Raw genomic sequence first — 68,829 nt, 5'->3', positions numbered from 1 at the left:
AGTTTAGGAATATCCATACAGCCACATAGGCTTTTGGGAAAGGGACATTCAAGTTCAGATGCTAACCACAAAGTTGCTGTTTGATATGCAATAATGCACAAGAGCATTATTTGAAATGTATGTTGGTCCCTTTCCTAGCAAGATTATCAATGCAAAAAAATAAAATAAAACGGTGTCAGCTCTTTGTGATGGAGCACCCACAGCTTCTGAAGTCAAGGCATTCCACTTGTTCTAACTGTCAGGAAATTTCTCTTTATTTCTAGGTTGCTTCTCTCCTTGATTAGTTTCCACCCATCTCTTCTTGTGCTTTGGAGAATAGTTTGACTCCCTCTTGTTTGTGGCAGCCCCTGAGATATTGGAACACTGCTATCATGTCTCCCCTAATCCTTCTTTTCATTAAATTAGACAGACCCAGTTCCTGCAACCGTTCTTCATATGTTTTAGCCTCCAGTCCCCTCATCATCTTTGTTGCTCTTCTTTGCACTCTTTCTAGAATCTCAACATCTTTGTTATATCAAGGTGAGCAAAAGTGGATGCAGTAGTCCAAGTGTGATCTTACCAAGGCACCAGGGGTTGGTTGTACTTATCTTTATCACTGGTTCACAACGGGGCCGTGCGCAGAAGCTCCCTGATGATATTGGGGTCAGTGGGCAGAGCCTCCCGCCAGTTTTACTACCAGTTCTTGCAAACTGGTCCTAATCGGGAGCTGCTTGGCACTCCCACATAACACCTCTCCTGCGTGAGCTGCACTGGCTCCCAGTGGTCTTCCGGGTGCGCTTCAAGGTGTTGGTCACCACCTTTAAAGCGTTCCATGGCATAGGACCTAGTTATCTTCGAGACCGCCTGCTGCTACCGACGGCCTCCCACCGACCTGTGCGCTCCCACAGAGAGGGCCTCCTCGGGGTGCCATCAGCCAAACAATGTAGGCTGGCGACCCCCAGGGGGAGGGCCTTCTCTGTGGGGGCACCTACCCTCTGGAATCAGCTGCCCCCGGAGATAAGGAGGATCCAAGACCTCGGTGCCTTCCGCCGTGCCCTTAAAACTTTCTTTTTTCAGCAAGCCAGGCTGGCTTAACATATTTCTTTTAATATTTTTAATTTTTAATTGGTCTGTTATCTTAAATTGGGGCCAAATTAATATATATCCTTTTAACTGTTTTTAATGTTTTTATCTGGCTGTACACCGCCCTGAGTCCCTCGGGAGAAGGTGCGGTATATAAATTCGATATAATAATAATAATAATAATAATAATAATAATAATAATAATAATAACCCACCACTGTAAGGCACTATAAAGTGGTACTAACACTTCACATGATCTTGATTCTATCTTTTGTTAATGCAGCCTAGGACTGGGACACATCCTTAAAATCTCACACCACAAGGATTCTGTCCCAGGGCTGGATGATATTTTAGAACAGCGGTCCCCAACCTTTGTGACTTGGCGGCCCGGCAGGGGGGGAAATGGGAACTGGGCTGCGTAAGTGGTGGGCCAATGCACACACGCGAGCAGCCCTCGTGCGAGCAGCGGGTCAGTGCCTTGCGCAAGAGTGCCCGCTGCTTGTGCAAGTTAAGCTGCGCGCGTGCTCCGGCCCGCCACTCATGCAGCCCAATTCTGAATAGGCTAAGGCCCAGTAATGAGTCACAGCCCAGAGATTGGGGACTCCATTTTAGAAGACTTTTCCCTCTATCTGTAGGGAAAGAGTTGTCAGAACTTGGGGGGTGGAGTGAAAAGCGAGTTCAGCCTAGAACAGGGGTCAGCAACCTTAAACACTCAAAGTGCTACAGAGGTCCTAACCGGAAGCCCTCCGTTCAATTCTAGAGCCAACTGGAAGTCTGGTTCCGCCCACCATAGTGTCTCCTCCAGGGGTGGGTTCTAAATTTTTTTACTACTGGTTCTGTGGGCGTGGCTTATTTTGTGGGTGTGGCTTGGAGGTCATGTGACTAGGTGGGTGTGGCTAGCTGGTCAGAGTCATTTCTGGAAGGTCCTCGCACTTACGACCAGTCCTCGCACTTACGACCCAACTCATTTGTTTGCTTTTAACACTGATCAGCTGTAGGACGGCCCTTTGAAGCCCGGGGGCAAGAGTTTAAACAGTTTTTTTCCCTCTAGTCATCAGCTGGGACTCAGGAGGCAGCAATAGATTGGGGGTGGGACCAAATAAAAGGTAAGAATAACGTGGGGGGGTGGGAGGGCGGGGGGAGAGAACCGGTTCGGTGACGTCATATCGTCACCGCTACCAGCTCGCCCGAACCGGACCGAACCGGGAGGAACCCACCACTGGTCTCCTCCTAGCGCGGTGTCCTTTTTCCTCTACCTATCCTAACTGAAAGCCCTATCAATTATCAATATATTGTGGAGCTGACTGGCGACAGGGAACCGCAGCAGAAGGATGAAAGAGCCACATGCGGCTCCAGAGCCGCAGATTGCCTACCCCTGGCTAGAAACCCTATGTAGCCACAAGAGAACTAAATCAATAGCCCTTAGAATGCCCTTGACTCTTCTCTAACTCCTTCTCACCATGACTTGAGAAGATTTATGTGTATAGCCTTTTTATAATAATTCAGATTAATTGAAGTAGGTCTTTCACACCTGATATTATCTCCTTCATTGCTTTATTATTATTTATTTATATTTATTTATTTTGCTTTAATTTATATGCCGCCCTTCTCCGGAGACTCATTGTAAGCCTCCAAAAGTACGGAGGCTTACAATGCGTTAAGCAATAGCCTCCATACTTTTGTATATTTTATACAAAGTCAGTTTATTGCTCCCACAATCTGGGTCCTCATTTTACCTACCTTTGAAAGGATGAAAGGCTGAGTCAACCTTGAGCCTGGTGAGATTTTAACTTGCAGTAATTGCAGGCAGCTGATGTTAATAACAGTGCTTTAGTCCACTGTACTACAGGCTCTTGTTTATCCCTTATCTATCAGATCCTTGAACATCTTTTGAAAAAGAAGGAATTCTGCTGGATTCCCACACAATTGGAAACACGGAACAGAAGCTTTTGCTTGAGTTGTAGCTGAACACCGTAAATATCTTCTCCAGAACATTATTAAATGAAGAGGATTTTGTAACAATTAGCAGTGGCTATTAAACACGCTTTTATATAACATAATACACAGTTATCAAGGGGGTAATAAAGCAGTAAACAGCAATTCATGAAGAATTTTAAATTGCTGGTTCACTGTTTTATTGCTCTCTTGGTAATTGTGCACAAGGATTACCTGTAGCTCACATTCAAATCTGGTTTTGCTGTGAAATTTACTAGTTGCCTCCCAAAAAGCATTTGAGGGTAGTCCATGGTGAAGTCTACGAAGTGGGTCAAAAGAGTCAAGATAACAACTAAGACTATAGAATTGAAGCCCCATCCGAGTTGTTGTTTTGCACCACGGGTGGGTTTCAAAAGTTTTTACTACCGGTTCTGTGAGTGTGGTTTGGTGGGTGTGGAATAGCTTGGTGGGCGTGGCAGGGGAAGGTTACTGCAAAATCCCCATTTCCTCCCAATCAGCTGGGACTTGGGAGGTAGAGAATAGATGGGGGCGGGGCCAGTCAGAATTTTTACTGCTGGTTTACTACTCAAAATTTCCGCTACCGGTTCTCCAGAACTGGTCAGAACCTGCTGAAACCAGTGGTGAAATGTAAAATTTGTTACTACCGGTTCTGTGGGCGTGGCTTGGTGTGTGTGGGTAATATGACTGAGTGGGCATGGCCAACTTTTTTTTTTTTTACTTTTAAAACCATTTTTTCTACAACCTCTTCCGCTGAAGAGGTTGTAAAAAAAAATGCTTTTAAAAGCCTCTGACGATCCCAGCTGAGTTGCCTGATTGGCAGAGGCTTTCTTTTTTTAAAAAAAAAAGCCTCTGATGATCCCAGCTGAACTGCACGATCATCAGAGGCTTTTTTTTTTTACTTTTAAAAGCATTTTTTCGGCCAAAGAGGTTATAGAAAAAATGCTTTTAAAAATTAAAAAAAAAAGCCTCTGATGATTGCGTGGCTCAGCTGGGCATGGGGGGGGGGGGCAGGGATTTTTGCTACCGGTTCTCCGAACCACCAGCCTCCATCACTACCGGATCAGGCGATCGGGTCTGAACCGAGAGCATTTCACCACTGGCTGAAACCCACCTGTTTTGCATGTATTGTGTTGCAAAGCTTGTAAGCCGCCTTGAGTCATCATGTATGAGTAGGCAACAATATAAATGTTGTAATAAAATAAATAAAATAAAATAAAATAAAATAAAATGATAAAATAAAATAAAATAAAATAAAATAAAATAATAAAATAAAATAAAATAAAATAATAAAATAAAATAAAATAAAATAAAATAAAATAAAATAAAATAAAATAAAATAAAATAAAATAAAATAAAATAAAATAACGTAACGTAACATAAATAACTGGGACAAGTTTTCAGAATAACAAAATCACAGAGTTGGAAGGGACCTTGGAGGTCTTATAGTCTGACCTCCTGCTCAACCAGAAGACCCTATACCACTTCAGACAAATCGTTGTCCAATCCAATCTCTTCTTAAATGGTTGTCCAATCTCTTCTTGAAAACCTCAGCTATGCCCTCCCACAATTTCTGGAGGCAAGCTGTTCCACTGATTAATTGTTCTAACTATCAGGAAACCGCCAAACAGATTATCATGGATTGAACCACTGTTGGAAGAAATATCCTTCTGGGTTCAGTTCCAAGTGGGGGAAAGAGACACTGGATTCATGGAAGTTGCTTGGAAAGAAAGTTTATTGATGAACAGGATCACATGGCTTGAGTGCCTGAACAGAAAAAAAGGGCAGAGATGCTGAGAGTACCTGGGTTTTATACCCTCTGTTGGGTTTTGAATTTGAGCTTGTATTCTGATTGGTTGTCAGACTCCCATGGGCCATGCAGGGGCAACTCTGTAGGCTGTCCTGAGTCCCAAGCTTGGTTGAGCCTTGCTGGGTGATGTAATCTTCCCAGGTGCCATGTGGTGAGATGGGTAGAGGGCTAATCCTATCTTTGTTGGATCTTGGGTGAGGGCAATTCCTACTATGGCTCTGCCTGAAGGAGGGAGATCTTTGTTACGTAGAATAGACTGGCCCAGGCCTTAATGGCCCATTGACAAGGGGGGCGGGGGCTGATTTTCTACCTTCCTTTTAGGGAAAATATTTTGCCCTTTTAATATATCCTAAAATATCTCATTTTTCTAGGAGAGGGGTGGGTGCTAACTTCCTACACCACCATCTCAGGGATGAAATCCAGCAGGTTCTAACAGGTTCTGGAGAACCGGTAGCGGAAATTTTGAGTAGTTCGGAGAATCGGCGAATACCACCTCCGGCTGGCCCCAGAGTGGGGTGGGAATGGAGATTTTGCAATATCCTTCCCCCAGTAGGGGAGGGAATCAGAAGTGGGTTTCAGCAGGTTCTGGAGAACCGGTAGCAGAAATTTTGAGTAGTTCGAAGAACCGGTAGTAAAAAATTCTGACTGGCCCTGCCCCCATCTATTCTCTGCCTCCCAAGTTCCAGCTGATCAGGAGGGAATGGGGATTTTGGAGTAACCTTCCCCTGGAGTGGGGTGGAAATGGAGATTTTACAGTATCCTTTCCCTGGAGTGGGGTGGAAATGGAGATTTTACAGTATCCTTTCCTTGGAGTGGGGGTGAGAACGGAGATTTTACAGTATCCTTCCCCTGCCATGCCCACCAAGCCACACCCACCAAGCCATGCCACACCCACTAAGCCACACCCACAGAACCGGTAGTAAAAAATTTTTTGAAACCCACCACTGGAGGGAATGGAGATTTTGCAGTATCTTTCCCCTGGAGTGGGGTGGGAATGGAGATTTTGCAATCTCCTTCCCCTGCCATGCCCCCCAAGCCACGCCCACAGAACCGGTAGGGGAAAAAAATTTGGATTTCACCCCTGCACCATCTTGATTCTTTTGATATACCCGCACATCCTTTGAGGAGATATCTGTCTATGGCTTTGTCTAGAGCAGTGTTTCTCAACCTTGGCCGCCGGACGATGCGTGGACTTCAACTCCCAGAATTCCCCAGCCAGCTCTGCTGGCTGGGGAATTCTGGGAGTTGAAGTCCACGCATCGTCCGGCGGCCAAGGTTGAGAAACACTGCTCTAGAGGGAGGCAAAACCATTTTTGTCTTTTCGTTTTATGAATTAGGCCAGGGGTATCAAACTCAAGGCCGGCGAGGTGCTTAGATTTGGCCCACAGGGCCGCTCTGGAAACAGCAGAGGACTGGCCAGCAGTGCCTCCGCCAGCAAAAACGGAGCTCGGGAGGTCCACGTTCATTGGCTGGAACACTGCCTGTCAAATGAATATAGCAATTGGGTTTGTTAACCTGCGTTTGGGGCCCTTAGTGTCTTGTGTGAAACCAGTCATCAAACAAAGTCAATCAACCTGTTAATTCCTGTCAGCTTTGTCTACCTCGCAGGACAGTTGCGGAAATAACATGTTCTCTATGTGAACGTGAGGTGAAAATATAGACTAATTCACCTCCCACTGCTTAGAATTTCGCTTCTCATCTTCAGCTCTGAAGCCTCTTGGAGGAGAAGCGAAACGTTTTCAAAGAAAACCCAGAAAGTCCAGTTGCCCCTTGAAAATAAAAAGCACCTTTGGGACAACCATGACTTGGATGATTGAGAATCTCCATAGACCAGGGGTGGGCAAATGTGGCCCTTTTACAACCTGTGGACTTCAACTCCCAGAATTCCTGAGATAGCCAAGCTGGCTCAGGAATTCTGGGAGTTGAAGTCCACAGGTCATAAGGGGGCCATATTTGCCCACCTCTGCCATAGACAGTAACAGAGTTGGAAGGGACCTTGGAGGTCATCTAGTCCAATCCCCTGCTCACACAGGAGACCTGTACTAGGGATTCGAACCGCCAAAGTGCTGACCTTTCTGATAGACAAGCTCGGTGTCTTAGCCCCTGAGCCACCTAGTCAGCCTAGTCACTCAATGGAATAGCTTGCCTTCTGAATTGTGAGTGCTCCATCACTGGAGGTTTCCAAAAAATAGACAGGACAACCCTTTGACCAGGATGGTATAAGTTGTCCTTCTTTGAACCAGGGGTTGGACTAGAAGACCTTCCGAGGGCCCATCCAGCCCTATGATTATTCTATGTTCTGGTAATGGAGACATTTTCAGCTGTTTGTTTTTTCTTTTCTCCAGAATCTTTTGTAGGCATTCAGACATGATTAAGCTCCTGTTCTTACTGTCCTTTACGACTGTTCTCAAACAAAGCAGAATTCTTGGGAAACCTATCCATGGGGACCTCAGTTCCATGCTGAAGTCTGGCTTCTCAGGTACGTGTTGCAGATTTGCCACTGACCTCTTGTATTTACTGACATTACACATTATTCCCAGGTAGTTGCTGGTGGGTCAAAGTCATGGCAGGTTGTGATTGTGTTGTTCCTCATCCGTAGACAGAATCTTACCAAACTAAAGCATGCTAACACCAACCCGTAAGGTATATACTGATACTCCGCGCCGGAGTATAAGACATACGAAGATTTCAAAGAGGAAAACAAGAAAAAAAAATAGTTTTTGCCCTCCCCGGCCCCCAGGAGCACTCTGCAGGCCTCCCAAACCTTCTGCGTGCCCTGTTTTCGTGAAAAACGGAGCCATTTTCACAAAAAATGGGCCCGTTTTTGGCCTCCCAAACCTCCCACACCAGTGGTGGGTTTCAACATTTTTTACTACTGGTTCTGTGGGTGTGGCTTGGTGGGTGTGGCATAGCTTGGTGGGTGTGGCAAGGGAAGGATACTGTAAAATCTCCATTCCCACCCCACTCCAGGGGAAGGATACTCTAAAATCTCCATTCCCTCCTAATCATCTGGGACTTGGGAGGCAGAGAATTGATAGGGGTGGGGCCAGTCAGAATTTTTACTACTGGTTCTCCGAACTACTCAAAATTTCCACTACCAGTTCTCCAGAACTGGTCAAAACCTGCTGAAACCCACCTCTGCCCCACGCATTGCGTTTTTGCCCTCCCCAGCCCCCAGGAACACTCTGCAGGCCTCCCAAACCCTCTTTTCATCCTGTTTTTGTGAAAAACGGGCCTGTTTTTGGCAAAAATGGGACGTGCGGGGTGGGGCTTTGGGAGGCCAAAAATGGCTGTATTCGATGTATAAGACGCACCAACATTTCCACCCTCTTTTAGGGAGGAAAAAAGTGTGTCTTATACTCTGAAAAGTACGGTACCGTTTTCAGACAGTTCATTGTCTGAACTGAGTTGTCTCTTGCCCTTCTGGAATGCAGCCCCTCCCTCCTGGGAATCCAGACTACATTCCACCACACTAGGCCAGAATTCAATTATGGGAGCCTTTCAGACTTTCAGCACACAATAATGTCATCCATTTACGGCTGCCCTTGTTAATTTGTCCCTGTGTTTCACGATGCCTTCTCCAACTGAATCTCCTTTCCTTAGATCCACCTGCTGAATGGCAGAAAAAGAGGAATTCCTACTACGCGACCCAAGATCCCGAAGAGCCCAACCTGGCTGATCCTACCAGCCTTTGCTATTTTATCCAAGAGAGCGAGACAGAAAGCCAGATCTCGTGTAGGCTCCGGTTCACCAGAAGTAAATTTAACTTCAATTCTTTCGGACTCCGGTTTGGGAAAAGGCAGGGGTCCCCCTTGGCTGAAGACAGACAAGGGGCTTCTCTAAACCGTGGGAAAATCATGGACACTCTGCTCAAGCCCAACCTGGAGAGGAGATTGGCTGGGTGTGAGGACAGTTCCAAAGACAATTGTTAAATTTCGAAAAGCCAGTTTAAGGCCAGCCATCGCAAACAGTGGCTCTCTAAAAGCGGCATTTAGGGAGATAATTTCCATCACAAACTCCTTTAACCCTGGTTTCCAGCCACTGGATATTCAGTGCAGGTAGTCCTCGATTTACGGCCACAACTAGGAGCAGAATTTCCATTGCTAAGCGAGGCCGTCATAAGTGACTTGTGACTGATGATACAACCTTTTTTTTTTTTGCCGCAGTTCTTAAGCAATTCACTGCACTTGTTAAGTGAACCGTGTGGTCGCTAAACAAATCAGCTCCCCCTCCCCCCCATGGATTTGGCTTGTTGGAAACCGACTGAGAAAGTCACAAGCGGCAGTTCCATAACCCCAGGATGCTGCAACCATTGCCAATAAATAATATTTATTATTTTATTATTATTTATTATTAATCATATTTCTATGCCGCCCACTCTCCAAGGACTCTGGGCGGCTTACAACAATACAGGTTGCCAAGTGCCTAAATTTTGTTCACCGTGACAGCGGAGCTCCTGCGACAGTTGTAAGTGCGAGGATCTGTCGCAAGTCACTTTTCTTTCCCCCCCCCAGTGTCGTCGTAACTTAGAACAGTCGCTAAACAAATAGTTGTAAGTCGAGGACTACGTAAACTGTAGTTTGGAGGCATCTTCGTTTTTATTTTTTCTAAATCTAAAACCTTGCCCGTTGGTAAATCTCAGTTTTAAGCATTTATCTCAAAAATATATTAAAATGTCATGACTGCTTGCTAAGTGTCCATATCGGTCAGGTATGTTTGTTCAAACAGAGATAAAACATGTAACTCCCAAGCATGCAGTTTAATAAACTTCATTATCTCAATGGTACACATGGACTGTTTACATCCGTTTCTTTTGGGAAAAGGGTGCAAATTCTGCTTTATCTATCCGATACCTTTGGAGCTGCCTAAATAACATCATCCCTCATTTGAAAATGCATCATTACAAGGACAGAAAAGTGCGCTCATTTGCATATTAATGGTGCATGGTAATAAGTCCCTTGCGTGCCTCTCTTTCTTTCCCTTCTGTCTTTCCCTGGACGTTTCCACGCAATTTTTTTTAAAAAAATTGCTTTATTCCCATTGTAATTCCACTCCTCGATGATCTCACACTGTTGTTCATCTTGGCCAGGCTTAAGCTGCCCTATTTCTGGCACAGCTGCGGCACATCTAAAAATAAAGACTGCCTTGAAGTGGAACTGCACTGTTGTTTAAAAGACATGTGATTGTTTTCTTGGCAATCATGCAAAAGCATTATTCCCCCACCGTCCAGTCAGAGCTGAAGAAGCTTCTTGGTCTTCAAAGGAAAACTCAGAAAGTCCAGTTGCCTCTTGAAAAAGCATCTTTGAAACAACCATGGCCTGGATGACTGAGAATCGCCATAGACAATGCAAAAGCAATTTGTTTTTCATGATTTTTTTTCAACATCTTGGGCTAGCTTCACCCTGGGTTTCCTCCTGGCATCCAGAGGCTCACCAGATCCTTCCTTCCTCCCTCCGTCCTTCCCTCCCTCCCCCCTCCCTCTTTCCTATCTTTCCCTCCCAGCCTTTTAATTCCTTGTCACTTTTTCCCTTCCTTCCTTCCTTCCTTCCTTCCTTCCTTCCTTCCTTCCTTCCTTCCTTCCTTCCTTCCTCTCTCCCTCCCTCCCTCCCTCCTTCCTATCTTTCCCTCCCTGCCTTTTAATTCCTTGTCACTTTTTTCCTTCCTTCCTTCCTCCCTCCCTCTCTCCCTCCCTCCCCCCTTCCTATCTTTCCCTCCCTGCCTTTTAATTCCTTGTCACTTTTTTCCTTCCTTCCTTCCTTCCTTCCTTCCTTCCTTCCTTCCTTCCTTCCTTCCTTCCTTCCTTCCTTCCTTCCTTCTTCCCTCTCTCCCTCCCTCCCTCCCCCCTCCTTCCTATCTTTCCCTCCCTGCCTTTTAATTCCTTGTCACTTTTTTCCTTCCTTCCTTCCTCCCTCCCTCTCTCCCTCCCTCCCTCCCTCCCCCCTTCCTTTCTTTCCCTCCCTGCCTTTTAATTCCTTGTCACTTTTTTCCTTCCTTCCTTCCTTCCTTCCTTCCTTCCTTCCTTCCTTCCTTCCTTCCTCTCTCCCTCCCCCTCCCTCCTTCCTATCTTTCCCTCCCTGCCTTTTAATTCCTTGTCACTTTTTTCCTTCCTTCCTTCCTTCCTTCCTTCCTTCCTTCCTTCCTTCCTTCCTCCCTCTCTCCCCCCTCCCTCCCTCCCCTCCCTCCTTCCTATCTTTCCCTCCCTGCCTTTTAATTCCTTGTCACTTTTTTCCTTCCTCCCTCCCTCCCTCCCTTCCTTCCTTCCTTCCTTCCTTCCTTCCTCTCTCCCTCCCCCCTCCCTCCTTCCTATCTTTCCCTCCCTGCCTTTTAATTCCTTGTCACTTTTTTCCTTCCTTTCTTCCCTTCTTCCTCCCTCCCTCCCTCCTTCCTATCTTTCCCTCCCTGCATTTTAATTCCTTGTCTTCCTTCCTCCCTCCCTCCCTCCCTCCCTCCCTCCCTCCCTCCTATCTTTCCCTCCCCACCCCCACCCTCTTTTCAGAGAGGTTCAGCCCCTGTGACATCATGCCAACGTCTCCTTCCAATAAACTCAATTAGAAATGCAATGGAAGGACGGTGCCTTCCTTATCTACTCATTGTGACCTTGGCTATTTTTGGAAGTCACTGGATAAAGCTCAAACATAGCAATAGCACTTAAGACTTATAGACCTCTTTATAGTGCTTTACACCCCTCTCTAAGCAGTTTACAATCAGTCTATTTCCTCCAACAATCTGGGTCCTCGTTTTATCGACCTCGGAAGGATGGAAGGCCGAGTCAACCTTGAGTTGGTCAGGATTGAACTACTGGTAGTGGGCAGAGTTTGCCTGCAATATTGCATTCTAAACACTGTGCCATCAAACATGTAGATTGAACGAATGTTTCCAGCAAAAATCATCCACTGGATACAATGGGTTTGCTTACCAACCATTGCAAAAAAAGTTTTTAAAATTGGGAATGGTCCTAGTGTGATCCACTTAATGATTGCCATGACTTATGACTGTAATTATCAGCTCAGTCATGGTTTTGAGGACTACCTGCATTTTTCTAGGGTTTGCTTAATGTTGCTCATTCTGAGTAGGAAGTGTGCAACAGGCAAATATTGTACGTATGAAAGTGAGAAAGATATATCCAATTCACAGGTCTAATATACATCCTATCAATAGCAAGTGATATACCCAGCCAGTTCAAAAATGCCTAGGTGGGAATAGATGATAACAGCCAAAAACATGTGGACATATTATCTATAGCCATCACAATTACTCAGGTAGAGATAGATAGATAGATAGATAGATAGATAGATAGATAGATAGATAGATGGATGGATGGATGGATGGATGGATGGATGGATGGATGGATGGATAGATGGATAGATAGATAGATAGATAGATAGATAGATAGATAGATAGATAGATAGATAGATAGATAGAATAGATAAACCATAGATGGATAAGGTAGGTAGATAGAAGTTAGGTAGATAGATGATAGATAGATAGAGATAGGTGGATAGACAGATAGTTAGAACAGATAAACCGTAGATAGATAAGATATCTAAGTAGATAGAAGATAGGTAGGTAGATGATAGATAGATGATATAGATAGATTAGATAGATAGATAGATAGATAGATAGATAGATAGATAGATAGATAGATAGAATAGATAAACCATAGATGGATAAGGTAGGTAGATAGAAGTTAGGTAGATAGATGATAGATAGATAGAGATAGGTGGATAGACAGATAGTTAGAACAGATAAACCGTAGATAGATAAGATAGATAAGTAGATAGAAGATAGGTAGGTAGATGATAGATAGATGATATAGATAGATTAGATAGATAGATAGATAGATAGATAGATAGGTAGATAGATAGATAGATAGATAGATAGATAGAAGAGATAAACTGTAGATAGATAAGATAGGTAGGTAGATAGATAGAAGATAGGTAGGTAGATAGATAGAAGATAGGTAGGTAGATAGATAGAAGATAGGTAGGTTGATGATAGATAGATAGACAGACAGACAGCATGGATCATGCCATTGTCCCAAAACTAATATACAGGGAGCTTTGTGTCAAGTCATTATTCTATATAGTATTATTTCTCTCTGCCCCCCCTAAAAAGATGGAAGAAAATCTTGTGAGAATTCCATTCTTCGGTGTTTGCAGAAAAAAAAAATCCATTTCAGTGCATAAGCACATTACAACGCAACACAAGACATTGCAGAAATAAACGAACTGGGCCTTCTTTTCAGTTTCTCCCTTAATAAGCCTTTATGAAAAGCATTTTCTAGTTCTGCCTTTTCATTTTCATTTCTCCATCTGGGTTTGATGATTGAAAAAAATCTCCTTTCTTTCATTCTTGCTTCTGTGAATTAATTTGGCGTTAAAACAACTTCTCTTTACAGGACTTTGCAGCACAATGGGGGGGGGGGAGGGAAATAGTCACTAATTTCTGATTCCCAGAAAAAGATATATTACCATTTTTTCTGCATCTCTATTATAGAGTTTTATGGGAATAAGCTGCCGATTTTCAGTAACAAGTCCTAAAAACAATCGGAAATCTTGATCCATTATGAGGTTTGAGAATCCCAGATCCTTGTGGCCTTCCTAGCCAATATAATACACTTAAGACAAAAAAGCAAATTATCTGCCTGTATTATTTATCTTCAAAATAAATAAATTAGCATGAGTGAACCACATCATGAAAGTTTTTAAATGAAAGGCAACCAAGTTAATGTAGGGTTCCTGAAACAGTGATGTAATGGACCCAATGCTATTGATTACTAATGTTAAATTTCAACCCTCGAATGGAATTATACAGTATTTGAAGCTTAATTAATTGGAATTATTTGTATGATGAGTCACAAAGGTGGCAGTCAGTAATTGAATATTTGTTCCCAATTTTCTTCTCACCATTCGGAAAGTGTCTCAGGGGTCAGCAACCCGCGTCTCTGGAGCTGCATGTGGCTCTTTCATCCCTCTGCTGTGGCTCCATCGCCAGTCGGCTCCACAATTGATAGAGCTTTCGGTTAGGACAGGTAGAGGAAAAAGGACACTGTGCTAGAAGATTCTATGGTGGGGGAACCAGACTTCTGGTCGGCTCCAGAATTGAACAGGGGGCTTCCAATTAGGACCTTTGTGGCTCCTTTGAGTGTTTAAGGTTGCCGACCCCTGATCTAATACCTACATTTAACGAGAGGTTGCTGAATTGTAGAGATTCCTTAAAAAGTATGATTTCATATTAACTCACTGAAAAGTTTATTCAAAATATTGTAGACAGTTGTATTAAGCCATAATTTATCTTGTAAGAAATCACAACTGTGTGCACTGATATATAGTCAGTTGATACTAAGCAAATCACACACAATTTTACTGCGTTGTACAAGGCTCTCTAGATTCCCTTAGCATTCCTAGTCAATATAATGCATCTAAGATAAAAAGCAAATTATCTTCTGATATTACTAATCTTCTGAACAAAAATGAAGTGGGAATCAGTCATATCAAGGCTGAAAATGTATTTATTCATATCCCACTGTTATTATTTTTAGAAATAACTCAAGGTAGTGAACATACCTAATCTCCTTCCATCCACTATTTTCCCCACAACAACCCTGTGAGGTGGGCTGGGTTGAAAGTGTTGACTAGCTCAGTCATGCATGTGGCTTTCATGCCTAAGGCGGGATTAGAGCTAACAAATCTTCTGGTGATTGGCCCAAGGTCACCAATCAGCTTTCATGCTTAAGGCGGGGCTAGAATTCACAACCTCCTGGTGATTGGCCAAGGGTCACCTAGTTAGCTTTCATGCTTAAGGCACGGGGCTAGAACTCCCAATCTCCTGGTGATTGGCCCAAGGTCACCTAATTAGCTTTCATGCCTAAGGCGGGGCTAGAACTCCCAATCTCCTGGTGATTGGCCCAAGGTCACCAATTAGCTTTCATGTTTAAGACGGGGCTAGAATTCACTGTCTCTTGGTGATTGGCCCAAAGTCACCCAATCAGCTTTTATGCCTTGGGCGGGACTGCTTGAAATAAGCAAAAAATGAACTCGAGACACAGAAGGGGGAAAAAAATGAGCATGAAACAAGGATGGGAGCACACACAAAAGAGCTGGTTTTATTTGTTCGGAACATCTGCATGTACAACAATGTGGATCTTAGCTGTGGTGGAGGAAAGCTGGTACCCTTTCAAGATGTTTACTGGAAGCTCGGCTATGGAGTTAACATGAACGTTGTTGGCTTAACACTGCTTGTCTTCTTAGTTTACGGAGAACGAAAGCATCTCTAAGTGCCTACAGGTCTTTCAGGTCCTTCTGGACGTTCCACAACGTAGAGGCGCTGTTCTGGAGTTGAGCCACCTCGTTATCCTTCAGCTTCTGATTGATCACACTGGTCAACCCCACGGATCCCAGCACACAAGGCAGGCTCAGGAACACTTCGTTTTCAATGCCGTACATACCCTGAAACCCAACACGGAGAATTAGAAAATCCCACATCCTCAGCATTACCGGGAAGTGCAATCACTGTTGACTACGTAGGGATTCTAGGTTGATCCTTCTTTTAACTCCACTCGGATGCTTGGCAAATGGCTCATATTTTTATTTTATTTATTTATTTTATTTCCAATATATATACCGCCCTTCTCCCTGAGGACTCAGGGCGGTGTACAGCCAGAATTAAGAACATGAAATACAAATATTAAAAAACAGTTAATATATATATAAATTTGGCCCAAAAATTAAAAATCACAAACCAATTAAAACATTTAAAAATTTCTTCTTTAGCCAGCCCGGCTTGCTGGAAAAAGTGGGTTTTAAGGGCACGGCGGAAGGCACTGAGGTCTTGGATTCTCCTTATCTCTGGGGGCAGCTGATTCCAGAGGGTAGGTGCCCCCACAGAGAAGGCCCTCCCCCTGGGGGTCACCAGCCTACATTGTTTGGCTGATGGCACCCCGAGGAGGCCCTCTCTGTGGGAGCGCACGGATCGATGGGAGGTCGTCGGTAGCAGCAGGCGGTCTCGATGATAGCTAGGCCCTATGCCATGGAGCGCTTTAAAGGTGATATTTATGACAGTTGCAGTGCCCAGGGGTCATACGATCCACTTTTTGTGACCTCCTGACGAGCAAAGTCAATGGGGGAAGCCAGATTCACTTAACAACCATGCTACCAACTTAACTGCGACGATTCACTTAACAACTATTAACAAGAAAGGTCGTAAAATGAGGAAAATTCATTTGATCACCGTTTTTGCTTAGCAACAGAAATTTTGGGCTCAATTGTGTTTGTAAATCGAGGGTTACCTGAAAAAAAAAAAATACGTGCCAGAATGGTATCCCAAATAAATGCTTTAGCCAAGCTGCTCCCTAGTTTTCAGGAAGATAAAAGTGAAAAAGGTGGGAAACGCATTCAGACTATGACCTTACAATAAAAGTAGTGACTTTCCTAGTTTCCTGGTCTGGTCTACCTTAAAGGCTGACACCTCTTTCCCCTATCCTAATCCCTTTGTCTCCAGGAAAGTGTATTTCACCTCAAACAGGGGTCTCCAAAGATGGCGACTTTGTGGACTTCAACTCCCAGAATTCCCCAGCCAGCACTGCTGGCTGGGGAATTCTGGGAGTTGAAGTCCACAAAGTCGCCATCTTTGGAGACCGCTGACCAGGAGAGAAAGAGACATATATAAAGAATGGAACATACTGCCATCTTACACCGGTCCTTACCTTGACCATGGTAGACACTGGGTGGACTCGAGAAAGGTTCTTCAAAATGGTTTCTAGAAGATCAGCAACACTAAAGCCAATGGCCCAGTTGGTGTAGCCTTTCAGTTTGATCACTTCATAAGCACTAATGGACACACAAAAGGAAGCGAATTCAGCTTGGTCAATGGGAAACAAAAAATTCTAAAACTGTTAAGTCTGGAGAAGTATCCGAAATCGTCCTCGGAAGAGGAGACAAACGGCCGACGTCATTTTCAAGCACGGAAAATTCAAGCAAGGAAGCCATGAAAGTAGAAATTAACCATCTGGAAGTTTTTTCCCCCTTTTTCCCAACATGTGTTGGGAAATGGTCCCAAATATTCCCAATTATAGCCTCTGAATACTTTATTTGGGAATTATTATCTGTCAGAGTATTCATCACTGGGAAGACATGGCAACAAGGTCAGCCAATGAATAGGCATAGCAACTAAGTCAGCCAATGGGAGCTGAAACCAGTAGTGAGCCTGGGCGTGGCTTAACAAACAAGTCTGGTCTAGTCTGTGTACTAAGAACTAAAACTAGTCTGCTGTACTCTGCTTGTGTTTTGCTTGTAACTGTTACCACATTGGAAGAATCTGCTATTGGTATTGTACATTTACTCATGTGTTATTATGTATATAAAGAAGTTAATGAATCCTGCTGAATCAGTTATCTGTATGTGCTTTCTGGAAGAGCCTTGGTAGTACAGTGGTCTAAGGCACCCTGTTATTAAGCTGGTTATTAAGACCAGCTGCCTGCAATTACTGCAGGTTCGAATCTCGCCAAGGCTCAAGGTTGACTCAGCCTTCCATCCTTTCTAAGGTAGGTAAATTGAGGACCCAGTTGTGGGGGCAATAAGCTGACTTTGTATAAATATACAAAAGGATGAAGGCTATTGCTGAGCACATTGTAAGCCGCCCTGAGTCTCCGGAGAAGGGCGGCATATAAATCAAAAAAAAAAAAAAAAAAAAAGTGATTTCTGCAAGAAACTCTGACATTATCAGATGCATAGCTCTAGGAACCCCTGGAAAGTCTCCTGCACCAACCTGGAAGCCAAAACAGGGCACATGCATGGGGGGCAGGGGCCATGTGTGAGGACACGTGTGCATTGCATGGCATATGTGCGGGGGAGTGCTCGCATTGCATTTTTGGGGTTCAGGCACGCCTGCGTGCATTGGGATGCGCGCTTTGGGCACTCAGCACCAAAAAGGTTAACCATCATTGCTCTTGAGCATCAAACTGGGTGCCAAAATATGCTTGTAGGCTTATTCGTTGAGTATATATGGCCATACTTTTTAAAAGTACCTGTGTATCCAGATGGATAAGCCCATCTGTGGACAAGCTGACCCTCAAAATTTTTAATCAAAACACCATGAAATACACGCCACACACATAAGCTAGTTGTGAAAATTAAAACGTAAGAAATTTCAAGGATTGGCTTATGTGAGGGTAGCACATTTTTCCAAGGTATATTGGTTAAAAAATTTTGAAGGTCAATTTATCTGCAGATGGGCTTATTCACAGGTATATACGGTAGTTTCTGTCCAAGAAAGCAATATTGTTTTTTTGTTTTGTCTGTTGCTTCCATAACTTCATCGCGCCATACCTCTCAACCACCTGCTTGTGGACTTTCTTCCATTCCTCTGGATCTTGGTCAGTCCCCATTTGTGGGTTCAAGTCCTGGAGAGAAACACCTGCTACGTTGACCCCGCTCCAGATCGGTACTGAAAAGTTTAAAGAGAATTTACTGCGATGTAATATAAGTGATGGTGCTACTTTCAAACAACACCATTAGAGCTATTAGAACCGAGGTGGCGTGCAGTATTGCAGGCTACTTCTGCTGACTGACTGCAATTTGGCAGTTCAAATCTCACCGGGCTCAAGATTGACTCAGCCTTCCATCCTTCTGAGGTTGGTAAAATGAGGACCCAGATTGTTGGGGGCAGTGATGGGTTTCAAAATTTTTTACTACCGGTTCTGTGGGCGTGGCAGGGGAAGGATACTGTAAAATCTCCATTCCCACCCCACTCCAGGGAAAGGATACTGCAAAATCCCCATTTCCTCCTGATCAGCTGGGACTTGGGCGGCAGAGAATAGATGGGGGCGCGGCCAGTCAGAATTTTTACTACCGGTTCTCTGAACTACTCAAAATATCCGCTACCGGTTCTCCAGAACTGGTCAGAACCTGCTGAAACCCACCTCTAATTGGGGGCCATAGGCTGACTCTGTAAACACTTAGAGAGAGCTGTAAAAGCACTATGAAGCGGCATATAAGTCTAAGTGCTATTGCTGTTGTATGTTTCAGTGGAATTATTTTTTTTCAAACATGGCAACTTTTAAGATGTGTGGATTTCAGTTCCCAGAATTCCCCAAGCTGGCATGGAGAGTTTAAATCCACACATCTTTAAAAATGCCATTTGAACAACACAGGCAATCCTCAATTTTACGTCCAATTGCTTATTGACTGTTCAAATAACAGAAGATCCCCTCCAGCTCTCTATATAAAACACATTTTCGAAATTCCAAGGCCCTCTTCCCACTTGTCAAGTCATGCAATCCCATGGCAACCGGCCTGCCTTTGTGGCTATTTGCAGCATCCTGTGGGCATGTGACTGCAATTTATGGCTTTTTTTTTTTTTTTTTTTGCCGGAAAGTTATGGCTCTTAACTCATTTTTACTTTCCCGATTTAGTGACACAAGATATCAAAACGAAAGTTCAGGAAGAAGTGATTCTGATCACATTAGGAATTGTTTTTTGCTGCGTAAAGAAAACCAATGGCAGGCCAACTTCGACGCTTTCTAGATATTTTACATTTTAACTCCCAGGAGCATCCTATCTTTTTTTTTATAAAACAGTCTATTTATAAATTTTGCTTTGTGAACAGCGTATTATCTGAATCAATTTGCTTACATAATAATACATTTCTAGTTCCTAATTTCTACTTCTATTGTCCAACCATTTGTAAAACAAAACCCATGTTTGGAAATATTCTCTGTCTTCTTTTTCATTTAATGTCAATCTGTCCATTTCTGCACATTCTAATTTTTTTTTAAATTACATCTTCTTCTGTATGCATTTCCTCATTTTTCCAGTGCTGTGCAAATACAATTCTTGCTGCTGTCAAAACATGCAATATTAAATGTCAGGGGTTTGGAAGGAGGTGCCAGTCTTGGCTGTCTGTCAGGTTTCGTTGCTATCTTAAATAAACTTCATTCTCAACGCAAGGTCTCTGATGAATCTTTTTTTTTTTATTTATTTAAGAATAGGAGAACGACATCCCTGAACTCTGGGTGCAGCCAAGACTGGCACCTCCTTCCAAACCCCTCCCTTTCTGTTCTTCAACCCCAATGTCTCATTGGCCATCGTGCAGATCCATCTCTTCGTCCCAAGCACTTTCTTTTCACAGGAATTTCCCCCCTCCCTCTGTCGCCCAGGTAACGCTATCTACTGAAGAGCAGGGAACTAGGTAAAAGTTCATCTCAGCGTTAAAGCAAAGCTTCTCCCTCTTTCATTCATTCATGTCAGCGCTGAAGGAGATCATAATTTGGAACGCTGACAATTAAATATATATTCCCTTTATCATACTTTTCTGGTACTATACCTAACTAAAATATTTCTGTCTTATAATCTATATGCTGCTTTAATATTTTTTCTAGCCATGTATGTATATTTTTGTCCATTTTTTTTTTGCACATGTCCACCACATGTGGTAATATGTGCCTGGTGCATCTTATCTGAATGATCCCTAGAGCAAGGGAGTGTGGGAGATGTAGTGCAGAACACATGGAAGGCGTCAAACTGCCTGCACTGCAAGACTTCCAGGAAAAGTAAGGCCTACTCACCACTGGAATCGCCATGTTCTCCCAAGACCCAACCGTGACAGCTGGAGGGATGGATGCCCAATTTTTCTGCCATCAAAAAGCGGAACCGAGCAGAATCAAGGTTACAACCGCTACCGATGACACGATGCTTCGGCAGGCCACTAAGTTTCCATGTCACGTAGGTCAGAATATCCACTGGAAAAGGGAAGACAAGAAAGACAGACTGAAGGATGGATCCTCCAAGCATCAAGATGGCAGCCTTGGGATAAAAACTGCAAGATCAGCTCTTTGGCAAAGTCTGCATGCTACTTGATCCTGGCCACTTTGCTTTCATACACCACGGTTTATGTCTTAGTGCCACATGTGAACCCAAAATTTTGACCTCAAAAAAGTGTGCAAAAGAAATGCGCAAATAGAAGTAGTTACTGACCTACAACAACTTGTGACTGGTCCTCACATTTACAACTGTCACAGCATTTCCCCATGGTCACATGATCAAAATTTGGACACTTGCCTGCTGGTATTTATGATGATTGCAGCATCATAGGGTCATGTGATCACCGTTGGAGGCCTTCCCAGCCATCTTCCAACAAGCAAAGTCAATGGGGAAAGTGCTTAATGACCATATGATTCACTTAACAGCAGTGATTCGCTTAACAACAGTAAAATTGCATGCGAGTCATTTAACGGCTTCCTTGCTTAGCAATGGAAATTCTGGTCCCAATTGTGGCTGTAATTCAAGGACTACTTGTATCTGACCAATTGTGCTGTTACAACAATATGCATTGCTATCTTTAACACAAGCTACTGCAAAACTCCTATTCTATTATTTATTAGTTATCTGTCTTCTGTTCTGCACAAAATGATTCCAGGGTATTTGTAAATGTGGAATAAACCTCAATAAACATTTAATGCAGCATATAGTGACATCTGCATGTACATACATATCCAAACCACATTTAAAAAACCCTCATTTTTATGGCCCTGTAATCCTTTAATACAGGATAGCCTCGGGGTGACTGGAAGGAGCTGAGTGTTTACTGGCCGGATGCCCTTCCTGATGCCACAGGAAGTTCGCAGCAGATATTTTTTCTTTCCACCAGAGAGAGAAAAATCAGCTGCTACCTAGGATTGAACTCTCAACCTTCCAACTGGGAGATGAGTGTCTTCACCGCTAGGGAACGCTGCCCATATCCAAACCACACTAAGGTGTTAAAAATAATATATGTTTGCTTTATAACATGCTCCAATCTTATGGTGGATAGCTACATATGCAACAACCAGTTATAGAGATCTGAGCAATGTCTGGTTTCAAGCATCAGCCTGTTCTGGCCTAGGCTTCCCAAGTGCATGAAGCAAAACCCTCTTTTTATTAAGTTACTGTGAATTCTTCTCATTCACATCCCGCAAAGTCTTTCAAGGGAGAATTTACAGTCACAGACCTTCTCTGGCTTGGAGAGTGGCCAGGCCGATATCTTCAAAACTTGGCAAGGAGTCACGGACCAATTAAGCGAACTAATTGTCTCCTGCAAACTCCACTCCCCTTTTGCTCTGCTTTTATTCCCTCTGGGAGGGGCCATTCATCGTTCACCTGTGGCCTTACTCCTAAGTCGACCCTTGTTCTTTAGCTGTTCCCTTCGTCTGGCAACTCTGAGCATGCACACACTGGGAACAGGCTCCAGCTGTTCATTTGCCTCACTGATATCTGACTCTGAAGACAGCTGAAACTGGCACACGACCCTGACCCCATCTCTGCCTCTGATGCACAGCCCTCATCAAAGCCTTCCCTAGACTCCAGGACTGGCCCATGTTCCTCCCCAACCTCCTCACTGTCCAAATCTGCTGCCAGCTCCACTGGTGGGCCACAACACAGCCCCCTTCCATGGAATTGCTTTTGACCCCAAGCCCTAATTTACCTGGGTTTGAAACCACCAGAATGATGCAATTTGGGCTGTATTTCACCACTTGAGGGATGATGAATTTGAAGACATTTACGTTCCTCTGAACTAAGTCAAGACGGCTTTCTCCTTCCTGCTGGCGGACCCCGGCGGTTACAACAACCACCTTTGAATTAGCGGTCACAGAATAATCTGAAGAGAAAAGAAGCAGAGGTGACGTTACTGCATGGATTACATTTGGCTTTTTTCCCCAAACGTTTGCAAAGAGCAGAGAAATCCAGCGGCCAAGAACCTTCCTTCTACTTGTCCAAAAGGTGCTTTTTCAGGAGGCAACTGGACTTTCTTGTTTGTTTTTTTCTTTGAAGATGTTTCGCTTCTCATCCAAGAAGCTTCTTCAGCTCTGACTGGGTGGTGGGGAATGTTAAACAGAGGTGCAGTCAGAGTTGAAGAAGCTTCTTGGATGATAAGTGAACCAGTGGTGAAATTCAAATTTTTTTACTACTGGTTCTGTGGGTGTGGCAGGCGAAGGATGCTGCAAAATCTCCATTTCCACCCCACTCCAGGGGAAGGATATTGCAAAATCTCCATTCCCACCCCACTCCAGGGGAAGGATATTGCAAAGTCTCCATTCCCACCCTGCTCCAGGGAAAGGAAATTCCCACTGCACTGAGGCCAACCAGAGGTCGTATTTGCCGGTTCTCCAAATTATTCAAAATTTCCGCTACCAGTTCTCCAGAACCTGCTGGATTTCACCCGAGTGAAATGCCTTCATAGAAAAACAAGAAAGTCCAATTGCCTCTTGAAAAAGCACCTTTGAAGAACCTGTAGCTAGCAGATAGTTCAAGACCCATGGAAGTGGCCAAGAACCTTCCTTCTCTTCTTCAGCAATCAGCTGGTTGCTCACTTACCTGAAATTCTGGTCACCAATGACCACCAAGACCACTCAGTAACCAGGACAGGATTGATCTTGACTTCCTGGTGATCTTCCAATTATTGGCCAAAGATTTGTTTGGGGATGGTTAATGAGGGAAAGGGGGTGTGAGACACAATGCAAACCTTACCCTTGTCTGCTACAATCTTAGGTGTCTTCAGAAATAAGCTTCCGTGTTGTAGATCCAGCATCTCTCCTTTCAGTTTATCTTCCAGGACATCAACGAGAGCAAGTTCATCGCAGAGACCCTGGCATCAGGAAAAAAGATGGTACCAAGAGTTAAGTATGAGGACTGGCACACTTTGTGTATTATTAATAAAACAGAGATCCAACTCATCATGGAAGTGATCAATCTATTTTAAGCAAGCCTGGATACAAGCTTCTGAGTCAGGAATGGATCGCTTGTGCCTTCAAAACTCTTTTCTGTATCATTAATAAATTTAATGCCTTGGTAAGGCCACACTTGGAATACTGCATTCAGTTTTGGTCGCCACGATGTAAAAAAGATGTGGAGACTCTAGAAAGAGTGCAGAGAAGAACAACAAAGAGGATTAGGGGACTGGAGGCTAAAACATGAAGGTTGCAGGAACTGGATATGTCTAGTTTTTTTTTTTTTTTTAAAAAATTGATTTATATGCCGCCCTTCTCCGGAGACTCAGGGCGGCTTACAAGGCATTAAGCAATAGCCTTCATACTTTTGTATATTTATACAAAGTCAGCTTATTGCCCCCACAAACTGGGTCCTCAATTTACCTACCTTAGAAAGGATGGAAGGCTGAGTCAACCTTGAGCCTTGGTGAGATTCGAACCTGCAATAATTGCAGGCAGCTGGTTTTAATAACAGGGTGCTTTAGACCACTGTACTACCAAGGCTCTGTTTAATGAAGAGAAGGACTAGGGGGGACATGATAGCAGGGTTCCAATATATCAGGGGCTGCTACAAAAAAGAGGGAGTCAAGCTATTCTCCAAAGCACCTGAGGGTAGGACAAGAAGCAATGGGTGGAAACTAATCAAGGAAAGAAGCAACTTAGAACTAAGGAGAAATTTCCTAACAGAACAATTAATCAGTGGAACAACTTGTCTCCAGACGTTGTGAGTGCTCCAACACTGGAGGTTTTTAAGAAGATGTTGGATAATCATTTGTCTGAAATAAGATAGGGTTTCCTGCCTAAGCAGGGAGTTGAAGACCTCCAAGGTCCCTTCCAACTCTGTTATTCTATTCTGTTCTGTTCTGTTGTTGTTCTATTCTATTCTACTCTACTCTACTCTACTCTACTCTACTCTACTCTACTCTAAATTTATTAGCTGCCATCATATAGTTTTGAGATGGACTCTGAAGCAAATAGAGCTAGACTTAATTCATGAATGAACAGGAGACCACAAGGAAATTTCCAAGCTATAAGGTAATCAAAAATTCTGGAAGAAGGGAGCAGTAAACCATCTTGGCCAGAACCAGGTTTGCTGGGACTCATCACGTTTGGTTTTTGTTTATCCACGTGAATAAAAGACTGTTCCTGCCCTGTTTTGAAAAGGGGTTTGTTTTACCCGCGAGTAAGCGGCTTATCGTTACTTGCAAAGGCTGGATCAGAACAGCCAACCCATAAGCATCTGAAATGGACATACATACCCTTTCCAGGACACTGACAGCACAGGCCATCCCCACTTGACCGACTCCTACAACGGTGACCTTGTTGTTCGGTTGAGTGCTGGGCTGGGTAATGGGGGTAATCAGTTTGTCCTTGAGGGAAGCCATGGCTTTCTGGAAAAAAAGAGGGAGAAAGACATGTGAAGCAACCTCAACAATGCCCCACCAAGGTGGAATTCCATATATATATACCACCAGCATGGAGTCTATCCTCTTTAGTCATGGGTCTTCAAATGTGGCGACTTGTGGACTTCAACTCCCAGAATTCTGCAGTCAGCGTGGAATTCTGGGAGTTGAAGTCCACAAATCCTAATGTTGCCAACTCTTTAATCAACATTTTTCTCCCAGTCAAGGGTAATAGAATTCATAATTCAATTTATCTGGGGATCACAAAGTTGAGAAAGGATGGAGTATCACTTACCCATGATCACTATTATTATCATCAACAATATCATCCAAGTATAATTTTTGACTCATACTTCAACAAGATTAGGACAGCATGCACCATTATACTCACCAACATTACTTGCTATTTATTGATGGAAATCATAGAACTGGCAATGTCCATTGAAACCGCCAACCCCAATCCCATTCATTGCTCAACATCACCAAGTGCTACTAAGATCTTTAGAAGCGACACAGAAAGGACTTGTTTACTGTATGTAGCTTGACTTGAAAGATGGCCCTGAACCAAGATTTGTCTTCTCAAAAGAAAACAAGGCAAAATAATGTAGGCCTTTGTCCTCTTCCTTGGCAATCTTCTTTTTTTTTTTGTAAACATTTTTTGGTTTTATTATAATATAAACAATCCATCTTCCATTAAACAGTATATCGTCTGGGTACAAATGTACAATAACAATTGAAAGTTACTACCATATTCATTATTTATCTATTCTTAAACTTTTAAATATACATTGCATGTCTAATACTATAACATTTCTCCTCTTAACTTATTAAATTGTTAGTATATTTTTTATATTTCACTAATCTACTTTCATTTCTGACTTTCATATTTATTCTCTAACCATCGATAAAATAGTTCCCATACATTGTAATATTCAGTTTGTGCCTTTTCTTTAATTGCAAGTGTTAACCTATTCATTCCTGCACATTCTAATATTTTCCTCATCTGTAGGAATCTCTTCGTTTTTCCAGTTTTGTGCAAATACAATCCTAGCTGCTGTTATTACATGAATCATTAAATATACATCCTCTTTACTATAAGTTTCTGGTAAAATCCCCAGCAAGAATATTTCGGGTTTCAAATCAATATATTGTTGCGTCATCTTCTCCAACTACGTATATATTTTCTCCCCAGTATTTTTTGGCTTCTGTGCATTTCCATCATTTCTTGGCAATCTTCATGAGATCACAGCAGCGAGAACAAATTTTTCAGCCATGTCCCCTCTCAAGAACTTTGAGACAACGTGGGGATCAACAGCCTTGCTTGGATCAAATTAATGAAAAGAGCAGATCCTCTTAGTGGATTTCCAACAAAGCAGCCATACTATGGATGGGCGGGTCCCTCCTAACTGCTCTCCAAATGTCAAAGTGATCTTCTGGCCCTCATAGAAAGGGATGCTTGGGGTATCATTTACAACCAGGACTGTCTGTTTACTTAAGATATTATAATAATTATAGTAGAATCATACAGAACTGTCATCCAGTGTCCTCTCTACTTTGCAATTCTTGCTCTTGGACCTCTGAAGGTACAAGATTGGGTATCCCCATGCAGAATAAGACAATGTGCCATGGGCAAGTTGCCTTGGCCAACTCCCCACGGCCAATTCACCGCAGGTGATTCAACCATTTAATTATTTAAAATAATTTTAAAAATATTTTAATTTTTGCCATTCACTTTTTATCTGGTCCCTCCTTTTCCACCCCTTTTTTTTAATGATTCTATTCCAACATTTCTTCAATGTTGGTGTAACTCTTGTCCTGTGGCGAGTTGTCCTACAACTTCTCTCCAAGAGGCAAATTATCCAAGACAGGGGTCTTTGCTGGCTGAGGAATTCTGGGAGTTGAAGTCCACAAGTTAAAGTTGCCATGGTTGGAGACCCCTGACCCAAGAGATCTGCTTCTTCAATTAAGCTTCTATGGTAGACAGAGGAAGCAGAGGGAAAGGAATCTGTAGAGGAGGACCAGGTTGAGCCTGTGGGAGGGGTCAAGTATGTTATCAGTTTGGAGTCTCTTTGCATCCACAAGAGATCAAAATCCAGCCCTCCCTGAGTTCTGTTGACTCTTGTCTACCGCCAATTTGCCTTGACCGCTAGTAGTTCAGATCCTTGTTTAGAGGTAGGGTGGAATAAAATTTTACTTATTTTGGACCTAACCTTGAGTCCCGATTTCTTGTGCCTGACAGAATCAGTGCTTTTTCTATCTTTGTCCCAGGGCCTCAGGCAGATGGTGTTCTCCTCTGCCTCAATGTTTTAGCTTCTTAATAATCTTGTGAAGGAAGGGCTTTATTAACACCATGAAAAATCTGCCTTTCTAGGCAGAAGGGTCTTCAAGGTGGACCTAGTTCTTAAAACGTTTACACTGCCCAATGTTTACATTGCTGACCAACACTTTGGAAGACCAGCATACAAGGTTTAAGCAACCTGATGCCTGCAGACACCATGGTGTCGCTGAGTATCCAACAGCACTGGTGAGACTCCGAAATTAAGTTATTTCTTCTAGTAAGAGCCTGATAGTACAGTGGACTAAAGCACTGTTATTAACATCTGCTGCTTGCAATTACTGCAAGTTCAAATCTCACCAGGCTCAAGGTTGACTCAGCCTTCCATCCTTTCAAAGGTAGGTAAAATGAGGACCCAGAATGTGGAGGCAATAAGCTGACTTTGTATAAATATACAAAAGTACGAAGGCTATTGCTTAACGCATTGTAAGCCGCCCTGAGTCTCCGGAGAAGGGCGGCATATAAATTAAAGCAAAAAAAAAAAAAACCTTCTTCAAACAACAACAACAACACGGCTCCAATCTCATTGGATGACCAAGTCCCTTGAAGTGTTGAAGTTGAAATCAGAAAGACTTGGGGTAGAATGCCCAAATCATGTAGTGTCCTTGAGATTTTTGACCAATTGAATTCACAGATGCCTAGAACACCTGATAGCCAGCCAGCCACTGGGTTGAATCAAGGGTACACAAGATCCATCATCCACAACCAGATTTTTCCCATGGCAAGTTGCAGCTTTTACGACAACCACAAACTCCTTGTCCTTTACAATTCCAACAAAACCTAATGAAACCCCACTTTCTCATTCTGGACAGCTGAGTTCTAGGCGCCATAAAATACCAGCAAATTGTACGCAGCAGATTTGTCAGGATGTTGGCTATGAAATTTGGACGGCTGTACCTGAATCTCCTGCAGAGATGCTGTAGTGCAGGGGTGTAAAACTCGAATTCATTGAGGGCTGCATCAGGGTTGTGTTTGACCTTGGGGGGGTGGGCATGGCCAGCTCGACATCACTATGTCGGGGGCGCCTGTGGTGGCCCAAGCGCTCTGCCAGCAAAAATGGGCTCCTGAGCTCAGTTTTCGGCTGCAACGGCCTCCTGCAACCCTCTCGAGCTCCGTTTTCGCTGGCAGAGGCACCATGGGTAGTCCTTCACTGTTTCCAGGGCGCCCCTGCAGGCCAGATCTAAGCATCCCATGGGCCTTGAGTTTGACACCCCTGCCATAGCTGAACAGTAGCTCCAATTATTGTTAGAGAATTCATGACTGGCAGAGACATGGTAACAAGGCCAGCCAATGGGAGCTGAGACAGTAAGGAGCCTGGGCGTGGCTTAGCTGTGCTTAGCTCTGAGTGCTATGCTGAGAATTGAAACTGAAACTCAATTTTTGCTGGCAGAGGCACCGCAGGCAGGTCCTTGTTTCCAGGGCGGCCCTGCAGGCCAGATCTTAGCACCCCATGGGCCAGATTTGGCCCGTGGGCCTTGAGTTTGACACCCCTGCTGTAGTAAATTCTACATAGAGTTGAAGTTGATAATCTGTAAGGTAGCTTCCAACTCTGGGGGTTCTAAATTGGGGAAGGTAAATTGAAACATGACATCTGCCAAGCCAAATACAGGCAGTCCTCGACTTACAACCATTTGTTTAGTGACCATTCGAAGTTAAAGCAGCACTGGGAAAAAAAGTGACTTATGACCGTTTTCCACCCTTGCAACGGTTGCAGCTTCTTCATGGTCACGCGATCAAAAATTTGGATGCTTGGCAACTGGTATATATTTATGACGGTTGCAGTCCGGGGGTCATGTGATCACCTCTTGTGACCTTCTGACAAGCAAAGTCAGTGGGGAAGCCATATTCACTTAACAAGTACCACAGTACTAACTTAACAACTGCAATTTATTTATTTATTTATTTATTTTTGAATTTGTATACCGCCCTTCTCCCTGAGGACTCAGGGCGGTGAACAGCCAGATAAAAACATCAAATACAAATATTAAAACACATTTAAAAATATATATAGATTTGGCCCCATTAATTAAAACGATAAGCAAAACAAAACAATTAAAAAACCCTTAAAAAGAAATTAAGCCAGCCCGGCTTGTTGAAAAAAGAAAGTTTTAAGGGCATGGCGGAAGGCACTGAGGTCATGGATTTTCCTTATCTCAGGGGGCAACTGATTCCAGAGGGTAGGTGCCCCCACAGAGAAGGCCCTCCCCCTGGGGGTCACCAGCCTGCATTGTTTGGCTGATGGCACCCCGAGGAGGCCCTCTCTGTGGGAGCGCACGGGTCGGTGGGAGGTCGTCGGTGGCAGTAGACGGTCTCGAAGATAGCTAGGCCCTATGCCATGGAGCGCTTTAAAGGTGATAACCAACAATGATTCATTCCCTCAACAACTGTGGTAAGACAGATCGTAATAAGAGGACAAAACTCACTTAACTGTCTTGATGAGCAATGGACATTTTTGCCTCAACTGTGGTCATAAATCAAGGATTACCTCCTTGTGTATATATCCTTCCTCTGCAAATATGGTACCCAGTAAACTTCCCACTGTGGTACGGAGGCTCACTCCTTTTCTTATCTGTCAAGACTTATATATATATACATTACTCTCATTTCTATTTCCTACCGTGTTTCCTCCAAAATAAGACCGGGTCTTATACTAATTTTTGCCAGGGTGGATAAAAATCAATTATTTTTTAAAAAAAAAATCAAAAAAATCAGATTTTTTTTATTTAAATTGGATTTTTTTGATTTTTATCGAATTTATTTTAATAAAAATATTTTGGGGTAAAAATTTATCGTAAGATAGTTTTCTATTTAAGATACATAAATAATTTAGTTTATTCAGCATGAAATGGAGCTTAGTTATGTAGCATGAGGCTGTATATTCTGCAACACTGGGACTATCGGTGAGTCAACAGTGGGTCAAAGGAGTAGCAGAGATGACAGCTGCTCTTTAAAAATTATGATTTAAATCGAGTTGATTTAAATTGTGATTTAAATCAACTCGATTTAAATCAAATCCACCCTGATTTTTGCTCCAAAAGACTCATTATGGCTTATTTTCTGGTTAGGCCTTATTTGGGAGGAAATACAGTACTAAACGCCTCCGTCTGCTGACAATCTTAACTGGGGCTTATTTTTGGGGTAGGGTTTATATTACGAGCCTCCAGAAAAATCATGCTAGGGCTTATTTTCCAGCTGGGTCTTATTTTCAGGGAAACAGGATATTACCACTTTAGTGGTATGTGGCAGGGCATCCTATCTCAATAAAATAAACAGAAGAATGAATTGTGAACTTTATACAGATGGCTGATTCAGGAATATTTTGAGCAATTTTAGTCAATCTGTAAACTTCTGAATCAAAGAGCTTGGGGCCTAAATAGTGATTCTTTTATTATATGTCTCCATTGCCAACATAAAGTACTCTGAATAGTTTCTTCATCTCAGTCACTTCTTTATATTAAGGGTACTTGTTAATGCTTAAGGAAATCCTTTAAAAAATATCTAATTTAGCAAACTTTCGTCTTCCTCATGTATTCAATCCCCTCCCTTCTAAAGACCAAGGTCTACTGTTTGTGTCAGATTAAGATTCTTCCAAAAACTCAATGGCACCTTTCCATTTTTTTCCGCTCCATCAACAACCTTACGAGTTAGATGAGGTTTGAAGAGTGAATGATTGCCCCATAGCCAATGAATGACTAATAGTGGGCAGTAAATCTGAGGCTGGTCACATGGTGACTCGTTTAATGACCGTAACAATTTATAGGATGGCCCTTACTGGAGTGATCTGACTGACCTGCGTTGCCCTATGTTCAATGGTTTTGGGTGAAGTTTGACTTTTGCCCATTGATCAAAGATGTTGTCGAAACGGGGGCAAACGATGGCGGTGGGTAAGTCTCCCACTTACCTTTTGTTCAGCACTCCAAGATGGAGGCCATCGGTTGCTGCTATCGTCATCCGAGGATCCCACGGCGTAACAAACAAGAAAGAATGTGAAGTCGCCCATAGTGAACTTCTACCGTTTCACAGCAACGACGCAACAGACAACTGACATGGTCCCTGCCTCGAAAGGCTTACAATCTACAACAACAGACAAAACAGGAATGGGAAAAGGAAGGGGGAGGGGGGAGGAGAAGTCAAGGTCCCATAACTGCCAAGAAATCATGAGTTTAATCACAGTTAGTAGAAAGCAACGATTGGGGGTTTCTTTACTCTCAGTCGGTCTGACGGCGATCTGGGAGTGCCACGGGGGATGAAGTTGGAAATGTGTTTTTTTTCAAACTTGGCAACGTCAAGATTTCACTTTCGGTTGAAATGCACCCCTCTTGAAGTTGCCCTGTTTGTGTAGAGAAGCAGTGGCAAAACCCTGGGGGCGGAGTTAAAAGAGGGACTAGTCTAGAATCCTTACGTAGTCACAAGTGGACTACGTCTACCCCCCCCAAATGCTGTTGACTCTTATTTCACGCCAAGCACATGCCATGAGCGTGCATAAGCACGATTAGCAATAAATCAGATTAATTAAAAAGAGCCGAGGAGGCGCAGTGGTTAGAGTGCAGTACTGCAGCTACTTCAGCTGACTGCTAGTTCAGCAGATCAGTGGATCAAATCTCACCGGCTCAAGGTTGACTCAGCCTTCCATCCTTCCGAGGTGGGTAAAATGAGGACCCAGATTGTTGGGGGCAATATGCTATTTAGTATACTGTCTTTGGTGTAAGCCGCCCAGAGTCCTCGGAGAGTGGGCGGCATAGAAATACGAATAATAAATAAATAAACAAACAAATAAATAAATAAATTGGATTTTCACCGTAGACCTTGTCTTTTGTCGTCTGACAAACATAGCTTTAAAAGTGTCACACTCCCGATTGTGCCCAGTTCTGCCATCAGCCAGGGCAAAGTATGATGGATGGATGAGTAATATAATATAATTTAGTTTTTCCTGGCTAGGATCCAGCCCACGTGGCTTTGGAGCTATGGTCCCACACTTAAGGTCAATGCTCTTTTCATGGCCAACTGGAAGGATTCTGAGTGTTAAATGTGAATCGCTTCCGGGGAAAACCCCTGTTGCCAAAGGATGGGTGGGGCTGACTGACCCCAGATTGTGGATTCACATGAACAAATGCTACTAATCAAGCTGAATTTGCAGGCACGCTCAAACTCACCTTCCTGGAACCTTCCAGAGTCCCTGATGAGGAGATGCATTTTTATCATTTTCAAACTATCCCAATTAAGGTATCACTGCTTTAGGTGATCCTCGACTTAGGACCACAACAAAAGTGACTTTTGCCCTATTTTACAGCTTTTCGGGCCACAATTGTTAAGAGAATCATGGCAGTGGTTAAGTTGGTAACATGGTTGTTAAGTGAATCTGGGTTCCCCATTGACTTTGCTCGTCAGAAGTTCACAAAAGGGGATCGCATGATCCCAGGACGTCACAACCGTCATAAATCTGAATCGGCTGCCAAGCTGATCATAGGAATGCTGCAAGGGGTGTGTGAAAAACAAGTCACTTTTTCAGTGCTGTTGTAACTTCAAACAGTCACTAAACGAACTGTTGTAAATCAAGGACTACTTGTAACTGAGCCATCCTACTCCCACCAGGCCCCTTGTGTTTTAATTGAACTGAAACAAAAGAGAGAATATTTACATTCCTTGCTTCAGGCTCCCAACATGTAGAAACCAGAAACTACAGGTAGTTCTCAGCTTATGACTGGCTGCTAGCGACCTTCAAAATTACAACAGACCCTGCTAAACCTACCTATGACCCAGTTTCGAAATGAGGTTCAATTCCTGGACATGTGACTACATTTTCGGCATCCAGTCCATATTTACAATAGCGCATCAGATATGCGACTGAAATTTACAACGTTTCCCCCCCCCCCCCCAGAAACCAATATTTATTTCTGGTTTCCTGGAAAAAAAAAAAACACAACTCCACAGCAAATGGGTTCGCTTAACGACTCCAGGATTCGCTTAAGGACGTGTTGTTGTTTTACGACCACAATAGTCATTTAACGACCACAGGGAAAAAAAAAAAGCCATAAAAATTGATTCCGGTCTCATGATGGCCCACTTTGCATGTATTACGTATGATTCTTGCCAGGCTTAATTACAGTCATAAAAGTGGAGGATTAACATGCAAGTGAACCCTGCTTAACACGCTACATCAGAGGTCTTCGAACTTGGCCGCTTTAAGACTTGTGGACTTCAATTTTAAGACTTGTGGATTTCAATTCCCAGAATTCCCAGAATTCTCCAGCCAGCTGGCTGGAGAATTCTGGGAATTGAAGTCCACAAGTCTTAAAATTGAAGTCCACAAGTCTTAAAGCGGCCAAGTTCGAAGACCTCTGCGCTAGATGACTCTGCACGGATCACAATGCTGCAGAAACTCCGCCAAGCGACTCTGCCCACCCGCCTCCATCTCGCCGCCTTTGGAAAAGCCTAATTCTGCCTTTAAAAAAAAAAAAAAGCTTAATTCTGAAAAATCTCCTTGGGCAGGATGTGGCTCACTCCGCCTGGGTGTGAACCGGAAGATTCTCGCCAACAGGCCAAGCAAATATTTAAAAAAAGTGCGTAATTTTGTTCCAAGGGGGGGGAGTGTCACGTGATCCTCTTGGCACCCAAATGACTTTGCAGCTTGCAAAAAAAAATAAAAATCCAACACCCAACTGCATCATGGGAAAAAAAAATTCCTTCCTTCTTTGGGGGGGAGGAAAGCTCTCCATTTTTTTACTCACCCCCCCCTTGCAATTGCACTGGAGACGAGGGCGGGGCCGGAAAAAGTGAGCATGCATTTTTTTCCCCACAAACCCCTCCCCCCTTCCTTGGAAATTAAAAAAAAAAAAAAACCTCTCCGCAGATCGCGTGTTCCTAGGCACGTCCCTCTCTGCGTCCCCCCCACCGTCACTCCCCCCCCCGCTGCTTGATTGACAGCTGCTTCCCTCCAAGCCTCTCCATTCAACCCGGGGATTATGATGCAACAAGTCACAACCCTCCTTCTGGCATTTGATCCAAGACGATGGGGGGGGGGAAATCGGGGGTTTGTAAAGGGGGGTGGTTGGGGGGGAAAGAAAGTGGGAAGCGACCTCCTTCTACTAACCCTTTAGGGAAATGGAAGCAGCTTAGAAATGCATTTAAAAAAGAAAGAAAAAAGAGGGAGGGAGAAACATCCATCCATCCATCCATCCTTTCTCTCTTTATTGCATCCTTTATTAAGTTCCCCTACTTGCTATTTGCATGCATGCAAAAAATAAAATAAAATAAAGGTAATTGCAGGCCTGGTGTGTTTGTTGATTGAAAACGGGGGGGGGGGGGGAGGGGGACGGAAAGAGAAAAACACGATGCACCAAAGGGGATGAAATCACCCCTCTCCCCAATTTCTCCCCCCCCTTCCCCAACATCCTCCAACCTGCTCCGCCAGCATCTTTCCCGGATGGCTTTCCAAGCCCACATTGCACACAGCGTGGGGGAAAAACCTGTATTTGCAATGGTGGCGAACATACATGTAGGCATGTAGGTAGGTATGTATGCCACCATTGCAAATATAGGTCTTTTAATATTTTATTATTTTATATGTATATATTTCTATTTTAAGAGGGGGGGAAGGGAAAATGCCCAGATCTGCTATAAAACCCCAGATCTACTATAAAATAAAACCTCAGATCTACTATAAAATAAAACCTCAGATCTACTATAAAATAAAACCTCAGATCTGCTATAAAATAAAACCCCAGATCTGCTATAAAACCCCAGATCTACTATAAAATAAAACCTCAGATCTGCTATAAAACCCCACATCCTGCTATAAAATCCCAGATTCTGCTATAAAACCCCAGATCTGCTATAAAATAAAATCCCAGATCTGCTATAAAATAAAACCTCAGATCTGCTATAAAACCCCAGATCCTGCTATAAAACCCCACATCCTGCTATAAAACCCCAGATCCTGCTATAAAACCCCAGATCTACTATAAAATAAAACCCCAGATCTACTATAAAACCCCAGATCTACTATAAAATAAAACCCCACATCCTGCTATAAAACCCCAGATCTGCTATAAAACCCCAGATCTGCTTTATAACCCCAGATCTAGTATAAAACTCCAGATCCTGGTATAAAACCCCAGATTCTGCTATAAAACCCCCGGTCTGCTCTAAAAAGAGGCTTTGGGAGTGGGGGGGGGTGACGGGGGGGGGGCAGAAGGACTCACCTCTTTAGGCTCGCTTGCTTGCTCGGGGCCGGCTTGATGGACTGGATGGCGGGCAGAGCGCGGCGCGGCGCAGCAGCCTGCAGGAGACGGAGGAGAGAGGAGGAAGGCAACGTGCCGGGTCAGGCCGGCAAGGACAGGAAGGAAAGCGGCGGGAGGGGGTGGGGTGGGGTGGGGTGGGGGAGAGAAGAGAGACGGGGCGGATCCGGCTCCCGCCGGCGCTGCTCTCCTCGGGTTACGCTTTTGTGATTGGGAAGCCGAGCCTCGCCCGCCCCTGAGCCTGGCGCAATCCCCTTCAAGGACGCCGCGCAAGGGTGAAGCGCTTTCTCCTCCTCTTCCTCTCCTGCCGCGCAGGCCGCGGCATCCTTTGCCCGTCCTCCGGGCCCTCGCCGGCTGCTAAGCTCTGCCGACCAAGGGCAGAGGCGAGGATCGGTCCCCCTTTGCGCTGCTTTTCTGCGCTCCCTGCCTTGGTTCCTGGTGGTTCGCCTATCCAAAGGGGCGCGAGTCCCTGTCCCACTGTTCCCATTTATTCGCACTCCTTTTAACATGTATATACTTAGACCTGTTGATTGATTGATTGATTGATTGATTGATTGATTGAATTTGTATACCGCCCTACTCCCGAAGGACTCAGGGTGGTGAACAGCCAGATAAAATACATATAATACAAATGTTAAAAAACCATTAAAATACAATTAAATAATTGGCCCGGAAATTTAAAATACCCCAAATTCTTAAGACAAATTTAAAATTAAAGAATTTCAAAAGTTTAACAGTTTAAAAGAGAGGTTAGGCCAGGCCAGCCTGCTGGAAAATAAATGTTTTGATGGCATGGCAAAAAGCTTGTGTGTTTATATGTTATGTTCATGTTTGTTTATTTTATTTTATTTTTATTTGCCTGATGGCTCAGCAGACTGAGAGCATTGTGATTAACACCAGCTGTCTGCAATTACTGTAAATTCGAATCTCACCAGGCTCAAGGTTGACTCAGCCTTCCATCCTTTCTAAGGTAGGTAAATTGAGGACCCAGTTTGTGGGGGCAATAAGCTGACTTTGTATAAATATACAAAAGGATGAAGGCTATTGCTTAACGCACTGTAAGCCGCCCTGAGTCTCTGGAGAAGGGCGGCATATAAATCAAATAAAAAAAAAAATGTTATGTTAGGAGCCTTGGTGGCGCAGCAGACTAAAGAACTGTTAAGTAATACCAGCTACCTGCAATTACTGCAAGTTCGAATCTCACCAGGCTCAAGGTTGACTCAGTTTCTGGTTTTTTTTCCCTTGAGGAAGAAGACGTTTCCCTTCTCATCCAAGAAGCTTCATCGGTTCTGGATGATGGTGGTGGGGGAATGAAAAGACCATATTTCTTTGCAGTCGTCTGGGCACAGATAATCCCGCCAGCAGCCGCTCTCGGGGTGGTAAGGACTAGAATGATCCTTCCCTCCATCCTACCATCCAGTCAGAACTGATGAAGCTTCTTGGATGAGAAGCGAAACCTCTTCTCCCTCAACGAAGGAAAAAACATAATCTGTCTGATTTTTGAAAAAGTACCTTGGAGACTGAGATTGTGAGGTTTCCTGTTTCCTTTAGGGAAGCAGGTTAAGGGAAGTCCTAAAGCAGAGTGGCAACTTTTAAGACGTCTGGATTTAAACTTTTAAGTCATTTTAAGTCCTGTGGATTAAAACTCTCAGAATTGGAAATTCCACATGGCTGGCTGGGAGTTAAAGGGAGTTAAAAGTCCACACGTCTTAAAAATTGCCGAGGTTGGACATCCCTGCTTTAAAGTCTGATTTTTTTCTTCTGTGATTGGGAAAGGCTTTGGGGTTTAAACATTATTTTGCAGCAATGTAGTTGCTTGGCGAAGGGGGCAGCGTAACAGATTTAACATTTTGGTCTCAGCTTTGGAGAGGCAAGAAGTCTTTAAGGCTGCGTAAGATGCTTGGTTGGTTTTGTTACAACAGGCAAGGTTGATTTCCAGAAGGTTGTAACATGGAACATGTACCCACAGAGTCTACTTTTCCCATCGTATTGCTCAAGGTACTCAAGATATTTATCTTATGTAGCTGGCACTCAGCCTTGTCATGCCTTTGCCAACAAGCCAGCTTTTTGCAAATGCAGAAGCAGCTGAGAACCAATTTGGGACAGTGGTGAAGGTGCTGGCCTAGAAACTGGGAGATGGTGAGTTGTAGTCCTGCCTTAGGTATGAAAGTTGGCTGAGTGACTTTGGGCCAATCACTAGGAGACTGTAAGTTCTAGTCCTGCCTTGGGAATGATAGCAGATTGCATGACTTTGGACCAAATGCCAGGAGTTTGTGAGTTCTAGTCCCTCCTTAGGCATGGAAGTTGGCTGGGTGACTTTGGGCCAAGAGATTGGGAGTTCTAATTCTGCCTTGGGCATGAAAGCTGACTGGGTGGCTTTAGGCCAATCACTAGGAGATTGTGAGTTCTAGTCTCACTTGAAACTTGAAACGTCTCACTTGAAACTTCCTCTAGTCCCACTTTAGGCATGGAAGTTGGCTGGGTAACTTTGGGCCAATCACCAGGAGATTGTGAGTTCTAGTCCTGCCTTGGGCATGAAAGCTGACTGGGTGGCTTTGGCCCAATCACCAGGAGATTGTGAGTTCTAGTCCAGCCTTGGGCATGAAAACCAGCTAGGTGACTTTGGCCCAGTCATACTGCCTCAGCCCAATCCACCTCTCAGGGTTGTTGTAGAGAAAATAGGAGAAGGAACAATTTGGCAATTCGAATCTCACCAGGCTCAAGGTTGACTCAGCCTTCCATCCTTCTGAGGTCGGTAAGATGTGGACCAGATTGTTCGGGACAATATGCTGACTGTAAACCGCTTAGAGAAGACTGTAAAGCACTGTGAAGCGGTATATAAATCTTAAGCGCTATTGCTATTAGGTGTGTTTGCCATTATGCGTTACTTATAAAGTAACGAAGGCAGGATCAAAATCTAATAAATACATAGAATCTGGAGATGTTTGCTACCTGGCCAAGCCTTGTCACTCTCCTTTGAGGCTGATGAGACCTTTCCCTGCAATATAGATGCCCTTCCTTCCTTTGCACCATCCAAGCTACACTTCTAAAAAGTTTTCCAAATTGAAAGACTTTCTTTGTAACTTAAAAAAAAAAAAATCAGTGCTGGGAATTCTTAAAAACCTCAATAGCTTGCATGTTTTTCTAAAATGGCAAGCTAATTTCTTTGGTGGTTCAAAGGTATGAGCTGGTATGGCCAGAACAGAATTAAGCCTTTCACAATAACAGTTAAGCTTGTATATGTGTGCCTTTGGGTCAGTGGTGATCCTCGGTGACTGCCGGGACATATTCCTATATTTTTCTTGGCAAGATTTCAGAAGTGTTTGCCTGCTTCTTTGTCCCAGGGCTGAGAGAGAGAGAGAGAGTGAGAGACTGGCCCAAGGTCACCCAGCTATTTAGGTGCCTGACAGGACTAGAAATCAAGGCCTCCCTGTTTTTCTAGCTTGGCACCTTAAACCACGACACCAAACTGTCTCTCAAAATTACATTACACTGGTTAAAATAGGATTCCTCCCCATATTATTATCCATCTAAAATTAAAACTCGATAACAATTCTTAAAAAGAAGTTGGGACCAGGGGTGGGTGCTGGGGGTTCGCAGGGGTTCAGGAGAACCTCTAACTAGGAGAACCCCCAAATCTCACTCCTGGCTGCTCCCCGCCCCCTTCCTCCCAGGAGTCCCCATGCGGCCCGTTTTGGATGCGGTAAGTGCAGGGCACGCATGGAGTCTCGGGGAGGGCAAAAAACGGGCCTACCAGAAGTTCAGGAAGGCCGGAAATGGGGTCTGGGGGTCTCCAGAGCTTGGGGAGGCCATTTTCAACCTCCTGGAGCCTCAAGGAAAGCCTCCAGAGCCCGGGGAGGGCAAAAATGTCATCATCCCCCCCGCCGTGGTGCAGGAGACTGACTAGGCCACGCCCACCATGGCCACACCCACCCAGCAACCAGACAGAGAACCCCTTGCTAAAATTTTTGAAGCCCACCCCCGGTTGGGACTGCATCCAAGATACAGTCAGGGAAGTTTCCAAATTATGCATTCTCATTTTTAATTTTTTGGACCGTTGCATGACTTGAAAGAGATCAGAATATTACTAAATTGCTTAGAAAAAAGAAAAAGAAAGGCGTGATTTGAGTTTGTGTGGTAATAAATTATGTGGATGTTCCAAGGAGGAACAAAGGTGCTTTGTAGGGGCCTGTAGATTATATTGTGAATATTCATATCTTCCTTTTTAAAAGGAAGCACGGGAGCTTGTAGTATCAACGCCGAGATTACCTGGATAAGATTATGTGTGCATCTAATTTTACTTACACTACTGCTTGCTCTTTAGATCCTTAGCATGGTGTTTAATCCAGCTCTTGCGTGTGCTGTAAAGAAGGATTCAGGGTCAGTATAAAGAAATGTGAAATTCAGAACATAAATCAGGAAGTGATCTGACTCAAAGGGGAAACCCCATCTTGTGAACCACTGATCTTGAGCAAAAGTGAAACTTACTTATTCATCCAGGGGAAATATAAGGCTGTGTAGGTAGTCCTCAATTTACAATTGGTCGCTTAGCAACCATTCTGTAGGAAATGACCAGGCTGAGCTTGAAAGAGGGGTCAAACACGCCATCTATCATGAGTCCCTTCCCGCTCACAGGAGATCTAAGTCCAGCCCACCATGAATTCCTTATCTACCGCCAAATTGCTTTGACCATTAGTAGTTCGGATTCTTATGGAGAGCTTAAGCTTACAATAACTTGGATTCGAAAGTCGTGGGTACTCCAACACTGGAAGCTTTTAATGTAAGGACTTCATGCCTCGATCTCCTGATTTCCCTGGTGTTTGACATTAATCTGAACTACTAACAGTCAAAGCAGTTTGGCGGCAGATAAGGAATTCATGGTGGGCTGGACTTAAGATGTTTTGTGGGCGCGAAGGGACTTATGACTGATGATGCATCTGACCCTTCCCTCGAGCTCAGCCTGGTCATCTCTACATGTTCAAAGTTACAACGCATCCCTCCCCCCCAAGGTCCTTTCAACCTGGTTCCAATGGCCATCCCTTCAGTCACATGAACGTGTTTTGGCCACTGGCCTGAATTTATGGACATTTGCAGCCTCCCGCAGTCACGTGACCCTGGTTTCTAATCTTTTTGGCAAAAACTGGTATTTATTTCCAGTTTCCAACAAAAATACCCTATAGCAAACAATGGGTTGGCTTAACAAGTGTGGCATTTGCTTAACGCTTCCTGCAAAAGAGGTTGTAAAACCAGGTTGGTTGTGTGGATGATCTGCTTTACGACCTTCACAACTTAACAATCATAATTGGCTCAATTACAGTCATAAGTCTGGGACTATATACATCCAACCTTCTGGTTTTCCATGTACCTTGAATCTGGTTAGTTCATTGTGATGAAATTGTGGTGAAGTTCAACATTTTAAAGTCCCTCTGAAGTTGTAAAAGGCAGGAGAGTGCAGGAATGTTGACACCATGCCTGAGAAGATAATTTTCTTAAAACCAGAAGGAGAACCTTGCTAGATGACTTGGGCCTCCTCAGTTCAGAAGATAGTGCTGGACTACCAGGCCAGATAAGCATACAGAGTGAGGATGATGGGAATGTCAACATTTCTGGTAGTAGGCTGATAAATCTGTAGTAAAGCTGGCATACATGGCTATGTCTCCCTGCTAAATTAGGAGCTTCAGCTACAGCTTCCAGAAGTTCTGGCAGAAATGGACATTCTTTGATGGAGGATGTCCAGGGAAGGAGAAAGAGTCCATCCATCAATACCCAGTATTGCCCACCAATTGCAATGCTCAACATAGCTATTAATGAGAGGTCCATTGTGTTCTTTGAACTTGGTTGATTTTTTTGCAGGTGTTTCATTACTAGGTAATACCATCAGTGTTAGACTAGCACTGAAGATGTTACCTAGTTTGAGTAATGAAATGCCTGCAAGAAAACAACCAAGCTCAGAGAGCACTGAGGACCCCACATTTCAACCCTGAGCTACAAATGTTCTTTAATGGCTATTAATTCCCAGAAGATAGGCAGATGTTAAGAGAGTATGACATCATGCTTGGTGTAGATAACAAAGAGAGAAGGATTCTTTTGTCCCTCTCTCTTGGATCTTGAGGGCCTCTTTAGGAACTAGATGCAGGGTTAAGGTCAAGAATGACCCAAGGAAGTAAGAGTTTGCCCTCATTAAAGTGAGTGCATTCCGTGGTGGCCATAAACAGCCAATATGGATGGTTCTCAGCTGGTTTTGCGGAGAAACATTGTCTGCTGACATCAATCCTGTTTCAGAGGCAGCACCTCTTAAATTTTGGCTTCTGAGAAATAATCATAAAATGGGAATTATTCCCTATAGCTCATGCTGGTGACCATTCTAGATGCATCTGGTTGACAACCCAGAGTCTACAAGGGTGAACTAAGTAGACCTACAACCTGATCCAACAGGACTTTGTTTAAGTTCATATTGGCAGTAGGAGCTTGAAAGAAAAGTCAACCAGAAAAGTCAACAGAAACCTAACTTGTAGCCTAAACAAAACATCTCTTATCTCATAGCCTTCTGTAATCGCCAAATGAAGCAGAGATCTTCAAGCCACCTAGGTTAATTTTATCCCACCTGTTAATTAATTTACCTCTTTTTTATTGTTTTTTTTTCTCTTTGCCCTCTCCCTCTTCTTCTCTCTCCTCTCTTCCTCCTGCTTTCCTTTGCACTAAGCCAACCAGTTGACAGCTGGTCCTTGAGTTGCTTTATGATGCACAGAAGGTATGACCACTGTCTTATCACATCATAATGGCTAAACTTAAAGCATGAGTTGTTTCAAGGCTCAACCTGATATAAGAGCCCTTCTTTGAATTGAAAACAAATGGTAACCGCCAAGAAGAGTGAAAGAATAGCCAAGCTTCAGCAGTAATGGTTACTCATCTTCTACTGTGATATTCTCCTAAATCATCCCTAATTTGCCGGATGAGTTTAAAGAAGTCTCTGTCTAGAAATTATGGCTCTTCTATACACATGAGGAATCTTCATAAATTCAAGAGCATCTCTAGACTTTTGATTTCATGTGATGACTTTGTTTGAGAGCTGAAAGAAGTCATTTCTAACTTATTTTGCGGTGTATTTGAATCCATAAGGAAAATAGTATTTTGTTTGAAAGGCTGCAAGTCTTTAGGGTTTTATCAGTTTCTAGGATCTGCTACCTAATCTCATCTCCCGGCTCCAGGTTTAAGAAGGGCTTTTAAAGGAATGGTGCTATGGCGGCTTTTCAGCTCCACCTCATTGGAACTGCTCTGATTTTTTTTTTCTGTATCTGATCATATTGATAGAAAGTGAAGATGTAGATTGATGTGTGTTAGTATGCACATCTGCATGTACATAAGCATTTTTCTCTTTTTGTCATAAGTGGAGGTGAGGAATTATTTTCTTTTCCAGGATTTGCAGCAACTTTAGATATGGCAGGGATACTTAGCTCCTTGTTATTGCTGTTGTGAAGGTGACACAAGAGGGCAGTTTTTTGCAGGATTGGGAAATGGAAAAAGTACAGGTAGTCAGTCCTCACTTACTGACAGACCGTGAACTTCATCACTAAGTGATGTGCTCATGATATGGAACATCACATGGAACACCAGTTTATGATATGCCATTGTTAAGAGAATATCACATGGTTGCAATGTCCTGTAGTCATCATTTGCAAAATTCTGATGGCTTCCCATTGGCTTTGCTTGTCAGAAGACAACGGTGAAGGTCACAAATGGTGATCATGTGAGTGTGGGATGCTGCAATGTCATAATTGTGAAGTTGTTGCCAAGCAACTGAATTGCAATTACATGACTGCAGGATCACTGATGGCTGCAACTACCAGGACCTGCCATAAGTATTCCTTGGTTAGTGTTGTAACTTCAAACAGTCTCTGAACAAGTTAAAGGAACGTTACTTGTATCTTTCCCTACACTGACTCAATGTCTTAAAATAGTGTGCAAGTTTCCAGAATCCTCTGGAAGTCTTCTACAGACATGATATTAAACAATGGAGAAAAAAAAATTGGATCTAAGATCCATATAACAATAGGATACAAATACTCCTTGTAGACCATAATGAAGCCTGCCTATCCTGGTCTTAACTCATGACAGTCATGAAATAATATTGCAACCATAACATTTAGGAAGGAACAAATTGTTAGATATGGTGAATTATTAAATGAAAGGGGTGAACTTAAGTCGAAGCAAGAACTAGAAGAACAAGAGCTTGAAATGGATTGGTTTTCATATATGCAAATACAGTCTAGATATGATGAAGATTCTAAAAAGGAGGGTTTTTATAGTAACTTGACAAACTTAGATAAAATCTTAACAGGTTCTAATGACCATGTAATTAAACAATTGTACAGTCATTTATTAGAAGTAAAATTGGCAGAAGAACAAGTTAAAGAAACAATGATTGCATGGGGGAAAAATGTGGGTCATGGGATTGACTTAGAGAAATGGGAAAAATTATGGTTGCAGAATTATAAAATGACAATGTCAACAGCATATAAGGAAAATCTGTATAAGATGTTTTACAGGTGGCATTTACCCCTGGCGAGAATAGCCAGAATGTACAAGAATAAATTGGAGAAATGTTGGAAGTGTCATCAGACTCCGGGCTCATATTACCATATGTGGTGGACATGTGCAGAAGCTAAAAGATACTGGACTAAAATCCACAAATGGTGGGAAAAAATGACAAAGAAACATATTGACTTTAAACCAGAGATATTTTTATTGGGGATTTTACCAGAAATATACAATAGAGAAATGAGATATTTAATTGTGAATGTTTTAACAGTGGCTAGAATTGTATTTGCTAGAAACTGGAAAGGTGAGAAGATACCCATGGTTGACGACGTTATCAAGAAAATTTTGGAGTGTGCTGAAATGAGTAAATTGACATTTGAAATTAAGGAACAAGAAGATCAACAATATTATTTGATATGGGATTTATTTTATCAATGGTTAGACAAGAAAGAATGGAAATGAAATATGAAATGGATAAGATAATAAAACATATAAAGGGTTTTTTTCCCCCCCTTATAGAGGACAATTTACTGTTAAATAATTGGTAAATAAGAATAATAATGTAATAAACTGTTAAATAAGAAAATGTTGGATAGAGGATTAAGCACAAAAGATTTGTAACCGATCAATACACTTTCTGTAATTGTAATGGATGATAATTGTTTTATGTTTTAAGTTTTGTTTAAAAATAAAAAAAATTTCCAAAAAAAAATGATATTGCAACCTTTTTGTGGTGATTTTCCTTAGGGTCTTGTGTAAAAACAGGGTGGAACAATAACTGATGACCTCCTTTTACTGGTCCACAATAGAAAGCATCCTCACTTATTGTATCACGGTATGGCATGCCGGTCTGACAGCCGCGGATAGAAAAACGTTACAGAGAGTGGTGAGCACAGCACAAAACATCGTGGCTGTCCCCTGATACCACTTGATGAGATCGCTAGGACTCGCTACCTTAGAAGAGTGAGGAAAATACTCAGGGATGACTCTCACCTTGGTCATCACTTCTTTACCCTCCTACCATCGGGAAGGAGATCATAGAAGTATAGCCAGCCGCACAAACAGGCTGAAGAACAATTTTTATCCGTGGGCTGTCAGACTCCCGAATGCGAAATAACATCATAACTATGTAGTATGATGGACTGCAGGGCCGGCACAATGTGTAACATGTCCACACTGGTGCAATATGACTGGGTGTTTTGTTCATATGATTTAATGAGTTGGGGATTTTCTGTTTTTACTGTGAGTTGTATTGTGTTGGTGGGGGGATGCACTGAGGGAGCTCAACCAATCTCATTGTACATACTGTATTTTTCGGAGTGTAAGGCGCACCTTTCCCCCCCTCTAAAAGGGGGTGAAAATTTAGGTGCGTCTTATACACCAAATGAGGCCCCGCCCACCCACTGGCCCCCACCCTTTGGCCTCTGCTTCCCAGGAGTTACCTCCTTACAGCAAACAGCAAGAAGAAACAGCTCCTTTCAGCTTCAGCACAGCCTAATTAGCACAAGTTGATTGGATCAGCCTCCCGACTCTCAGCTGTTTTGCTCTCAGCTGTTTTGCCAGGGCCTCTGCTGCTTGCTGCAAGGAGATAAATTGCTGCAGCAGATTTTTTTTCCCTTGTGCTAATCAAACTATGCTGAAAACGAAAATGAAACTAAAGCAGGCTGTTTGCTGTAACAAAATTACTCAGAGGCAGATTTCTTTTTCTTCTTTTCCTCACCAAAAAAGGTAGGTGCGTCTTATAGTCCGGTGCGTCTTATACTCCGAAAAATATGGTATGTTGTGCACTGACAATAAAGATCTGAATCGTTAAGCAAATGTGTGGTCATTAAGCAAACCAGTAGTTTGCTATGGGCATAGTTTCATCAAAAACTGGAAGTATGTCAAGATATTGAATTTAGTAGCTGGAATAGTAAAGTGTACAATAGGTCAGAACACACAGTTGTAGTTGATTAGTTAGAGAGTGCTGACTCATGCCTCAGGCAATCTACGCTGTGATTGGTTGCCATAAGAACAAAGGTTCCCTTTTTTCCCTCCTTTTTTTTCTGTGCGTTCTGTATACTGTTCGATTTACCTCATGATTTATCTCATGATGTTCCTGAGCTCCTGACTATCTTGGGAGTGGATTAAGCCAACTCCCCATGGGACAACTCCCTGCAGGAGAATTCAACAATTCAATTATTTAAAACAGTTTAAAAAATTATCTTAATGTTTTGTCATTCACATTTCATTTTGTCCCTCCTTTCGCATCCTTTCTTTAATGATTCTATCCCACTATTTCTTCAATATTAGTATAACTCCTGTCCTGTGGGGCGAGTTGTCCCGTGGCAACTTGGCCATGGTGAATTGTCCCATGATGAGTTGGCTATGACGAGTTGTCGTAGACCCCTTGGGAGAGACTATCCTTCTCTCTGGAAGACTGGAAGACAGCAAAGACTGTTGTAAGTTTAAACATTACATATACAGTATACTGTATATCTATTTATTTATTATTATTTATTTATTATTCAAATTTCTATACCGCCCTTCTCCTTTCGGACTCAGGGCGGTGAACAGCCAAAATAAAACATTTATACATAAAATGCGATTAAAAATATATATATATATATTTTTCATTTTCATTTTATTAGATTTCTATACCGCCCTACTCCCGAAGGACTCAGGGCGGTGCACAGCCAAACAATAAAAACACATACAATACAAAATTTAAAAAATAGAATAAAATCAAATTAAATAATTTTGGCCCTGACAAATTTAAAACCCCAAACTTTTAAAACCAATTTAAAATTGAATATATAAATACTAAAAGATATTTAAAATTTTAAAAATCTTTATAAAAGAGGGGGAAAATTAGGCCAGGCCGGCCTGGTGAAATAGTAAAGTCTTTAAGGCGCGGCGGAAGGTGCGCAGATCCGGGATCCTCCGTATCTCTGGGGGGAGCTCGTTCCAGATAGTAGGTGCCCCCACAGAGAAGGCTCTCCCCCTGGGGGCCGCCAGTCGGCATTGTTTGGCTGACGGCACCCGGAGGAGCCCCTCTATGGGAGCGTACCGGCCGGTGGGAGGCCATTGGTGGTAGTAGGAGGTCCCGCAAGTACCCGGGTCCTAAGCCATGGAGCACTTTAAAGGTGGTAACCAAAACCTTGAAGCGCACCCGGAAGACCACCGGGAGCCAGTGCAGCTCGTGCAGGAGGGGTGTTACATGGGAACGCCATGTCGCTCCCATTACCACCCGCGCGGCCGCACTCTGCGCCAGTTGGAGCCTCCGGGTGCTCCTCAAGGGGAGCCCCATGTAGAGAGTGTTGCAATAGTCCAGGCGGGAGGTGACAAGGGCATGAGTGACCGTGCGTAACGAGTCCTGATCCAGAAAGGGACGCAACTGGCGAATCAGGCGAACCTGATGAAAAATCCTCCCGGTCACAGCCATCAAGTGCTCTTCTAAAGACAGCCGTGAATCCAGGAGGACGCCCAAGTTGCGAGCCCTCTCCGTGGGGGCCAATGATTCGCCCCCAATAGTCAGTGATGGCGTCAACTGACTATATCGGGTTTAAAATTTATCAATTTAAAATCCATATCAAAATTTAAAATCAACCATAAAATCATAAAATCAAGAGAGACCGGCTAACTGAAAGAGATGAGTTTTTAGGGCCCGACGAAAAGTCCGGAGGTCGGAGATCACTCGTATCTCTGGGGGTAGATTGTTCCAAAGGGTAGGTGCCACCACAGAGAAGGCTCTCCTCCTGGGGGTTGCCAGCCGGCATTGTCTAGCCGACGGCACCCTGAGGATATATATATTATATATATATCCCTGTTATATATATCTATATATAACAACTCGCCAGAGCTAATGTGCTGTGGCTAACTCATCATGGGACAATTCGCCATGGCCATGTTGCCATGGGACAACTCGCCTCACAGGACAAGAGTTACACTAAAGGTAAAGATAAAGGTTCCCCTCACACATATGTGCTAGTCGTTCCCGACTCTAGGGGGCGGTGCTTATCTCCGTTTCAAAGCCGAAGAGCCAGCGCTGTCTGAAGACGTCTCCGTGGTCATGTGGCCAGCATGACTCAATGCCAAAGGCGCATGGAACGTTGTTACCTTCCCACCAAAGGTGGTCCCTATTTTTCTACTTGCATTTTTTACCTGCTTTCGAACTGCTAGATTGGCAGAAGCTGGGACAAGTAACGGGAGCTCACCCCGTTATGCGGCATTAGGGATTCGAACCGCTGAACTGTCAACCTTTTGATTGACAAGCACAGGGTCTTATACACTGAGCCACCGCGTCCCTCTGAGTTAGTTACACTAATTTTGAAGAAATAGTGGAATGGAATCATTAAAGAAACGATACCAAAGGAGGGACAAAATTAAATGTGAATGATAAAAGTTAAAATATTTTTTAAACTATTTTAAATAATTAAATTGAATTGTTTGTTTGTTTGTGTGTGTGTGTGTGTATACACACGTCTTACAATGGTTTTACCAAAAACCAGCATTTACTTTGTCACGGAATTGCGTAGGAGCTGTCCAAATGAAAATCAGAGACACGGACACACTACACATCTGTATCTTTGATTCCATGACACAGTAAATGGTTTTTGGTAAAACCATCATTAGATACAGTCATGTGACTGCAGTGCAGGGCACTGCAAACGACTATAAACGTCCAGTTTCAGAGCATCTAAAATGTAGTCATGTGACTGGGGAGGGGTTGATTGTTGGAACGTCAAAATTGAATGATCACCAAGTGGCCAATCATAAATTGAGAACTACCTGTAGTCAACTTCTGGAGTGTTAGAAGAAATATCCTTCTGGGTTCAGCTCCAAGTGGGGAAAAAGACACTGGAAACATGGAGACTGCTTGTAAAGATGGTTTAATGATGAACAGGATCACATGGTTTGAGTTCCTGAACAGAAAAGGGGCGAGATGCAGCGAGTCCCCGGGTTTTATGCCGTCCCTGGCTTTGAACTTCCTGAGCCCCCGAAAGAGTATCCTGATTGGTTGTCAGACTCCCAGGGGGTGGGGGTCTTAACTAGTCTTGCTGGCTGATGTAATCTTCCCAGGTGCCATGTGGTGAGTTTCTGTTGCTAGATGGGTCCTATTGTGCTAGTTTCTGTTGCTAGATGGGTCCTATTGTGTTGCAGATGATGGTCCATTGACAAAGGGGGGGGGCGCAGGAAGGTGGGAGCTGCTTTGTTTTTAAAACATGTTTCTCCATTTCTCAACCAGGGAAATATAATATTCTGCTTTTTTAATATTTCCTAAAATATTTCATTCTTCTAAGAAAGGGGTGGGTGCTAACTTCCTACAGGAGATTGTGGCTTCCCATTCTCTTGAGGTTTGTAAGAAGAGGCTTCATTTTGAGCAAGGGTCTCTAAACTTGATAACTTTTAAGACTTGTGGACTTCAACTCCCAGACTTGCCCAGCCAGCCATGCTTAAAGTTGCTACGTTTGGAGATCAGTGATCCTGAGAATAGAAATAGAAATACAGAGTTGGAAGGGACCTTGGAGGTCTTCTAGTCCAACCCCCTGCTTAGGCAGGAAACCCTACACCACTTCAGACAAATGGTTATCCAACCTCTTCTTAAAAACTTCCAGTGTTGGAGCATTCACGACTTCTGGAAGCAAGTTGTTCCACTGATGAATTGTTCTAACTGTCAGGAAATTTCTCCTTAGTTCTAAATTGCTTCTCTCCTTGATTAGTTTCCACCCATTGTCCTACCCATAGGTAGGACACCAATGTCCTACCCTCAGGTGCTTTGGAGAATAGTTGAATTACTTTTTCTGCAGATCACAGAGGGTTAAATTCAATAAAAGTTATGGTTCTTTCCAGTTTCACGATTCTGCAGATTTTTATGACTTAGGTTGTGTTGAAATACGGCATCTGGAAGGATCCTTGTAAATTTAAAGGCTCAGTTAGGTCTCGGTATTTCATATCTTAGTAGTTCTTCTGTGGCAGAATTATTTGCTCTTGGGGTGGTTCCTTTAAAGGCCAAGCAGGTGACGTGTTCAAGCTGCTTTCTAAGGCAGGTAAAGCAAACCATGACAACAAAATAGAACGAGTTGGTCAGCAAAAGTGAGAACAGCAGGTACAGTGGGGAAAATGATAAAAGAGGAGAGACTTGGGTGTGAGTCAATTTGCTATTATCAACATTCATCAATCTGATGCAGCATGACATAATGGTCAATTAGATCAAATATTTATTATATTTTATTATATGTATTAGATCAGATATGTCTCTCCTGGCCAGGCTGGCTGGGGAATTCTGGGAGTTGAAGTCCATATGTCAGTCTTGTCCGTCTGTCAGACTTCGATGCTATCTCAAAATAAATGACTTTCCAAACTGCCAATCTTTAAGGAAATCTTCTCTTTATTTGAGCACAGCAACCGGATCATGACTCGATGCGGACAAGACTGACCTTTTGCCCCCCAATCCCTCCCTTTCCGATCCCTAATTATCTGCTTCTCATTGGCTATCTTCCAAGTCACTCCACTGACTTCTTGTCTCATCATTTCACAGGAATGTCCCCCCTCCCTTCATTTCCACGACGACCCAGCTTCAAAGGGATTTAGCAGGCAAAAGTTCAGGGCTTATCTCTCTCCTCTCTATGCCAGCGGTGAGACGCTGTCATCATACACCTTAAAATGCCCCTAGATTGAAAAACACTGATCTAGAATATTATCCCAGAATGTTCAGTATTGACAAGTGCTTTCTCAGCCCAGCCGTAATGGTTCCTAAACCATGGTTTTAAGCCCTACTGCCCAACATTGGATTCTAATTTTTTTTACTACCGGTTCTGTGGGTGTGGCTTATTTTGTGGGTGTGGTTTGATGGTCATGTGACAATTCTTTAGGATTTAGCAAAGGTACTGGTCTACCAGGCTTTTAACTGCTTGCAGAGCTGTACCTGTCTACCCATTTGTTCTTGGAGCGTTCTGGTTTACCCATTTGTTTTTGGAGGCACCGGTCTACCCATTTGTTTTTGGAGGCACCGGTCTACCCATTTGTTTTGGAGGCACCGGTCTACTCATTTGTTTTTGGAGGCACCAATCTACTCATTTGTTTTTGGAGGCACCGGTCTACCACCACACTGCCTTTTAACACTGATCAGCTGTAGGGCAACCCTTTGAAGCCCCGCGGCAAGAGTTTAAACAGTATTTTTCCTTCTAGCCGATCAGCTGGGACTCGGGAGGCAATGAATAGATTGGGGGCGGGGCCAAATAAAAGGTAAGAATAACATGGGGGGCGGGGGCGGGAGGGCCCAGCTCCCGAACAAAGAGAATCGGTTCGGTGACGTCATATCGTCAGCACTACCAGCTCAGCCGAACTGGGAGGAACCTACCACTGCTACTGCCATTTACCAATCTTTACCAATCATGGTTAAATTATAAAAGTCTGATGGGTGACTCTAAACTCTGGTTTCTGTTTCTAAAGGTTGATCCTGGGTTAAACTTGCATAGAATTGTGTTAATTATAGAGAAGTTTGTGTCATTTTTTAAAATTAGCTGAATCATTTCCTTCCCGCAGATGGAATAGATTGCAATAAATAATGCTCATTTATCAGATCCCAGGGAGTCACTTCCTCCTTGTAAAGGAACACACACAGAGGGAATGGCATTAAAAAAAAAAGTTTATTACAGATCGTCCTTGACTTGTGACCACAGTGGAGCCAAAAATTTGTTGCTGAGCGGGACAGTTGTGAAGTGAGTTTTGCCCCCGTTTTATGACCTTTCTTGCCACAGTTGTTAAGTGAATCAGCAGATCTTAAGTTAGTGGTTAAATTAATTGAGATTCCCCATTGACTTTTCTTGTCAGGCTGCAAAAGGTGATTGTAAGACCCAGGGATACCTCAACCGGTATCAGTTGCCAAGTGTCTGAATTTTGATCACATGACCATGGGGATACTGCAATGGTCCTAAGTGCAAAAAACCCCGGTCATAAGTCATTTTTTTCAGTGCTGTTGTAACTTCGAATGGTCACTAAACAAATGGTTGTAAACTGAGGATTATCTATACTCTGAAATGATGCCGGTGACATTTAATTCCAGTGCTCTGCACTAGCCTTCCCCATGTCCTGATGTGTCTGTCCAGATGTGTCCTGGAATTCTTCTGCCATAGAGCACCAGATAAAATTGGTTTATATTCTTTGTCACTTTTGCCAACCTAGCAGTTCGAAAGCATGTAAAAAATGCAAGTAGAAAAATAGAGACCACCTTTGGTAGGAAGGTAACAGCGTTCTGTGCGCCTTTGGTGTTTAGTCATGCCGGCCACATGACCACGGAGACGTCTTCGGACAGCGCTGGCTCTGCGGCTTTGAAACAGAGATGAGCACTGCCCCCTAGAGTCGGGAACGACTAGCACATATGTGTAAAGGGAACCTTTCCTTTATTCTTCGTCTATAGATTGCTATTTGCAAGGAATAGGATTCCCCTACCCCTGAGCTGCAGCCCACTACCAGGCCGCGGCCTGTTCGAAACCGGGCCATGGGAGAAATGGGCAAGCATGCATGTGTGAAGCTCCACTTCGTGTGTGAAGTGCAGCAGGCACTTGTGCTTGCATGCGAAGCTCTATACGTGTGAGCAGAGGGCGATTGCGCTCATGCACAAATCTCCATTTGTGTGAATGGAGCTTCGCACGCGTGTGCCCTCCGCTCACATGAGTGGAGCTTCGCGCGTTAGCACAATCGTCCTTCGTTTAAGCGCCCTCCAAGGTTGAGGACCTCTGGCAAGGAAGACCCATCTGTTTGTGATGTTTTGAGAAAGCTGCAGGGGCAGGATAATTCATTAATAAGAACAACGAGTCTGCTTATAGAAAGGAAGTACAAGGGCTGACATTGTGGTGTAAAGAAAATAATCTTAACACCAAAAAAACTAAAGAACTTATAATTGACTTCAGGAGGAAGAGAAATGTACATTTACCATTGTACATAAATGGTGAGGAGGTGGAGAGGATTGGTAGTTTTAAATTTCTGGGCATTTACACAGTGATGAAATCCAATTTTTTTTACTACTGGTTCTGTGGGTGTGGTGTGGCTTGGTGGGCGTGGCAGGGGAAGGATACTGCAAAATCTCCATTCCCTCCCCACTCCTGGGGGAAGGATATTGCAAAATCCCCATTCCCACCCCACTCTGGTGCTAGCCAGAGGTGGCATTTGCCGGTTCTCCGAACTACTCAAAATTTTCGCTGCTGGTTCTCTGAACTGCTCAAAATTTCCACTACCAGTTCTCCAGAACCTGTCAGAACCTGCTGGATTTCACCCCTGCATTTATATCTCGAAGGACCTCTCATGGACGATGAATGTTAACATGCTTGCGAAGAAGGCATGGAAGAGGCTGTACTTCCTGAGAATGCTCAGGAAGATAAATCTATCTCAGCATCTACTTCTGTCCTACTGTCGCAGCACCATTGAGAGTGTCCTGACATACGGCATTCTTGCATGGTATGGGAGCAGCTCTGTAGCGGACAGAAAAACTCTACAGAGAATCATTAAAACTGCCCAGAATATCATCAGGCTCCAGCTACCAACCCTGGACGACATCTTCGAATCTCACTGTTTAAGGAAATTGCATAACATTCTCAGAGACTCTTCCCATCCTGCTTACAATCTTTTTGGACTGTTGCCTTCTGGCAGAAGATACAGAACAATTAAAACTTGGACCACACATTTTCTGAATAGTTTTTATCCCAGAGCTAAAATTGCACTCAACAATGAACTAAAGGGCCACCATCAGTGAGCTGTTGGACAGCATTACTTGGTTTGTTGTGTGGATGTTTGGGTGGTTTAGGGATGGGGAATTTGTGGTGGGTGTGTTTGGGGATTGTTATGTGTGTTGGACCTGGTCTTTGGATGTTAAGTGAATTTCGTTGTATGGGTATACTGTGTATACATGTACAATGACAATAAAATTATTATTATCTGAGAAAGCAGTTGCTAGTGTGCAATTGAGATGCTTAAATGCTTCTGAGCAGCAGTGAGGAAGCTGCTTCGCCGCCATTTTGTTTTTCGACCATCTGGAGTTTTCTAATGAAGCATCTCGGCAACAGCCGCCATTGGGACCACAACACACACTCACAATTGCAAATGAGTGGACAGCACATAACCTTGATTTCACGTTCCATCAGAACCTCTCAATCCCGAAAGCAGGCTCTATCCTGGCCCCCTTAGATACCGGTTCCATTCTTGACCTCCTGTGGATATTGGTTGCACAAACATTTTACATGCTTGGCGCTCTTGTCATCAGGATACAGAAATACTGCTATAAATACTGTAGTGGGGAATTTATCCTTGGAATTGGATTGGACGATACCCTTGGGAGATGGCCGGAGGGCACGCTGCCATTGGACACTAGGATGGTGTCTACGCACTGCAGATCAGTGAAAGAATAACTTCAGAAGTGTTGAGCTTAGTGATGGAGCACAGTTGCTTGTCAGCAAATTCTTGTGTCTTTCTGAGAAGAGACAAGAAAGGGCGTGCTCTGGGCTTGTGTGTGTGAGTGTGATCACAAAGATCACTGTAACCTTATTTGGTGGGTCTGCAGCCGAGTTGTTTTTTAACTTTGTTAGAAACAGAACAGTAGAAACTACCAAGTAGCCAGCTCAGGCCCCATCCTTTGAGGGTAGGGAAAACTGAATTAAATTAAAAGACAGAATGATGTGTGTCATTTATGGCTAGCCTTTGTATTTTCACCTGGGCTATCAGATCTGGGCTGCAAACATCTGGATAACAATTAGACGGCAGCAAAGATTTTTCTGGAGTTCTTTGCTGCAGTTTTCTGTAGTTTTTTCATAGATCATGGTTGCTGGCTACCAAAATCTAGTGTATGTGGTCCTTGAATTGCAGCTATTCGTTTAGTGACCATTTGAAGTTAACAACGTCAATGAAAGTGACTTACGACCTTCCCTTACATTTATGACTGTCACGGCATTCCCACGGTCACATGATCAAAATTCAGGCTCTTGGCAACTGGCATGTACTTACGACAGACGAAGCTTTTCAGGTTCATGTGATTGCTATTTGCAATCTTCCCAGCCAACCAAAGTCTCCTTCCTGAACAGGGGGTTGGACTAGATGATCTACAAGAACCCTTCCAACTTCCTTATTCTATTCTAAGTTGAAAGACTAATTGTAACCTTAGAATCATTTGGGGGTGAAAACATCCCTAGCTTCTCTCTCTCTTGTTTTCTTTCTCTCTTTCCTGGTTTTCTCCCCTCCCTCCCCTCCCATTACACCTTCCTAGAGGACAAAGCTATCTGATGCTGAATTTGGAGACCGTCCAAGCCTTCGGAACCTCAGCCACAATCCTTACAGCATTGCCAGTTTGCGGCTGGAAGGAATGAATCTGAATTCTTGGCTGTGGAAAGATAACCTCTTCACAATGTCACCAGGGGCATCCAAAATAGCTCCATGCTCACCAGAAAGTGAATTCCCCAAAAAGCAAAAGTCGTACAATGAGCCAATTCCATTTAATTACGGTAGTAATAGCCTTCTAAAGTCAGGTAGATGTCTGTTGCAGTCCTTGATTCTTCCTTCATGTTTTCTAATATTTATTTATTTATTTATTTATTTATTTATTTATTTATTTATTTATTTATTTATTTATTTATTTATTTATTTATTTATTTGTCAAACATGTACAAGATAGCAAGTGTAGGTATGAACCAGTGGTGAAATCCAAATTTTTTTACTACCAAGTCTGTGGGTGTGGCATGGTGGGCGTGGTATGGCTTGATGGGCGTGGCTTGGTGGGTGTGGCAGGGGAAGGATACTGCAAAATCCCCATTCCTACCCCACTCTGGGGCCAGCCAGAAGTGGCATTTGCCGCTTCTCCAAACTGCTCAAAATTTCCGCTACCGGTTCTTCAGAACCTGCTGGATTTCACCCTTCGTATGAACGTAAACGTAAACAAAGGAAGTAAATACAAATAAATGGGGAGAGTAAGACAGGGATGGTAAGCACACTGATGCGCTTATGCACACCCCCTTTACGGACCTGTTAAGGGAGTGAGGTCCACGGTAAACAGTATGAAGTTGAAACGGGGGGGTTTGAGGTTGTAACAACGGAATCAGGTAGAGCATTCCAGGCGTTGACCACTCTTGGTGAAATCGTATTTTCTGCAATCGAGTTTGAAGCGGTTTACCTTGAGTTTGTATCGATTGTTTGCCCGTGTATTATTGAGGTTGAAGCTGAAGAAATCGTTGACAGGTAAGACTTTGTAGCAGATAACTTTGTGTACTAGGCTTAAATCAGACTGCAGGCGGCGCAATTCCAGATTGTCGAAGCCCAAAATTTTAAGCCTGGTGGCATAAGGGATTCTGTTGTGAGTAGAGGAGTGGAGTACTCTTCTCATGAAATACCTCTGAACCCTCTCAATCATGTTAATGTCTGAAATACACTGTGGGTTCCAGGCGGACGAGCTGTATTCAAGAATTGGTCTGGCAAAGGTTTTGTATGCCTTAGTTAGCAATACCAATATTACCGGAGAAGAAACTTCGCAAAATTAGGTTTTGCGTTCTTGCTAGACCTTTCACAAAATTGGGAGCCTATATGTGCATTATGACACCCCCTCCCCATTTCATTCTTATGTGCACCCCAGTTTTCCAAGCAATGAGATCCCCAGGGTGCTGTTCAAAAGACAACTGGACTTCCTTTGTTTTTTTATTTTTCCTTGAAAACTTTTCACTTCTCATCCAAGAAGCTTCTTCAGTTCTTAACAGAAGCTTCTTGGATGAGAAGCATAATGTTTTCAAAGAGAAAAAAAAAGTACAGTTGCCTTTTGGAAAAAGCACCTTTGAAACAACCATTACCTGTTAGGTTGAGAATCTCCATAGAACACCAAGCAATGAGATGTTTCATTGATTTTCCATGCTTATGTTGTGGCCCGTTAGCAGCCGGTGTAGCTAGTAGCTGATTCCGACAGCGAGGAGGCTGGTGTGGTGCTGCGCCAGCAGCCTGTGCAGTTGGCACTCGAGTCAGACAATGAGGAGGCTGGGGATTCAGCCAGGGCCTTCGGAACCTCCAGAAGCTCCTTAAGTGAAGAGGACGAAGAGGAGGAGCCTCTTCTCGATGCATTGGCGCGCAGAGCTGCCAAAAGGAGTGGCTCCTCAGGAGGAGGTCCCCTTGAGAGTAAGGCTTGGGGCTAATTGGCCACTTCCTTAGCCTATTTAAGGAGGAATGCCAACTGAAGCAATTTGCAGGGAACAACTCCGTTCACATACCTTTGTGTCTTGCTTATCAGCTTCCTGCAAATTGCTTCTGGGCATTCTGCCAGCCACAGTAAGCTTTCAGTATTATTCTTTGAATTCTTGGCGGCTGGTAATGCAGTTAATTAACAGCTGTTGTTGTAAAAAAACCTGGTTTATTTAGTAAACTAAGGTTTGAACGGACTTTGTGTGTGCTGTGTTCTTTGGGGTCTATAGCTGGGGCAGAACAGCTTACTAAAGCTTAGCTCCCTTTATAAGAAGACCTGGAGTTGATTTGAATATAGGTAGTCCTCGAGTTACGACCACAATTGAACCCAAAATGTATTTTGCTAAGTGAAACATTTGTTACTTAACAAATGGAGTTTTGCCCCATTTTACGACTTTTCTTGCCACGGTTGTTAAGTGAATCATTACCATTACTAATTAGTAACCTGGTTGTTAAATGAATCTGGTTTCCCCATTGACTTTGCTTGTCAGAGGTTGCAAAAAGGGATCAAGTGACCCCGGGACACTACAACGGTCATAAAAAGGAACTAGTTACCAAGGAGCCTGGATAGCTCTGCAGACAAAGGCACTGTAATTTAACACCAGCTGTCTGCAATTAAAGTAAGTTCGAATCTTGCCAGGCTCAAGGTTGACTCAGGTTGACTCAGCCTTCCATCCTTGTTGTAAGTCTACTTGTAATCTCAGAACATATTTTTGCTGCTTTCTTTTGTGCCCAGACATTAATATAAGTCTTCTTCCGTGAGGAGGATCTCATTCAACAATTGCGTTCAGATATTCCTCGGTTGCTGATCAGAGAAATCTGCAGTTAATAATCTCCAGAACAAATAAAAAATCTGTCAGGCTGAACCTGTTCAACTCGTTCAACCATTTCAGGAATCTCTTTTTACAGTCCTTGATAATTCAGAATTGGAAGAGGGCCATAATCATTCATTCATTCATTCATTTCTCCCCACTAAATGTATTAATGGTATTAATGATATTATATTCCACAGGAGTTCCAGGCCAATAAAAATGAGAGAAAAGAAAGGGAAGGGAGAGAGAGAGAGGGAGGGAGGGAGGGAGGGAGGGAGACAGAGACAGAGCGACAGAAGTGATGGAGGGAAAAAAAAACTTTTACCAGAGAGATTTCTGCTTCTTTGCGACTTTGATGAGAAATTCTAAGGATGACTCAGAATTAAACCTCAAATGAGTATGCATCATGCAGATTTTCAGTTACCAAAGATTCAACGGGGAAAATCCACACCTTTGTCGTTAATCATTTTGCGCTGTATTCTTAAAAACTCCCATATGAGTCATACGGGGGGGGGGGGGAGAGAAATGAAAGGATCTGCAAAAAGCCATAACTGTTACGAAAGTTACAATGAATTTTATATTTACGGTGTTTTCCTGCTGTTTTTCATTTTGATTTGGAAGGCAGAGCACTAGGATTTCTCTTCCATTTTATCCCAAAATCAATTCTTGTTACCTCCCTATAAATCCAGCTGATAATCTTAAAGTAAAAAAAGATTGTTTCAGATTCCAAACTTTCTCCTAAAACACCTAAAGCCAGTGCTTAGAAAGTTAGAATTGTCAGCTTTGTTTGGTTGTTGGATGGGAGACCACGGGGAGATCCCCAGTCTATACTATTCTGGAAGAAGGTAGTGGGTCCCTTTCTTGCAACAGGGAGATGGAATAACCTTAAGAAAAAGGAGGAAAAACTACTACAGGTGGCCCTCAGTTTAAAACCAGTCATTTTAAGACTGTTTGAAGTTACAATGGCATTGAAAAACGGGACGTACAACTTGTCCTTACATTTACAACTCTCACAGCATTCCCCACAGTCACATGATAAAAAATCAGGTACTTAGCAACTGGCATGCATTTATCACAGTTGCAGGATCCTGTATCATGTGATCACTATTTTGCAACCTTCCCAATTGACTTGATAAAGTCAATAGGAGAAGGCAGATCGCCTTTTTTTTTTAATTTAAAAAGTTTTAACAATCATTACAACAATTTTCCTCCCTCCCACCCCCTATCTCCCCTCTCCCTTCAACCTCCCTCCCCCCCAGCCACCCACCCACCCCCCGGACTTCCCAGAGCAAAAACAGGTTATAGCATAACAAACATAAACTAAAATAAGCTAACTTTCTGTGGTCTCCAAACTCGCTCTTGCTCTTTAACTCCTCTTTCAACTAACTGAACTGGCTTCTCCAGATTCCCTTAACTAACATTAAGGGAATCTGGAGAAGCCAGATTCCCTTAATGACCATGTGACTCACTTAACAACTGCAATGATTTGCTTAACAACTGGCAAAAAAAATCACAAAATTAGGCACAACTCACTTAACTATTGTCTTGCTTAGCAGCTGAAATTCTGGTCCGAATTGTCGTAAGCTGAGGACCACCTACAGGAATCTGAGACAGATTCCTCGGTAAGACAACACCCCCCACCCCCAAAATTGTCATAAAGGTAATGGGAAGGAAAAGGGAAGCACATCAAACTTGCGGGATTCTCTTATTGTAATCCTTGCAATAAAAATAGTATTAGCATTTATAATTTTGTTTTCCTAGTTTAGCCTACCTTCTGTACTTGCCAAGGAAAATACATAGATGTGAAGTCATCAGGAAATGGAACCAATTGAGCCCAAAAAGTTTTGCCCCATTTTACGACCGTTCTTGCTACGGTTGTTAAGTGAACCCCTGCAGTTGTTCAGTTAGTAACACGGTTGTTAATTGAATCTGGCTTCCCCATTGACTTGGCTTGTCAGAAGGCCGCAAAAGGGGATCAGATGATTCCCCCGAAGATACTGCAGTCCAGTGGTGAAATCCAATTTTTTTTTTACTACTGGTTCTGTGGGCGTGGCTTGATGGGTGTGGTGTGGCTTGGTGGGTGTGGCAGGGGAAGGATGCTGCAAAATTTCCATCCCTACCCCACTCCTGGGGGAAGGATATTGCAAAAGCTCCATTCCCTCCCCACTCCTGGGGGAAGGATATTGCAAAAGCTCCATTCCCTCCCCACTCCTGGGGGAAGGATATTGCAAAATCTCCATCCCCACCCCACACCGGGACCAGCCAGAGGTGGTATTTGCCAGTTCTCCAAACTGCTCAAAATTTCCGCTACCGGTTCTCCAGAACCTGTCAGAACCTGCTGGATTTCACCCCTGCTGCAGCCGTCATAAATATGAGTCAGTTGCCAGATGTCTGAATTTTGATCACGTGCCCACGGGGATGCTGCAATGGTTGTAAGTGTGAAAAGGGGCCATAAGTCACTTTTTTTCAGTGCCGTTGTTAACTTTGGACATTAAACAAACTTATAAGTCGAGGACTATCTGTACTTATTCTTCAAAAAAAAAAAAAAAAAAAAAGGAAAATAACTTCCTTCTGTGCGTTATGCATTTTGGTGCAAAACGTCAGATCCGCTCGTATAATGGAAGCTAAATCTATCGTTCTACCAGACGGTCCCTAAGATGGTATTATTTGAAATTAGCCTGATGTAAGCCAGGGTTGCTATAGCACTGAGCTTTCAGAGATTTTCAATGCCCTTTGCTTAATTATCTGGCTGCCTTTCAGGGCCCTGGGAATAAATCCATTAAGCAGAAGCTGTAGACAGGTTACTAAAACCTCAGCACTGAAGATCCTTTGTGGCATTCTGTCCGATTCATTTTGCCTTAAATAAAATCCAAACATTAGCTAATGCAGCCATGCTGGTCATTTTAACATTTCCTACAGCAGCTCATTTGTATCTGGGGTTGACGCTTCTCTCTGGCGCTAATATTCCTCATTATGGCAATTCAGATTCAACATATGAGGGGGGGGAGTTTTTTTGGTCAATTAATGGCTAAGTGGATGACCTTCCCAAGAGATGCGATAGGCCGAGAATCCAAAATGTTTCTTTCAGGGCAGGCCAGGACACTCAAATGTTGCAAATACACTTGCAAATACAGATAGTCCTCGATCTACAACAGTTCGTTTAGTGACAGTTCAAAGTTATAACGGCACTGAAAAAAGTGACTTATGACTGTTTTTCACAGTTAAGTCCTTTCCAGCGTCCCCATCATCATGAGATCAAAATTCAGGTGTTTGGCAACTGACTCATATAAATGATGATTGCAGTGTCCCAGGGTCATGTGATCACCTTTTGTGACCTTCTGAGAAGCAAAGTCAGTAGGGAAGCCAGATTCACTTAACAACCGTGTGACTAACTTAATAACTGCAGTGATTCAGTTAATAACAGTGGAAAGGTCGCAAAATTCCTCTAAAAACGGTCTCCCTTAGCAATAGGAATGTTGGGCTCAATTTTTGGTCATAATTTGAGGACGACCTGCAATGCTAAAAACTAAAGCCTCCTTTAGTCAACCCCAGGTGCATTCATGGACTATTTTCTGAGAGATTACCGGTGGTGGGTTGCCCCCGGTTCGGACAGATTCTATAGAACCGGTAATAAAACTGGTGGGAGGCTCCACCCACTGACTCTGACATCATCAAAAGTGATCTGCGCATGCAGAAGCAAGCGCTCGCTCGCAATCCCATTGCGAACCGGTAGCAAAGGTAAGTAGAACCCACCTCTGGAGATTACATATATGCAGCTGTATAAATTGGAAAAAGAATTAATAGGAATAGAATAGAACCGTGATGGCAAACCTATGGCACACGTGGCGCAGGTGGCAAGTATAGCCATATTAATGGGCACACAATCTCAACTCTGGCGCGCATGTGCCGGCCAGCTGATTTTCGGGCCTTCTGGGCCCATAAGAGGCTGTTTCCTGCCTCCGGAGGGCCTCAGGGTGGTGGGGGAAACTTGTTTTTCTCTCTCTCCCCAGCCTCCAGAGCCTTTCTAGGAGTCTGGGGAGGGCTCCTCATGGGGGGGAGGGCATGGGGGGGAGAGGAGCGACTCCCCCCCCATGCTCCTGGTATGCGATGGCAAAAAAGTTAGCCATCACTGGAATAGAATTAGAAATAGAGTAGAGTAGAGTAGAATAGAATAGAATAGAATAGAATAGAATAGAATAGAATAGAATAGAATAGAATAGAATAGAATAGAATAAAGAGTAGAGTAGAGTAGAGTAGAATAGAATAGAATAGAATAGAATAGAATAGAATAGAATAGAATAGAATAAGGAATAGAATAAGGAATAGAGTAGAGTAGAGTAGAGTAGAATAGAATAGAATAGAATAGAATAGAATAGAATAGAATAGAATAGAATAGAATAGAATAGAATAGAATAAGGAATAGAGTAGAGTAGAGTAGAGTAGAATAGAATAGAATAGAATAGAATAGAATAGAATAGGGAATAGAATTAGAATAGAATAGAATAAGGAATAGAACAGAACAGAATAGAATAGAAACAAAATAGAATAGAATAGTATAAAAACAGAATAGAACAGGATAGATTCGTTCACCTGCTTATTCATTAGGCTACCTTTTCTCTCCAAATTTAGGTTGTTTTCATTTTTTTGCAAGTAAGTACCTCCAACTTTTTCATCAGAGAAATTTCCTCACAGGAGAAGCTTCTGTTTGCTCTCTATTTTTTTTTAATGTTACCTCACTTTTCAACATAATCAACGCTAGATTTTATTGATCATAATAGCTTTCCATCCAATTCAGGTCCCACAGGCCCCCTCCAAGTGAGAATTTCAGATTTAATGCAGGCAGCTAATGCAGTGCACCTTTATAATGACAACAAGCCATTGTGAGATTAGAAGATGCGTCATTAAGGTTTGCCACAGTGACATTTTACCTGAACAAAAGAGCCACAAGGCAGGATAAGGTATTAAATATTTTGGAGGTATGTGAGGCCAAAACTAAATAAATGATAGAAGTAAAAACAATAATCAATTTTTGATTGAATGATGTCAGATTACATCCAATGTTCCTTTCAATTTTAAGGTAACACATGATCAGAGGTAACTAGATTAGGATTCAAGATGCAAGAATGACCTATGCCCGTGATGGCGAACCTATGGCATGCGTGCCACAGGTGGCACACGAAGCCATGTCGCCTGGCACGCCAGCTCAGCTAGGGCGCACATGCACGCGCCGGCCAGCTAATTTTTGGGCCTTCTGGGCCCACCAGAAGTAGGGAAATAGGCTGTTTCCTGCCTCCGGAGAGCCTGGCGGTGGGGTGGGGAAGGCTGTTTTTTCCCTCCCCAGATGCATAGAGAGGATCTGGAGCCAGGTGAGACAGAAAAACGGGCCTACCGGGACATCGCGTGCCAGGAGCGGGGCGGAGGGGGGGTCGTGCGCGCATGCATGGGGCGGGGCACATAGAATTATGGGTGTGGGCATGCTCACGCGCGAACCTCCCCCACACACCCCCTTCCTGGCACGCAATGGCAAAAAGGTTAGCCATCACTGACCTATGCCATTCTTTTATTCCTAAGAGTTGGGAGAGTTTTCCAATGGATAAAGAATAGGAAAGGACAATAGTAATACACTTCCTTTCCCGTCTAGTTATTCTACCCAACATTCTCATCTCTGATTTTTATGATAAACAAAACAATAACAAAATATATGTGTTTGCAGAGTCCTCTAGGCCAGGAGTCAGCAATCCGCGACTCTGGAGCCGCATGTGGCTCTTTCATTCCTCTGTTGCAGCTCCCTCTCACTGGTCGGCTCCACAATTGATAGGGCCTGGCAATTTTTTTTTTTAAAAAAAACTTTGGTCAACTGTTCCTCCCACCTCCGCCGCTACCAGTTCACCAGAACCGGGGTGAACCAGTAGAAACCCACCACTGAGCCCTATGATTCTAAGTCCATCCATTATGCAGCTGTGTTTTATCATCTCTTTCCCTAGTGGATCTTCTGGTTTGATCTGAGAAAAAAAACCTTCTTTTCAGAAGGATTATCCTGAGTCTAGCAGCTGTTCTTGACATGCTCCACTGCTCTGGCAGGTTGCTCAAACAAGCTTTCTGGTGCTACTGTCTTCGCTTAGAGGGGTTATTGTTTTAAGAGAGGACAGATGAGTTTTCCTACTTCGTTGTCGTGCCATTAGATTGTCCATCGAAAATCCATTTATAGTTTTAATGTTCAATTGCGGGGACTCTTTAAGTGTTCTGCAAACATTGGACTTGCTTTGGCGGCTTATAGGCATGCTTGAGTTGAATTGCTGGTCATAACTCAAAGTATGTAGAAATAAATCTCATATATTTCCTGCAGAGGAAATCTAGAATGATTGACAAATGGCTGCCGATTGTGGTTTCAGGGAACTTAGGAAACTGATTGCTTGGTCTTGCCAAACTAGCTTGCAACAACTCTAGTAACACTTCCTCCATCATCCTCTGTTCAATAGAAATAATAGAAACGTATTTTACAGGACAATTATATACCCTCCACAAAGCCATCTCAACCTTTCCTTTGCAGGCCGTATCCAACTGCAGTGTGATTGTTCTCACTGTCAGAAAGTTCCTCATTTCTAGGTTGAATCTCTCCTTGGTCAGTTTCCAACCATTATTCTTTGTCTGGCCTTCAGGTGCTTTGGAGAATAACTTGACCCCCTCCTCTCTGTGGCAGCCCCTCAAATATTGGAAGACTGCTATCATGTCTCCCCTGGTCCTTCTCTTCACTAGACCAGCCATGCCTAGTTCCTGCAACCGTTCTTTATAGGTTTTAGTCTCCAGTCCCCTAATCATTTTTGTTGCTCTTCTCTGCACTCTTTCTATAATCTCAACATCTTTTTTACAGTGTGGTGACCAAAACTGGATGCAGTACTTAAGAAGGATCAGACATAAGAAGGAAACTTCAGGATGAGCCTTTACTGGAGTCAGCCAAGGCCTCACCCAGTCCAGCTTTCTGGATCAGCCAGTATCTGAGAAAGTGTATATGGACATGGTTACTCACCTACAGTTAGTATGGAGGGATTCTGAGGCCGATTCCACCATCAAGACTAATGGCTGTTAATAGCTCTATCCTGCACACATTTGTCTAGACCCTCTTAAAATCCTCTAAATTGGTGAATATTACTAAGTCTGGTTATAGTGAATTTCAGAGTTGGGCATAACGCTCTGATTTTCCCTGCTTTTAAGCTCCACTAGTTGACCTTGAGTTCTGACACTGGAAAAAAACAGGGAGAGCCAACTTGTCTCTATCAATATTTTCCATGTCCGTAATGTTATAACTACAGAGTTTACTTTTTTATATACATTAGGGGAGCTACATTAGTCCCCTAAACTACACTTTTTCTAATCATTTGCTATGATTCACTGTCTCAGGAATGATTAGGATCATTAAATAGGTTCATCCAGAGCCATTCAGAAGTGTTAGTATATATATTTTTTGTCCTCTATTAATTCATCCATCGCGCTACAGAAATTCCTCATTAGCTCAGTTCATTTTAGGATAACTGAAGATTTACTACTGTACTTCTTAAATCTGTAGTCTAGGCCTGTCTAGGCCTGTCTTTCTCTAAATTGTTTCTTGGCTACTTTAAGATGTGTGGGCTTCAACTCCCAGAAATCTCTAGCCAGCATGCTGAGGACTACACATCTTAAAATTGTCCAGGTTGAGAAACCCTGCTCTCTCTTGACAGATTTGAGATATGTGAACTTCAACTCCCAAGAACTCCTCAGCTAGCTGAAGTCCACACATCATAAAGTTGCCAAGGTTGAGAAAAATAGAGGCTGAGCCAACTTCTATTCACAAAGCCTTCATTGAAACATATATCCTCACCAGTTTTGCATGCAACAACTGCATTCAAATCAGGGGTGAGCTTCAAAAATTTCAGCAACGGGTTCTCTGCCCCGTTGCTGGGTGGGCGTGGCCATGGTGGGTGTGGCCTAATTGTCTCCTGCACCATGGCAGGGGTGGGGGCATTTTCGCCTTCCCCAGGCACCGGAGGCTTTCCTCGAGCCTCTGGGAGGGTGAAAACTGCCTCCCCCGGGCTCTGGAACTTCCCGGAGGCCCATTTTCCCTCCTCCCTGAGCCTCTGTACGGGCCCTGCACTTACTTCGCATCCAAAATGGGCCGCAAGGAGAGTCCTGGGAGGGGAGGGCTGGGGGGGTTGGGGTGGGCGGGGCCAGCCAGGGGTGGGATTTGGAGGTTCTCCGAACCGGCCATAACATTAGCTACGGGTTCTCCCGAACCTGATGAACCCATAGCAGCCCACCCCTGATTCAAACGTGCCTTTTCTAATGGTAAAGGAGTAACCTTACCAAGGAGGAAATCTTAGTTTATAAATACAGGAAGCAATCAGAAAATCCTGTTGCACTAAGAGTTCTATACTATGTCTACTACACCGAACATATTTTATTTATTTATTTATTTATTTAAATTTATTATTTATTATATATTATTTATTATTATATAATATAAATACGCCCAATTTTCACCATATAAAGTCTTCTCTCAGATATGCTATTACAGTGATGCCTTGGCATTCAATTGCTTTGAAACTCATTGAATATGGTACTCAACACATTTTGATGTGAAAATTTTGTCCTGGTACTCATTGTTTGTTTACTAGTGCTAGTGCTAGTTCTAGCACTAGCTAGAACTTATCAGTGTTGGCTACTCTGTGACTCACTATACTATTCTTTATGGGAATTTTTTTTTTGCACTCATCAATTTTGGTACTCAGTGCACCTTTTGGAACCAGCCAGCATGGTTAGCTGGAGAATTCTGGGAGCTGAAGTCCAGACATCCTAAAGTTGCCAAGGTTGAGAAACAGAGGCTGAGCCAACTTCTGTTCACAAAAGTCTTCACTGAAACATATTTTCTGACCAGTTTTGCATGAAACTGCATTCAAATGCTTTGGAACCAATAAACAATGAGTACCAAGGTACATCTTTCTTCAATCAAGCATCTTTTGGTTGGAACTGCATCTACGTGGAGGGAAGTATGCAGTGGAGTACCCCAAGGCTCTGTTTTAGGCCCAGTACTCTTCAACATCTTCATCATTGACTTGGATGAGGGGATAGATGGGGAACTCATTAAATTTGCAGATGACACCAAACTGGCAGGAATAGCCGACACTCCAGAAGATAAGGCTTAAGATCAGTGGTGGGATACAAGTATTTTAACAACCGGTTCTGTGCCCTAATGATTTCTTCCAACAACCAGTTTGCCAAACTGCTCAGAAAGTTAACAACTGGTTCTCCCAAAGTGGTGCAAACTGGCTGAATCCCACCACTGCTTAAGATACAGAAAGATCTTGACAGACTTGAACATTGGGCGCTATCTAACAAAATGAAATTCAATGGTGAAAAAAATAAGGTTCTACATTTAGGCAAGAAAAACAAAATGCACAGGTACAGTATATGTGGTACTTCGCTCAATAGTGTGAGAGGGATCTTGGAGTCTCAGTGGACAACCAGTTAAATATGAGCCAGCAGTGTGCAGTAGCTGCCAAAAAAGCCAACACAGTTCTAGGCTGCATAAACAGAGGAATAGAATCAAGATCACGTGAAGTGTTAATACCACTTTATATGCCTTGGTAAGGTCACACTTGGAATACTGCATCCAGTTTTGGTCACCACAATGTAAAATGGATGTTGAGACTCTAGAAAGAGTGCAGAGAAGAGCAACAAAGATGATTAGGGGACTGGAGGCTAAAACATATGAAGAACGGTTGCAGGAACTGGGTCTGTCTAGTTTAATGAAGAGAAGGACTAGGGGTGACATGATAGCAGTGTTCCAATATCTCAGGGGCTGCCACAAAGAAGAGGGAATCAAGCTATTCTCCAAAGCACCTGAGGGTAAGGCAAGAAGCAATGGGTGGAAACTAATCAAGGAGAGAAGCAACTTAGAACTAAGGAGAAATTTCCTGACAGTTAGAACAATGAATCAGTGGAACAAACTTGCCTCCAGAAGTTGTAAATGTTCCAACACTGGAAGTTTTTAAGAAGAGATTGGATAACCGTTTGTGTGAGGTGGTGTAGGGTTTCCTTCCTAAGCAGTGGGTTGGATTAGAAGACCTCCAAGGTCCCTACCAACTCTGTTATTCTATTCTATTTCCCATGCGCTGGACTACCAGACCATCACTCTCAGTTGCAAGAAAAGTGAAATCTATATTGTATTTCTGGAAATCCCTGTGTGGATATATATTTGTGGCTAGAGCCAGGAAGCATGCAAACCATGAAGATATAGTTTTACTATTGCTTGGATGAACGTTGGGACCAATTTGTTTGATTTAATTATTTGTTTAAAAAAAGCCCCTACCTCACCTCCAACGACTGAATGGATTCTTGACACGTCCTGATGTGTGAGATTGTGGTAGGGGAGGTGTTATGTGTGTGTTTATGCGTGTCTTTGAGGTTGCCTCATGAACAGAACTTACGCAAGCAGTCCGAAAATGGACAGTAGAGATATGGGCTGGTGATAACGTTTTGTGTGTCATCCAGTCAAGCTGCCTGGTGAAGAGTGAGGTGTCTAACTCATCATGACATAGATAATCCTGTGTAGTAGTTGGGATTTTATGTTGCTTCGGTCACTGACCATTGTTTTCTTAGGACGATCACTCTCTCGTTTGTACGTATATGCCATTCTAATCAAGCCATTGTAGGAAAGGAGGGACTGAAGAAAGGGCCACAAACAATCCCAGATGAATCATCTTAAACCATCTTTTATGTGGA

General features: G+C 43.2%; 1 protein-coding gene across 1 annotated transcript; it reads right to left on the bottom strand.

The window, feature by feature from the left end:
- Positions 1–14,904: 14,904 nt before the first annotated feature.
- On the bottom strand, positions 14,905–35,642 carry LDHB (lactate dehydrogenase B). The gene is made up of 8 exons (XM_070947942.1): positions 35,504–35,642; positions 24,824–24,955; positions 23,326–23,443; positions 22,283–22,456; positions 20,388–20,561; positions 18,151–18,268; positions 16,530–16,653; positions 14,905–15,273 (listed from the first exon to the last, which is right to left on the bottom strand). Exons 2-8 carry the CDS (start codon positions 24,947–24,949, stop codon positions 15,106–15,108), a joined length of 1,002 nt encoding a protein of 333 aa, XP_070804043.1. The 5' UTR covers positions 24,950–24,955; positions 35,504–35,642; the 3' UTR covers positions 14,905–15,105.
- Between the last annotated feature and the right edge of the window lie 33,187 nt (positions 35,643–68,829).

The sequence above is a fragment of the Pituophis catenifer genome, unplaced genomic scaffold, assembly GCF_029215685.1.
Source record: "Pituophis catenifer annectens isolate HBS135680 unplaced genomic scaffold, rPitCat1.0.hap2 SCAF_7, whole genome shotgun sequence".
Lineage (NCBI taxonomy): Eukaryota > Metazoa > Chordata > Lepidosauria > Squamata > Colubridae > Pituophis > Pituophis catenifer.
Note: the sequence above shows the minus strand (reverse complement) of the source record. Positions and strands in the feature narration are given on the sequence as shown.

Coding starts and splice junctions, on each gene's coding strand:
- LDHB (XM_070947942.1), bottom strand. CDS start 24,949: ATGGCTTCCCTCAAGGACAAACTGATTACCCCCATTACCCAGCCCAGC. Junction 20,562..22,282: donor TCTGGTGGTTTCAAACCCAG/GTAAATTAGGGC, acceptor TCCCTTTTCCAG/TGGATATTCTGACCTACGTG. Junction 16,654..18,150: donor CACAAGCAGGTGGTTGAGAG/GTATGGCGCGAT, acceptor TGTGTCCATTAG/TGCTTATGAAGTGATCAAAC.